The sequence below is a fragment of the Strongylocentrotus purpuratus genome, unplaced genomic scaffold (genome assembly GCF_000002235.5).
Source record: "Strongylocentrotus purpuratus isolate Spur 01 unplaced genomic scaffold, Spur_5.0 spur5_scaffold_5, whole genome shotgun sequence".
Taxonomy (NCBI): Eukaryota; Metazoa; Echinodermata; class Echinoidea; order Camarodonta; family Strongylocentrotidae; genus Strongylocentrotus; species Strongylocentrotus purpuratus.
In genome coordinates this window covers 34,720,654-34,781,601 of record NW_022145611.1, presented here as the reverse complement: position 1 = coordinate 34,781,601, position 60,948 = coordinate 34,720,654, and the positions used below count along the sequence as shown (strand labels likewise).

Below are 60,948 nucleotides of genomic sequence, written 5' to 3'. Positions count from 1 at the left end.
CAAATTTCATACTACTGACATTCTGACACTATAATATTCACCCCAGCAAATTCATTCATTCTCCCCTGTCTTTTCTTCACACGCACGTTTTCCCTGTATTGTGCTCTCTTCCCTCCCCCTCTCTCCTTTTCATTTCTTCGACCATACCCCTTTTTGTTTATCTTTTCTATTCAACCCAAAGAGACGAGGCGCTTAAATTGCATACTGAAGGTCTCTCGCCCCGTTCTTAAATAAGCTCGACATACTAACGCACGCAAAAGGTATAGGGAATAAAATCAATACAAAATGACCAAGAGGATTCTTGTGGCATGACTCATCACCTCCATGTTAAAAGACTACATGAATTATAAATTAATTATACTCTGGAAAAAGTTATCTTGCATTAAACATTATAATTATATAATGCGATGTAAGTCGAGTGTTTTCTTTAACCAAACTATACACATGGGACACTTCGTTTTCATGGACTTTTGAAAACAAAAGTATTAATGAGCTGTTGCATGTATTATATTATTTACCGGGATTATTTACTGTGCAAGCTCACATCATAAAGTTTGGTAACCTATAATAGACCAACTGCTAAAGAAATAGTTAACATTTTTCGGATTTCAGCTTAATCTTTCTTGAACAAGTTGAAAGAAAAATTTAGCTGAATCTGAGTATGGTCTACTTCTGTCTACGGGCCTAAAACCAAGTGTCAATTATGTTTTCCATTTTCATAATTTCCTAATTAACAACAAATCACTCGAATAAAACCGCATTGTTCCGTTTCAAATCAGGAACTGCTTATTTGGTTATGTTGGCAAACTCTTTTGAAAGCCAGACATATTTTCTGCCGAGTACCCACAACACCGACAGGCATTGCGGACGATTAATTCTCAATACACAACCCAACTAATTTCAAAGATTGTCCAATTACATGTTCGTTTCACTGAATTTTCACAATACAAGGTAAAACATTGATCTAAAAAGATCCAAACAGGGTAAAACTGGGTAAACACGTCTGCTTTCATACCGCAGGCCCGCTGTATGATCACGCCTTTATTAGGCCTTCTAGTATTGTCATTCAACACAATAACAACCAAGATCAAGGAAACCATGCAGACTATTGAATGGATATAAAGCTTTTAAAACCCACTCTCGGAATACAGAATTTGGGAACATTGGTAAAAGCATTCACTATGTTATGACGTGGGAACTCTCTCGTGGGTTTGAACTGCACATTCTACTTAGTATTTTAAGTCAATACTGGACTATACTAACAAGGTTGTTTGTTTCTGTCTGTGGAATGTCTATCCGATTAAATGGAAAAGGTTACTTGCATTTGTAATAGACCAGAAGAAAAAATGAAACTATTAAAAGTAAAATGACATGGACTAGAATTATCACAGCGAATGTATGGATTATAATGCTAAAACTCCCAGTAGAACAACAAATATGTTCACTGGTCTTCTTCTCCCCATGCAGATCCACCTGTAGAATATTTTCTTCTTTTTGAACTTATTAACAGTATAGTCATCGACTTGAAGCTTTAACTGCCGAGACCTGCATGTGCATGAATTATATTCTTCTAGAAACTGAAATAAAATTAAAGGTAGAGTCACTTTTTACACGTGTTTTATTTCTAACCACATTTGATTTACAGTTGATTTGCAGCTGATGAATTAAACATTAATACCGGTACATTATCAAAAACGCTGTGAACGATCGACAAACTTTGAGGCATGTTAATGTTAATGATTTTTTTGTTAAAGTTACATAAATTGATAAAAGGTGATCGTGATGGGGCAAGACATTACCCCAAATTGTACAGAGTTGGTACGACACATACATCATGTCCTTATCTTCTAGGGCAATCTTTACCCAGTAATATCATTTAAAAATCTTCATGGCCTTCCCTGCATAAGAGCATAATAGCCGTACTCAGACTAATGTACACACTTAGAAACAAAGGTACAATTCTGCTATCTAAAAATTAAAATGTTAAATCTCAATTAAAAAGAGCTGAGGAGTGACCACTCTTTCAAAATGTCAGAATGATACTTTTAACTTGCTGGAATCAACTAACTATTGGATCCAGCTTGTTCAAAGTGTTAATACACCATTTTAAAAGAGTGGTCACTCCTCGGCCCTTTTAAATGGTGATTTAACATTTCAGTTTTTAGAGTCACAATAGCACCATCCTCTGCCAAAATAATACGCGTAGGTGGATGCAAATCTGCACCCCATTTGCACCCTTATTTCTTAGTGTGTATAATACAAAGAAGAAAGGGCCATGGAACGGTTGGGTATTATTTTTCAGGCTTATACAAAAGAGAGAAATTTACTTTGATTTTAATCCATATTTCAGATTGAATAACAGAAGGAACGTGACAAATAAAGTTCGAAAATATAATTTGGGATCATTCTAGCATGGGCCCACGATATTGTCCATATAACCTTTATAATGGAGTTTTCTGCATTTACAAAATTTAATGTATATGTCTTTTAAAAAATAAGTCAAAAGCAGCATTCTTTCAATTCATTAGAAGTTTGGCGTCACTTCTTTAGATTCTACCGAATGAAAAGACATGGTTCAAAAAGTAGCACTCGGACACCATTGTTATCTTCTTTTAGCCTTCCATAGCAATAGCAAGTGTAAACAATATTATTTTGCTATTTTCATTGTTCGTTGTCATGCATCAGCTATATCTCAAAGACATGTCTCCTAAAGTTTGAGGAGCCAAGAGTTTAATTGCTGTCATGAACTTTGATGAGTTATGATGCCCCTGATTTGAACTATTCACATGAACTTACTATCCATAAAAAGTTTAACACTTTGAACATGATAAGTCATAACTTCAGTCTTGCATCAGAGCCGAATATGATTGCAGAAAGAAGAAGAAAAAAAACTCGAAAATATGTATTTGCACTTTGGTCAGAACATATTCTATAAAGTCGCATAAACTTACCCTAATATACTGGTAGTATAATATAGCTGAAATGTTAGTCACCCAAAATACTTAATAACGGCTTGCAAAATAATTATAACGCATATCCCCGATTTCTACATAATTTACAAAGCCTGATTCCATTATCCCGGACATTATCCATTCCTGTCATGTATGAAGGCCGTATGCACATGATCGTAAGCCCGTAATGGTTCTATTTTATTTCTAGTTTGAAGAATTAGACCTTTCCCTGTCTTTATTCATTGTAATCATGATGGTACATTACTGATATAAAAAAAAAACATGCAGTCAGAGTCATTTATAACAAATAAATCCTTGCTTCTATACAATTATATAATACCATGATCTTTTAGCCTTTCTTGTATTACAGTATACGGTGACCCATTAATTATTCCAAGAGTCGTCAAGTAACCTGGTTCAATATTTAAGCTCAATATGGTTGACTGCCGAGCGTATCATACTTGATATTTCAACTGGCAAAGATGGCATCTGGAATTCAATATTTACAGACATTGTTCCATATAAACTTTACATTTGTAATTGCACACCGCGAATGGAAGAAAATCGCGTGATGTCTATAACAAAAATGAGGTCTGTTATTAAAGCCATATAAAACGTTCTGGAAGACGTTAAATAAACTAGACACTGCACACTGTTGGCAAGCTGAATTTCACAAACACAGTTATGTCATTCACGAATAGATAGATGGAATGAACGTCATCCACTCCAACGAGCTGACTGCATCATTTGACGATGGCACCGAAGAGGACCCGTGAAGATAAGATGAAGACAGAACACTATTCGATGTCTTGTGTTTCTTGTTGGATTCCCATCTAATAGGCTTGGTTTGCATGACCACCACACACTCTTCCAGGCACTCCAACACCTCTGCGATACTCGTCAAAAGGATGCTCTCTCGACGTCGAAGCAACGTGGCGGCATCGGGAGAGACCAGGAGACAAGCAACACAATGCCTGATGTCGGGTACGGAAAAGTGAACGCGAGCGTCGCCGACTGCAACGTGACGCTGGATCTCTCTCGGAACATCGCTCACCCACGAAACGTCGACGTCGTCGTCGCCTATCGTGAAAAATGCCTTCAACGCCGTCGAGATCAAATCTGTCTGGACTTCACGAAGCAGAGATGATGCTCCATCTACAATCTGCAAAGTTAGACGAAGGCTAATAGAAGCTTCGTGGAAGTGCGATGCGATCCTGATGTACCTCATCGCTGACTCTACCGTCTCTCCACAATCTTCCAACCTATTTCGGTACGAGTCGTCTCTCTTTCGAGTTAGAAATTGCCAGAGTGATTTCAGTGGCCAGGCTTTCGATGCGATTTTCCTATTGACATTTGCAACAAATCTACTCTTCCTGCTACTGTTACTACTAAGACTAGTTGAGGATGAAGACGATTTGTTCGTTTTTCTCTTGATGGTACTTCGTCTAATGGTGTTGAGGTGCTCGGTATCGCAGTAAGCAAAGGAGGAGGTAAAATCTCTATTCGACATCGCTTCGAATGAATGATTTGCTGGAAGATGACCACTTGTACTCAAATGGATCGGGGCCTCCTTTAACGAATAATCGGCAAGGACCTCGTCCACTTGTTCCTCATCACACTCACTGAACTCTCCTCCGCTGTCATACTCCTCGTCGTGACTATCAATGTCATCCTTTGAGTCAAGGTTCCACCTGATCTTGTGCTTTTTACAACCAGCGCTACATATTGGGACCGCCTCTTTGGTATAAGACAACCCATCATCGCTGTAAGAGAAGAAAGTTACTTCACCTTTGTCGATGTCATCATTGTCAATAATACAAGAGTTCCCTGAGTAGTCGTTGATCGGTGTCTCGTGAAACCCAAGGTTATCAATGTTCCTCTGTTTCGTATGCGAGCTCATCTTTGAATGACTTGGTTTTAAAGTCTTGAATAGTCTCAGAGATTTTCTTTTGACACTGCATCTGAAGCTGTGTCGGATGGTAGACTCTACTTTATTCTTCGTCGGTTGTAAAGTTCCATAGTGTGTTGCGCTGTTGTTGTTCTTTGGCACGCTATCCGACCCGGTTGTGGAGGAATCCCCAGATGAATGGCGTTGTGTACGAGATGCTGGTAGTGTGTAAAACTTGCAGTCCGTTTGGATGGTTGAGACGTCTTCGACAATCACTCCTATGTCATTCGACATCATCGATTCGGTTCTCCCGTCTCCCGTCGGCCATTGTATGGCTGCCATTGAGCTGTGAGGATGAGAAAGAAAAGAAGGCATTATTCACCTCAAAGGGGCTGTACAAATCAATAAAGCTTACAGTATAGCAGGACTGAAATCGTAGATCTCCGGGTGGTAATCTTATCAAGCCAACCATTTTCTTTTATTTACCTTGTTATCAAGCAGCCGCGGCACCTGGTCATCTTGATGATATAGCATTAATATACATTAATTCAACTCTATCCTGCACGGTACAGATCCGTTCTCAAATCTGACTATAGCAACATGTTGCCCTATTGGCATGACCCCGTCGTTCTGCGCTGACACAAAAACGAGTTGAGGAATAAATATAGCCAGATCACAACAATACCACGAACGAACAAAAGGGATCGCTTTTGGGGGTAGCCCATTCCAAATAGTATAATAGTCGAAAGAAATCTCCTTGATTTGTACATGCCTAAGTGGTTTTGCTGAATTTGGTTTTCGTTTACCGGTCCGTGTTCTGTATAGTTTGGTATTGACAGGAGTTATCTGAATATAATTAGTAGGGTGTAACGCATACATGTCTACCCAAATCAAGGTAGTTCTGATCACTCGAGCAAAGCGATTTAATCCGATTGGTCAGACATGTTGCTATATGTTACAATATCAGTAATCCTTGAGGTTTATCTGGAAAAGCCTATTCCAAATGAATCGTCTGCATTTTTGTTGTTGTGTATGTGTCGTCTTACTCTGTAGGCTGCAGGTAACTAAAAAAATAGTTGGATTTAAAATCTGCAACATACACTATTAGCATTATGTTATGTGCACAAGCATGTAGGCCAAGTATTAGGTCAATACCATGACCTGGGAGTATACTAACTTTTTAAAACCTTATGTTCTTGTTTTTTCACAAGCAGGTAATATCAGCTTTTCTTATCCACCATTTTCACTCTCCCCTTCAAAAAAGATAATCACATCAAGAATGCACAGATTCGCTATCCTCCGGGCTTTGGTTTTGCATGACAGAATAAAGAAAAATGTTAGTTGTCACAGGAGATTCCTACAAAATAATACAGCTCGTAAAAGGGGGGAAGGTGGCTTGTGCCCCTAATTTGATTTCCAAAGGAAAATATGAATAGAGAGAAATGAAAACTAGAAAGAAGAGAGAGCATAGGAGAGAGAGAAGGGGGCAAAGGAGAGAGAGAGAGAGAGAGAGAGAGAGAGGGGGGAGAAGAGAGAGAGAGAGAGAGAGAGAGAGAGAGAGGGGGGGGAGGAGAGAGAGAGGGGGGGGGAGGAGAGAGAGAGAGAGAGAGGGGGGTGGGGTGCGTGATGACGACAGGAGCCGGACCCCTCGTTTCTATACCCTCCCATATTCGGTGACTCTATTCACATTTCATACACATTTAGTATAAGAACGGAACCCCTCCCATTTTGATGCCCGTCTCCTCAAATGGCTGGGCCTCGCAACTCAACTGACCACATCAAATAGTAAAGTGGTCATAAGTATACATTATGAATTGATTTTAATAAGATACTATAATAGGTATAGACCGATACACAGGCGCGTACCCAGGTTGGGGGTTGAACCCCCCTTTTGACTTTTTTTTATGTGTGTGTTTTTGAGGAACACCCCCCCCCCCTTAGCGTTTTTTTTTTAATTAAAAAAAAAAAATGATGGTAATGGGTGACCCCAAAAAAACTGACCTTACCCCCCCCCCTCGAAAAAAAATCCTGCGTACGCCCCTGCCGACACGAACATTTTAGTAGACTGCAGACTACAAAATTAGTTCCATATCAACGCTTTACTTTGGCTTAACTCTAAGAAAGAAAAAGAAGTCCAAGAAGTCTATATAACATATCTGAAATCCATTTTGTTTTTGTTATCTTTCTAACTAATGAATTGTTTGAAAACTGGATAAAATTTAATCACTAATATCTCCGTAGAAAAAGGGAAATCCAAAAATGCTATCCCTGCTTGATTTCCACCTTGATTTTATAAAGCCTCCTCTGGTAATTTATCCAAAATAATTATGCCCTTTCATTAACAATAATTATTATCACCTGCTAATTAGTCATGGCTAATTTTGTTTTCAAGGGCATTTCTGAGAGCACAGGCTAATAAATACGAAACGAACAAAATGTGTAACAAAATTATGTTCAAATTATGTCGAAAGCGTTAATCGCTATCACAGTGAATTGCATTAAAGTCAGTTTTCTTTCTTTCTTCTGGAATGAAGGCAATTCATTTTTTATCATCTCAAAATCCCATTATTATTTCCCCCAACCCTGTCATGCTTCGGGAACCCAATTTATGTCATAGTTTACGACAGTACAGACAAATTTGCGGCAAGCTATACCAAAACATATAGGCCATTCTGTATATACTGTACATGACATGTCCCATTTGCAGCCAACATCAAACTAATAATGTCACGTACATTATATACATCTGTTTAATTCTAAACGTTAGCAGTGCCCCGGTATTCAAATTATGCAGGGAAACCCGTTTCTTTCTAGACTTCACTGTTTAGACACTGTTGAATGAATGGCTGACTTTGTTTTTCTTTGGTAAAACATACATGAGCTGTGAAGAGTACATGAGCATTATTTTGCCTACATCCATAACACACTTCTTGTAATGGCCGAAATTAAATTGATTGAATCTTTGCACAGCTCAGAACGTACGACCATTTGGTACAAGGGTCTAAATATTTACTAAAAGGGTTCCAATCTCGGTCGTTATTCCCCCCCCCCAAAAAAAAAAGCCATTTCCAAGCCCTTTTGTTTCGAGGAAAGTCATGAATTAGTATTATCTTTCAAGATAATGCTGGTGGAATTTAACCTTTTCATTTTTGGGGCCTGCAAATGGTTAGTAGTAGTACCTTTAAAATCTCGACGACAATTTATCACCCTGTACAAATGCATTGTGAGGATTTATTTATCGCATTTCACGCTATTATACGCACTGTATAAAAAAAAATCACCACAATGGTACACATTCCCCAAAAGATGCATAATGCCTAACAGAAGAAAACAGTGACAATTTTTTGAATCATACTGTATTATTATGTAGTTTGAATTCATATTCGTTTTTATGCATCTATACCAACAAGCTTCAATTTGCATAGTATACTGTATATGAACTCGACCTAAATATCCATCTTTCATCGGTGGATGCCGGATTCTTTGCGGGGGGGGGGGGTATTATTAGGTCAAGAGATATATGAAGAAAAAAAAAGGTTTATGGTATTATTTTGTTCGGCATACTGTATCTATACTATAGGCAATTGAAGAAAAAAATAGATTGATGATGATGATGATGATGACAAGCATTCTATTTCGTCACACGTCCGAACTTGGAATGACCTCTCTTTCTTTCGGGACAAACAGACCATAAACAAGGCCAGACAATCATTCCTTGAACTGGACGGCGTACTACAGACCAATTAAGGCCAAGGTCACGAAGCTTCATTAGTAGTGTGATGTCTATAGACCAGTGGTGGACATGGACATGGCACTGGACAAAGTACACAGCAGAATACTAATATTCATATTATTAATCTGGATTTATATAGCTCTTAATACCAAATTTCATATAAGCGCTTCACAGATATATTATATATTACCCCGATCATCGCATTCATTTCCCCCGAGAAATTTAACATAACTATCGCTTCTTCTTTTTATATAAAGAATTATATATAATAATTATTTGCATGTCTATTTCCTTTACAAGAAATGGATCTGTCCACAGATTGGTTCATACCGTCCGTGATGTGGACTGCTCTGCAAAATGTGCGAGATAATTAATAAGAAAATGGAATAAAATCTTAATTGACATGCAAATCATTAATTACGAACCAGTTGTAAAAAAAAACGACAATCACTGTGTTTGCAAACTATGTTTTGGGATTGACATGTTCACTTCGCTTCACGTCACACACTGAGATGAACATTACAAAATAAATAAAGACCTAGTCAAACGTGACTACTATATTAGTATAGACACTAATCAACCGAGAATGTGGATCAAATTGTCTTTGATACAAGTCATGTAGTGGGATGATATACAGGCCTGGGGCGGATCTAGGGGGGTCGGCAGTTTGACCCCCCCCCCCCTCCCCTTGGGCGGCCAAGTGAGAAAAAAGAAGGAAAAAGACGAGGAGAAGCAAAAAAAGGGGAAAACAACAAGTAAAACAGTAAACCGGCGCGATTTTTGAAAAATCCTGGATCCACCACTAGGTCAACCCACCCACCCCCCCCCCCCTCCCCTTGGCCAAAAGCTCGATCCGCCCCTGACAAACTATATGAATTCCGGCGAGTAAAAAAAAAATAATTAGATGTCTCTTTGCATTGTATTGTATTATCTATTTATTCACGGTATAAACTCACAATCAGTCATAACAGACTGCTTTTCAGCCAGTCTTTGCTTATCTAATAATAAGTAAAATGAATAACATCAACATTTAGACCATGACGATCGTGTTAAAAAAAAACACACACCTTTGAATTTTGATGATGCGTCAGACTCACTTTCAAGACTGAATGATTACAAAACGGCATTTAAAAAAATAAAATTAACTTTGATTTAAATAAGGCATCAGCTGCATTATTGGGAGCACCGGATTGCAGATTATTATTTAAGTGGTGAAAATCATTATGGTGTGTGACTTTATCCTCGCAGTAGGCGCATCAGACTCAAATTGACTCATATCATGGAAAGTGAATGTCTTATATGGTTCTGCCTTGTCATAAAAACTGAAGAATTGAAAAACATAGGTTTATACATGCTATATAAACAAGAAGCAGTCCCCTCAGAATAAGAAGACTGTTTATTAGTCTAAGTTGAAGTGATGTAAAGAAGGAGAAGAAGATGATGATGATGATGGAGAAGATGGTGATGAGGAAAATGGTGAAATAAAGAAAAAGAGAAAAGAAGAAGGTGAAGAAGAATAATTGTGATACTGTAGCCTAGGTCTATATAGACTGGCATGTGAAAGATGTCAAGACATTAAGCCATGCACTGGGGTACTTCGTTGCTGGTAGAAACAGGATGCACGTAGTGGAGTGAACTAGGCAACCAAAGACCCCCACAAAGCCAAGGGTCATATTTTGTGCAATTCAATCTCAGTCTATACTGCATGTGGAACATGGTTGATTCAAGTTCACGGGTGGTAAACCACTGCGTTGAATGATCTTCTGGAATCAATTGTTATGCATGTTTAGAAATCAACGTGCTATGAGTGGTTAAATCCAGACCATTATTAACAGGTAGGATATGGGGGTTGTGCAACCGGACACTTGACAAAAATAAAGAAGACACGTTTGTTGTTAGATTTATTTAAACAAAAAAAATCATCATAAAATTAATAACACTAAACATCATTAGGCCTATATATTCGTCCTTTACAATATTGTAAAACATATAAGCCTTAACAGATGTATGGAATATTGTATGTAAAGTTCTTCAAATTACTGTTATAAATCAACTGTCCGGACAGCGTCTTGGAAGAGGTCTGTATCACTTTTTCTCAGACGCCGGCTTTCTCTCTGTAAATAGAGTCTACATGTACCTCCTTTTCAGATTACTATTAGCATTCACCTACTGCAATATTCGGAATAATCCAAGGCTTGAACAATCAACATTATGTATTAATTAATCATGCAGTTTATAGCTTTTAAAAAATCTAAGAATGTTGTTAACCATAATCACCACACTCCAAATAATATTCCCATTGTTTGATAGATCAACTCGACAGAGTCTACCTTAAAAAGGGGGGTAGGGTCTATATTATAATTATGTAGGCCTACCTTTTATTTCTTACCTCTTCTTTTGATACTTCCTGAAAATCCAACAAAATATTCATTCTATATTTCTCCCAGTGCAATGCTGCTGTGTGATACAATTCCAAACAGTTTCATCAATAATACCAATGTGGTAGAAATTCGTAGAATATTTCTTCAAACTCCTTTTAGTTTCACTCAACTCTGTTAATGTTTCAAAAACAGCAGCCAAGCGTGAAACTCCTCAAATCACGCCAAAACAAGATGCGCGCTGACTATAATGTTACACACGCAGCTGGCGACAAACAGGTTTTGCTACTTGTGAGAACTAGATCGTCTGCTAGCTATCGCCTTTGCCTTTTGGAGCCTGGGTCTGGGATAAAACATTCTTTAAAATGCCTCTTTTAGCACACTTTGCAAGGAATATGTGCTATCTTTTTCTTCTTCTTGCATACAGTTTCAAAGCAGAGGGGGATGAAAATAGTATACTTAGGTAATGTATTCCGATGAATGTTTGAATGCGAGTGACTGGGTGTGCAGTATAAATCAATAGAGATAAATCAGGTGGCTATTTTCGGTCACGATGTCAACTTGTAACTGAAACTGGGAAGTCCACACTGATAATTAGCTGGTGTTCATTAAAAGCAGAAACACATGAGAAACAGATTAATAAAAGTGTGTGGAAGTCCACCCTGATAATTAGCTGGTGTTCATGGCCATGGTGTTCATAAACAGGATAAAAGCAGAAAAACTATAAAAAAAAGCTTGACTTTGAGTTTGAGCAATAAAAAAAAAGTTATGAATTTTTGAAGTTGTCATTACTGAAACACAAATTGGCTACACTGTGACATGTCTCGTGCAGTCCTCTTCAATTTGCAATATGACAATATAATCATTGGCTCTTACCAACATTTGTATTAGTCTATGTAATTCCCGGAAGTGTCTCAAAAATATGTTATTTTGAGGAATATTGGTAGGGTGTCTGATCGCGCACCCTCGATTTTGTCTGCTAAAATCCTTCCCATAGAGATTGCACACATCCCTATGCAGTCTACATGCGTTGTGCGATCATGCAAAATTGGTCAATGTATTTATTACCTTTATTCATTGTGATCCTGAACGCTATGCACAACAAATGAGGTGTCATATGAAAGAGCTGTTTTTTCTCTGTATGTTCCAAGAGGCGTCATCTCGGAACTCTAAAAATATCTTTAACCAAATGGCGATCTAAACATTGTTTCCATCATAGCTCCGAGACTTCCCACTTTTGAGAAATGACCCCCTGAGGGATAAGTAGTTCCAGTCGTAAGGAATATATCTATGCGCTTATATTTTTTCGCTAGCCCCAAGGTATCATCTATGATTACAGTTTGAAAATAACCTTCCCCCCCTCCTTTGAATCAGCAAAGTGGGGAGGCGTGACTCTGCTCAGCGCAAATTCATGGTGCTAGTGCGTAGAATCTACACATGCATGTATGCAGATAAATGATTATGCTTATGCTTTGTCTATTGCGCGATGCAGATAACTGTTCAGCTGCACAGCTGCTGTTGAGCAAAATGTATAACTCTGCATGTACCACTTTTTTGTCCATTCTGGACAAAAATTGGATGAACATTTCCTAGATTTTTGGTTGGCTGTATCTTTTGATAGAAACGTAGGTGAGTCTTGAAATTTGAGATGTGTTCTACTGAGTAGTCGATTTTGTCAATTATCCAGCCATAATGGTGCAAAACGAACCAAAAGGGAAAATTGAAAAATTGTTCAGACACCCTACTCCTACAACTAACACTTTACTACACTACAGCAACTACTACTACCACTACTACTAATAATACTACTAGTAATACTGCTACAATACTAACTATAATCATAATGATGATAGCCAGTTTCATTGTTATTATTATGACTACTACTTCATCATCTTCATCTTCGTTATTATTGGTAGTACCACCATTAATATCTACTACTTTATCAATATCTATAATTGTATTTTATCTACTTGTAACATAGGGTGGATTTACCATTTACGGCAAACAGGGACGTACCAATTTTTCAGCTCACGGATCGACACCTTACACCAGGGAAAAAAATATTTAGAAAATTTTGGGGGCTCATTTTGAAGCTTGCTTGCATGAAAATAACACTCATTATAACATAGAATAGGCCCATCAAATATCCTTTGCTGATGATAACGATAAGAAAAGTTACCCCTGGCCGGAAGTGACCATAATATAAAATAAACGCTATCAGCGCAAAATTTTCCCATGGTTAAGCTATTCAAACCTTGCCACCAAAATATCTGATCGAATCTCCATATCTCCTTACGTATTATAACAATGCTACATCTGATATTTTTGTTTACCCTTTCCCATAATGCATCACATGAAATCACTTAAATACCGGTGTCACTAGATGGCGCTGTCAATTGTGAATCCAACGTATTGTTGGTCTTTTATACTCTGCTTGGAGCTGTAACACTTGTCGTACTATTACGCAAAGTATTAGAAAGAAGCTCATCGTGCTGTCTCTACAACACTACTGTAATTATTATTATCCCTTTGCCGGCAGTAAATGTGAAAGGTTTATATTCAACATTGTATGGTGTTTTTCAATTTTTTTAAATTTCTACATTGATACTCTGTTGTTTGCCAGATTTTTTAAGGCAGAATTTTGATTTTTCAGTTATTATCTTTAAATATATTCCCTTTCTGATCTAGTTGTCACTTTGATGTTGACATCATACAAAGTCATCACGTTGGCAACAGTCCCATCGTGAGCTCACCGCTGGTAGCAGACATCGATGCCGATGGGACACTTGATATCATCACTACAACATTCGACGGGACAGTTGACGTTGTTGACGGAGAGAACATGAAACCACATTCTAGATCACAGTGGCCCTATCAGTTCCCAAACAGCACAGTACATGCAAGCCCCATGCTGGTATGTATGAAAGGGCACTTTGATCCAAACTATTCTGTTTACTGCTACAGGTCTGACCCTGATTAAGAGTGTTACCTTGATTAGACAATAGAGTATTACTGTGTGGGTTGAACATAGTTCACAGAAGCGATGTAATTTCAAGTATTCATCCTATTTGTTTAGTTTCAATAGTGAATGTGTTACCACAAATATTTTCAGCGGCAGAAATGCAACAAAGAAGTACTTTTGTGATATGGAATGATAAATGGGTCATGGTATTCAATCTTTTGGCAGGTGCAGCTGATAGATTCCCATCGATGTTATACTTTGCTAACCCATCTCAATTTTGCTTTGATGTAATTTGCATTTGTCCTTGACAAGATCTGTTTTCATGGAATGGGAACTGATTAGCCATGTAAAAAATTAACAAAAGGAATAACGTTTTATTCAGAATTCACTTTTTCATGCCGAAATCACATCTATGTGCAGTCAAGTGATAGAAGTGTTTAATCATGCTTCAAGCTTATTTATGTATCATGTGACATCCTAAGTGTAAAAACCAAATCTGTAAAAATCAGATCTGTATTCTGTTCATGAAATGACAAGGCATTACGCATAACCATCTGTCTCCCAGGATGCTTCCCTCGCCTGGTGACAGAGCATTCAATACTGCTGCTCTTAAACTGTGGAATAACCTACTCATATTTCTTTGCAACCTTCAATCTCTCAATACCTTGAAAATTATTCTAAATCTCACCTCTTTTGTTAATAACATAAATGTAAAATGCATTGGAACATGCGCTATATAAATACATAATTATCACCATATTCTGACTAGTAGAATTAAGTAATTTGAGTTATTAGTAATTAACCTTCCCTTTTCCCCTTCCTCTTCAGTTTGATGTTGATGGTGATGGCCTGAGAGAAGTTGTAGTGTTTACAACAGATGGAGAGATCAATTACTTCAAGTCAGATGGGACATTTCTACCAGAGAAAACAGTGCAGGTAGTAACTAGAATTATATATTGCTCCCTCCCTATCATTCTTAGCCATCATACAGTATTGAGTTGCCATCTCAAACAGGCTGACGGTTTTCACACTTGTGGATTCGCTTTGCCAAGTCTTTTCAAGCTGTTTGCTTTTAGACCAATGGATAGAGCATGAGTGGTGAGAAATTTGCAGTCACCAAATTTTACCCCAAATTGGCAATCCCAATTTATAAAGTAAGGCTGATTGGCCTGATATATGACATTACTTATTTAATCTATATATGACTCTTTTTCTTCACAAAACAAAACCAACAAAACAGAACACAACACAACAATAGAGGAAAGATCCCAACCCCTCGTTGATACAGAGTATTTTAATAAGATTCATTAATTCAATGCAAATGTTTTTAAAGCTATTTCCTACATATTTACCTATTGCCCTCTCTGTGATTTCCTTTGTCGCTTGTTACTGTTTTCAAACTTGTGTATAAAAAGGAAATGAATATATTAAATATGAGCTCAATCTCTTTCCTTCCTTCTGTGAAAAGCAAAGTGGTTAGACTGCTTGGTTTTGCAAGGTATTAAAGGTACTGCTCAGTATTTGAAGTGCAAGGCAAGCTGGATCATTACGCTGTGGGCAGTTCAGGGAACTAATGGAATTAACACAAAGGGAAACATTTTAAATGATCAGGATAATGTGTATTTTTCTATATGTGTATATTTTATGAAACATGTTAGCTATTGAGTATTAAGGTGGCTATATTGAGGAAAGCAAATTTGAATGCAAGAAAAAAACATGTAAATTACATTCACTTTGCTCAAAGCTTCCAATTCATGTTTAACAACATAAAGAAGAAAAAAAAACAAGCACACTTCAGCCTCATAAAATAAGCAAGTAGTGAAATGAAGAAAGCAGTGTGCTGCTGAACAGTTGCTCATGACAGCCCAGGGCAGAGATGCCTAGATTTACATACATGATCACATCCAATGGAATCAGATGACCGAGTAAACACTGTTTACTTCCTTTACGCTACACGTACTTCCTCAAAACAAAACTTAGATTTCAACCAAATGAATTAAGCTCTTGTATCTTCAACAACCTTTACCAAACTGATGTATTATGAAAGAGGTTGCAGAAGCAGCTTTTCAAGACTTGTTTAGTACATCAATTTCATTTATGCTGTTGAGTATACGATTGATTTGAGATATATTTCAAGTGTAATTGGTAGCTGCCTTTGATAATGTAAAGCATAAACCACCTTAAATGCCATGTTGTAACAATTTCTTATGTTGTCCCTTATACCGTAAACTTTTTCTACACATTTCCTACATGGCTTGAATATTTAGGGTACTTTGAAGTAGGGTGAAATTGATCTTGATTTTGTTTCAATGTGAGGTTGCCTAAGTAAGCTAATTTTACTCAACCTGAGTGAACGTAACACCTGAAAGAGTCAGCAAGGCCTTACTGAAGGAGGTTTGGTACATCTCTAGGGAATCGTAAGAAGTTAGTAGCTACGCCTCCATCGGATGATTCACATCTAATGATTGAAATGAGAACTGAATTGCCACTCCCTCTGAAAGATATTTCATCATAGACTATAGCTTCTAGTTCTACAGTAAGTGCATTGATGGTAACCTACATGTAAATGGCTGTATACCAAAAGGGTTGAGGGCAAAGGACTCCTTTCAGAATGACCTTCATTTTTTAACAAAATTAAATGCATTAGACGGAATATATTATAATTTGGAATATCTTTTTTTTAATGGTTCTCTGTGCAATGGTGTCATAGTATTAAAGTACTAGTAGACCCAATTGTAGTAATTGTCAAAACCCCAATTTCTCTAAACCTTCACTCGGTTGTATTACAAGAAGGTTTCTTATGTGTGTAGTGTGAATCTTTCTGCAACCTACTGAAATTCTTACAAGACTTTTTGCTGTTAATGTTTATAATGTTCTGAATATGAAAAGAAAATTAAAAATACTCACCAAACGTGTTAAAACTGAATACCTGTTTGTCATGCAATCTAAATTTCAATCAATTATTATGTACCCATTGCTTAGAAATATCTCTCTTGTCATTTGTTTATTAACATGGCTGGCAACTAATAATGTAATTAGGTGGGACAAAAATGATAACCAATTTAAGATGAACACTACCTTTAAAATGATTTTTATCTTTTTGGCCTTGTAATTGCCTGTTACAGAACATGTTTTATATTTCCAACAGTGCAATTACCTGTTTGATTATTATCTCATTAATTATGTAGGTTTAACCTTGTTATGGCTTAATTATACATGTACCTGTTTATCAAGCTTGGCACATGTCCCAATGTAATGGATACTCAATGTTGTAGGAGGGAGAAATGTAAACTCCCAACCACAATCCACTCACTAAAGAATAGAACGTATGAACACTCTCAAAAGGAATAAATGCTTTAGAGTTATAAACTACTAAAACAAATTTGAAAAATGCAAATGAGACCCGTAGGCTAAAGTGAAGATGAATAAAAATATTGTTATCTCTATAATACTTTGGTATGCTGTTGAACGTTTGTAGTTTTTTAAGTACTTTTAAATACACGTACATCAACACTTCATTGGCATTCTCCTTCACACAAGTATTAAAGTAGGAACAAACTCCAACATATTGTAAATCCTCTTGTAGACCCTTTAAAAAAATTATCAAACGTGAAGAATCAAGTCAAGACTGCCTGTAACAATTATCTAAATTTCAAGAGTCTCTTAAAGACACATTTATTTGTTTGTTAAGTTAGTACAATGTTATAACAAAACAGTTATTCTTTCTCTTTTGTTCCCCCAAGTCTGCTATTATCCCTTTTTTTTCTTCTTTTTCTGAACACATAGGGACTTCAATTTATTTTTGTGATATGGGCTATATGAGAATGGTTAATTATTAGTTTTATCTAATCTCTGTGAATGATGCTTGGATACTTTTCTACCACCCACCCATAGCCTCAGGAGACCTCTTTGATTACATTGTATCATTTTGTTATATTATCAAAATATAAGAGTAATTGATAAAGAAGATAAAATTGAGAGAAATGTATGCAAATGCCTGGTGGATATACTACGTGTAGACGCTTGAAATCCACAAACACTCCACTCAACATTGTTTCGCTTGCAATTGAATGCACAAATCTCATTCTATTGTTATATAACACACTGTCAGCAACATTTTTGAGTTTTCTATCCAAGGACAGTTTCTTGGAAGAAAGAATGTTTTTAAAGAGACAGAAGTACACTGTATGCTTATGATTGGCTGGTATATATATATTAAATATGTCTATGCCGTTTGAGAGGTCACTCTCTGTTTCTTCAGTCAACATATCACCGTAATGTAACTCTTTGCTTCATAAAGGAGAAGGGGGGGATCATTAAATCAAAAGGGCTGATCGAGCCTGACCTATAACAATGAGGATAACCAGGTTTTTTTCTATAGCTGCACTACTAAATACTCAAGCATATAGATGTACATGTACACATAAATGTAGCAGAGACTAAAGAATACCTTGAATTAGTGAAAGTATCATTATGATTATCATTATTGGTCAGATCAGCCCTTCATTAAATCCTTGAATTTGTATGCCATTGTACATGTACATTGGCTGTACTACATGTAGACTACAACAAGTCATTGAATACTTGGTATGAAAGCCACAATATTCCTTGTGGCTTTCACACCGCATTGATCCAGTATCGTTAATACAGCTGCCTTGTTGATTAATAACTTAAGCAATATCAGGCTTTTGTGGTGAACTTTTTTTCTTCTGAATTGCTCATTTTCTTGCCATACAGGATGTAAATTACAGAACTAATTCTGAACAAAAGCCAAAATTCAGTCACACCTTTTCAAAGAGTTGATCAATTTTGAATTAATACTTGTATATATATAATATGGTTGAATTCATTTCAATGATCTTAATTCAATGATAGGAAGTGTTACCTTGTATACACTTAAAATAAATATATAAACAGTTGAATTAACTTCATGCCAATTATAGCATGCACACAAATATATGCTAATTGCTATCAATATTTAACCAGCATGCAACAATCAGGAAACTGTTCTAATAAATGAAAACCACATGAACACTCAAATAGTCTACTTTCTCACAATTCCTTTTTGCTGATGAGATGTTGCCAACTCAAATTTGTAACGTTGGTATTTAAGATAAAGGGCAAACTAACATTGCTTACTATGATGCATTTATAGGGCTTTTAACCTTTTTGTTTGATGTTTAATTCCTACCAAATAAATATGTGTGGGGAAAAGGGAGTGAAGAGAAGAGCTGTGCATGTAAATTCAGTTCCTTTTCTTCAAAACTATGTAAGAAGTACATAAGTCAATGATGAATGTTAACAAAATATGAGGTATTTAGAAGAATGAACTACCAGAAGGCATAAGAAGGAATACTCTTATGAGTCTGTGACCCTTTAAAGCAGTCATCCTGTGTTTTTCACACGTTAGATTAAGTGCTAGGGGTCTTCCATAGTCATGCATCTTGCACTCGTAATGTGCCCAACCCAGGGGGTCATCCTGCATTATCACACCTTCTTATAGAGAGAGTGTGGACCCCTTGATGGTCTTGTACTAATCGTGATTCATCTAATTTCATCAAAGGAAAGGAAGATCAAACTTGCCCCTCCCTCTGGCTCTATTTTCCTTGCCTTTTTTAAAGCTAAAAATCAGCGAGGCAATCTTTCTAACAAGTTGAAATCAGTGAAAACAGAAAGGTTGTTGATATTTTTTTAATGGACAAACTTTGCAAAGTTGAGATACCCAAATGTAAAATGTTTGTAAATTAAAGATCTCAATCTTTATAGAAGCCTGTTCAAAATAAAGTTTTAAAAGGTTACAAGGTGGTTCTGAGATGACAGGGATAAAGACTTGTTCTTCATAATTAATTCATCCCTTGGGGCTTTAAATACATTTAAGAACAAATGAGCAGCCCAAAATTGCAGTAGGTTAGACAACATATTTGACAATCCTTTAATGTCTTCCTTTATGCGCAGTCTGGTCTTGCCTTTTCAATTTTCACTAGGTTTTATTTATAGAAAAAGCACCATTAACCAAAATTAATAAGTTGAAAGACAGATCTCAATAAACATCAAACCTCATTCATAGTTGAAAGAAACCTTTGATTTGTCTTACAATCAGTTTTTGGAATATATATTTCCCTTTTTCTCTACCTGAAGCAAAGGCATATTTAAAGGATGTGTGCATATACATGTAAGTGCATATTTCTCAGATTACAATATTGTAAGTACATGTATATCCAATATTCATGCATAGATACTGTGTTAAGTAAACATCTTGAATATGTGTTGTTCATGTCCGGTTAGTCGGCAAGCATGAAAACAAAATTGATACTTTCAGTCATAGTCCTGAGATTTTAGATGTTTTTGATTTCAATGGAATGTACTTTACCCCACCCCCACACTTTTTGTATTATTTAGTATTTACTCCATTAAAGAAGCAAGATGGACTAAAAAACTGCTCACATATTATTTATGAAACAACAACAAAATCAGTTGATTCACTTGCTTGTCATTTCATATTGTTACATTGGCTTTATCTTCCATGTTTATAATCCATTAATCATTTAGAAGTATGTAAGTCTATAATGAGATGGAAACTAAAACTCATCTAAATTGCTTATACGTGACCTGCTGCCATAATTACATACTTGTATCAGGGAAAGTTGGTTAAACAAGGTTCACTCTAACAAGAAGTTAAATAAATTTGTTGATTCAAGGATAACTGCATAGACTTTATTTTCCAGAATTAAAACATATACTGTATAATCATGTCATGCTAGCATACTTGTTTTAATTTATGTTCAGGAAATCCATTTTGCCAATATCATAAACTTCAGTAAATATTCTAAAGTACCCTTGCAACCTGATTTGAGATTACTTGGAAAGCCTCATGAAGAAATTTCAATGGTACTTTAAAGTCATGAGACTGCTCAATGTATAATTACATTGTGGTCTTTGTTAATAAAAATATGAAGATTGATGATCACTGCACACATTTTTAGAAACTTGAAGTGCAAACCTTATGTATTTTGTACACACTTGTAAACTTGCTACTGATTTATATTTTTTATTAAATAAACTTAACAGACAAGCACAATAATTTAGAAAGTGTTTTCATCTTCAAGATATCATCTTAAGTATTCATGTAATTAAGATATCCACTTATATAATGTGTATTTCTATTCTCATAGATCCCACCCCTCTGGGTATCCAAGGAATGGATAAATGAAGAATCCTTGATTGATACTAGTACTACAATATCTCAGTTTGTGAGAACATCGAGCGATAGAGGTTATCAGGTGAGTTAAAATCACTTCTTTTAAGTTTTCAGCTCGCTTTCCATGCTCAGAAGATCATCTTTCACAACTTTCCTTGTATATGATGTATTTGAGAATTCTGTATATATGGTACTCCTAAATGTTCATAATCTTTATTTAAGTCCATTGTATAGGAAAAGGCATTTCATTATTTTTCAAAATTAACTTGCAGTAATGTGAGATATGTTCATCATAGGATTTTGGAGTTTTCAATTTTTTTCTGAATTCAGGGACACTATTCTTGCAGTAACCAAAATGTCTCACACTGCATCCACACTGACATTTGTACTGAACATGGGGGGGGGGGGGGGGGGGTTAGGGTAGGGATCCACTTTGTATTGTAAGATTTTATTTTTATTATTCTAAAGGTAAATGGTCAAGATCGTGGTGTTGGTATAATTTTTCTTAATTCATTTTGCTGGTCTAAGGTCGAAACGTTTTTCTTCAATCTGCTTTGAATGCAGAAGATGCCACAAGTGAGGGTTGTATTTCTGGCTGGGCTAATCAAGTTTTCTCTTTAAATGGTCTATTCTCTTTTGGTAATTTTGAGATTTATCAAGTTGAATACAACCCAATCTATGTAATGTAAGCCAGGAACAATGTCATCCGTCAGATTGCACACTATTTATTTGTGATTGTGACCATTGAATCCTTTTTTTTTTTTAAAGAGTCAAACATAATTTCTTAAGTTTTTAGTGTAAATTTTACAATTTAAACTCATGTTTAAGGCTTGTGTTTTAGCCTTTATATAGATGTTTCCCAAGTTAGAAAAACATTAAAAACCCTTTATTTTATACCCCTTTGAATTTCACTAAGACCTCGCAATCCCTTTAAGAAACATGTAATTTGAGAAATCTCAACTTCAGGAATGATGTTTCTATGATATTACATTGAAAGTGCATGTCTGTACAGTATAAATAGAGTCTGTTTTCAATTAGACTCAAATCCCCTTGACATAATCTTTGTTTCACATGTTCAGAAAGGATGTAGCTGTTCAAATAGAATTCACCAGATCATGTTTATAATGTAGCTACACTGTGTAAATAGTGTGTTTGATAGAAAACAGTAATCTTACATTTCTATATCTTTTACAAAGAAAAAGTGATTCACCTTTATTCAGATTTAAATGAGTGATATACAAAGCTCAGTGTTCATGTTATAGTAATATTTCATTCAGTTTTATTCCTTCATTGTTAACCTATGAAAAGTTTAAAACTTTTTGTATAAGAGAAGCAGAGAGAGTGAAGGGAGAGAAGGGCCTCAAGGAAGTTGTGCAGGGAATTGAATAAGACCTTGCCATAAACTATTGAGTCTGCATCTATATAGCCCACTTGTTTCCTTTCTATTCTAATAATATCCAGTTGTAGTTCATTTTCAGTTATGAACAGATTCAACAGATGATTCATCCATTCTTCTACATATTCTTTAACAAATCTTGTCCAAAATATTTCAATCCCTGATATGAAATGATATGAAAAAAAAATCTTGACTCCAAGCAAATATATATAAGGAGTTCTGATTTTGATTTGTAATTTCATTGTTTAGAAGTAGGAATGTACATCACAGTAAAGTTTTATTTGTACATCTCAAAAGAAAGATTTAGAAATTGAGAATGAAATAAGGGTACTTACAAGGAATTCTGCAAAAATATAGTTCATCCAAATTTTTATATCAACAACAAATCAGATATATTAATAAATCCACTGTGCAATCCTGCACCTAGGTCTGTGTACATACCTTAAATCTCCTTTGCAGTTTCAAGTATGATATATATTGAAAATTTGATTATCGTTTTTCTTTTTCCAAAATTGAGTAAAACCTAGCATTAGCACATTATAAAGCTGCTATGAATGACCAAGTTCTATTGCATTTTTTTGGTAAATGAGTCTTGCAAAAGAACAAGGACAAGAATACTTAGTTAAGAGGATAAAGTACTACTTACCCGAGCTTGTTCCTCTTGGAAACATTCCTAGTGAGAATATATTCCTGTTTGGTTCGGCTGAACATGATCACATGTAAGCCTGTTGGCTTGGTATCAACAAGTTGCTGTGGGATGTGAAACCGTGAGTGCTTGTAATTTTATTTACCTCCTCCTGCTCTCTCTCTCTCTCTCTCTCACTCACTAACTCGCTCTCAATCACCATGTATTTCCTCCTCTTTCACTCTCTATCTCTGTGCGCAGACCAACAACTTTATCGCCTGTGACGCTCACATCCTGGCCACGCCAGCGCTTACGGACCTCGACGGAGATGGCAGAGAGGAGGAACTTGCACTTCCTGTGTCGTATTATGATCAGCTTGAGTCACCAAGGTAACTGAAAAGCTTTAATCACTTTAAGCCTTGTTTCTTTTGTTCATTCTTTCTAGCTTTTCATTTTCACATCTGAGTTTCACTGTGAACTTGAAAAAACCTGTAGCATGACCGCTTCTTAACCCTTTCTTTCTGGAGCCATATTTATTCAGACTTAACCAGCCCATGTTTTCCTTGCTACTCTTTCTAGTACACCTGTAGTCTGTAAGCCAGGATATTGTGATTGCCTTACACCAACACCGCTGGACGTCTGACGTACTTTCCTTCACCTTCAAACCCCGCTGTAAACGTGCAATCGTGTCGTTTACACCTGTACTGATTAAGTTTGTCAAGGAATTTCTGAAATGTAGAGAACTTGTAGAAAGAAAGCAATCACCCTTGCTCTTAATTAATGCTAATGGAGCACATTGGTGTAGATTTATCTTTCTTTCTTCCAGGGAGAATGAATCATAAGAGTGTAATGAAAAATTTCCCATAGAGGTTAGGGATCACTCATGGAGATCCATTAGTGACTGAAGGGCATTGACCATCCTATATTTCCTCTAATTTCCTGACATTGTTCAAGGCGTTTGAGACTCAATCCTCTCTAAATTTCTCCCCATTTCCTCAATCATCCCAGTCCTTATATAAGATAAGTTGCTAGGAAGGAGAGGATAAGTGCCAAGTCACTGACCTAATACATTTATATCCTCTCAAATTGTCTCTAAAATTGCAAGATTTACATCTTGGTGCCATATCGCCGTTTTGATTTATGGACTATCTTGTTTGTTTGTTAAATTTTTGTTTTTTGTTTAATGTTTTTGTTTGTAAAATTCCTATTACCCTTAATCTTACTTGTTCCTGTTTTACTGATCACCATGACTTTGTAGTGAAGATGATTGAGCATTGCAGACATTGAAGTGAAGGGCTTAAAGATACTGTAGGATCACATTGTATTTAGAACATATTGGTTGGTATGATATAGATATAAGTCAATAAATTCATTGTTGAAGCTAAATGGTTACCTATACATCTGGGAAGCATTGAGAAGGTTCAGCTTTATGTCTTAAAGACAAATTGTGTCGTGCAGACATGAGCAGATGATTCATACTGATAGTTAATGTTGTTGGATTAGCTTCTAGTAATGCTACTGACAGACTTTTGATTAACAGGAGTTTGTGTTCAGGAAATCAGCTAACAACTAAACCAGTTCTTCTGATGATGTATGTAGCACATTTATTGAGAACTCTGCTTTATTGTTTAGAATGCAAACAAAGAACTTGTGCGTGGAAAATGAACTGAATGTTAAAGGTACACCATTTTGAAAAATGAAACCATTGTATGTAAAATTTGATAAGCCCTAAAACTATAAAATGTAATTGGTTGTTATGACACATACTCTCCCGTCAATATCCTGCACTAGTCAATACCTATTTAAAATCCTACACCCAACCTTAAATTCAAATAGCAACCTAAACCGAATACTATAAATTTCACAAATAAACGCTGCTAGAACAAATAGAACAGTAAGAAACTATTTTATTTTACCCAGAATTCTGGGCAACAAGCAATCTCTCAATGTCTTTTTTAAAAATCAAAATTAACTATTTGAAAAAATGAATTTACAATATGTGCTACAAGTATAAAAAATAATCAGTATTGTTATTCTCATGTTTTACAATACATGACAAACAATATGATTGTCTATTGTACAATGATGGGATACAAGTCAGAAAAGTGTCATTAAAATTTTTTGTTTTCTTAACTTATGGTGAAAAAGATTTTTTCTGTTCGAAAATCAATTGTTTAGTTTGGTGGTATTAACAACAGGAAAGTTGAGAGGCCTACAGACTTTGTGAACAGTGATTTAGCAGAGTTTTAATCTACCCTATTAATCTGTCTATGTTTATACTGCCAAAATATAGTGTGCTATGAACAGTTATGAGTAGGGTAGCTTTTATAATGTTATTTTCATGAGTTGAAAAACATACTGTCTGCCTGCACATAGTTTGGCTATCCCTTCATATCACTGTTACAGCATTTCATGCAAATTCCCATGAATTAGCGTATAGTTTTTGCTATTTTTACTAGTTTCACTACACTGAGTAGGGTCTTCTGCATGCATCGAACCATTTAAACATTAGCAATCATTACAGTGCAGATCAACTGCAGAGGTGTGAACAAGGTCTTGTGAGTATGTTCATTTCAGTATGGCCTTGTTCACACCTTGGCCTATTACCACAGTCTGCAATACTTGAATCCTGTTCAACTTCGACACCTCCGTGATACAGCAGAAAATGTGATCACCTGATGTTACAGTATTGCTAAATATAAACATATGTGTAGATCATATGATCCACGGTCCTAAGACCAGATCAGACTTGGGCTTGTCAGCTGTCCAATCATTTGATGATCAATATGTAACAATGACCTAATTAGTACAAATCCAAACAAGCTATTTTATACCATAATTTGTTTTCTTTAAAGGGATCGTTTAACAATGTTAAATCTGAGATGCACAGCCCTACGTGTTATCAGTGTCTGTGATATGGTGTTATATTGAAGCCCTAAAAAATTGCGCTTCATAACGATCAAGAAGTGCCTCAAAAAAGTAAAAACCTTTGAGTGACCGGTTTTACCATAATCATTTTCCCCCAATAGACTGAAGTGTTATGAAAATCGTTCGGCAAACGCAAAATTTGATTTCGATTTTCAATCAAAATTAATTGATAATCAGACAGGCGATCGGCTTGTAAAAATCATGGGGTTCTTGACTGACCTAAAGGTTTATAATTATCATTGCAGCATGAGCTAAAGCAAGGATTTTTTTTAAAGGATCTAAGACAAGCCCCCCTTTCTTTTAAAAGTCAGTTTAAAAGTGATATGTTCTACAATGGTGGAAATACAATAATACATGCTTTCAGTTTAATTCACAACTGCTATCAAATAATGCTGAGATTTTGTTAAAAGATCCTGAGATAAAGGTACCGGTAATATCCAGCCATGTACCTGTAGGTATATTTAGAAAGTCGAAGGAGTGCCTTCCTGAGTATTGTGCCGACTCTTAATATTTTCAAAGATTTTGATGGAAAACTTTGATCATGAACATACATGTACGTTTGCAAACAGATGAATATTATTTTGTTGCATGTCAGAGATTCCTGATGTTGCTGTTTTCTAGGTATCCCGCTTGTTTGCCAGGATGTGAGGAAAGAGTAAAGGAAACTGCGTACTTCCTGCATATACAGTTCATTGATTATACCATATTTCAAGAATTTTATCATGTGTCTAATTGTTTACTGATAGATTGCATATCTTGATTTCCCCTATGCAATATACTTTTACTCCTATAATTTTTTTCTTTTGCCACTCGGCAGGTGTATAATTATTTAAATGAAGAAGAAAAATAGGGAAACAAAAGTTTTTTAGGGGAGGGGGGGTCAGTTTCTGCCTTTCTATTATGCAGTCTAACATTTTGTACCCCTTTCATCTCAATTTAATATTTTGATTTTTCTCAATTGTACAGTTAGTCTACAGAGGTTTTCTAAAGAACTGTTTTGGAAACGCCCCCATCTCAAAAAGTGAAATTGAAGTTCTTATTACCAATCCTGTGAAAGAATAGGTTTTGACTAATACGTGGTGATACAAATTTTGCCTACCAATTGATATATTTAGTAAATTATCATATCTATTCAGACTGGATAGATATTGCGTAGTCCCATATACATATTTCTGTGTACAGTGCTTGTAACTTTACCAAGACTGGGCCAAATTTCTTATCATGTTGATGATTCTAGAACCTTGCGGTACACACCAATACTTATATGCTAGATGATTAACCTTTTCTGATCAATTCCACAACGTTTCTTTCACAATGCAATTGCATGGCCAGAACTGTTCTTTACTTTTAAAGCCTTCTGTGTCTGCATAGCACTTCCCAGCATACTTACTGCTCACATTTCTGTTAAATTTAAATTCTTTGCCTGTCTAACTTGACAATTACAGTTTTAAATTGCACATTTTTGTACACTAGACTGGCTTGATAGTGCCAGGATCTTTTGATGGCCCTTTTTTCATGTAAAATTGGGGATAATGTATTATCATCATGCAATTATTTGCAACGTTAGCAAATCTTGACATTTTGCTAAATATTTGAAGTTTGTATACTTTCTTACACTCAATTTCCTGATTTTACACAGTCCTGTTTCAGGTCTACACCAAAGAAAAGTGTACAGCTATTTTGCAATTCAGCTTAACTTTAAAAACACTTCTAACCTGTCTGTAGGAGAAGTTCAACGCTGTTAACTTCTTTCTGACCTGACTTTGTATTTATTTATCACACTGTCCATCTAGAGTGTAAACAGGAACCTATGGGGGTCTTCTGGTAATGTACTCATATCCTGAATGCCAACTTGGTAGCGATAATGGTTGGAAAAACATGTTATTGATCAGGGAATATCTGTCAGGGCGCATGTACTTCCTTACCCCAGGAGTAGCTAGCTGTGATGAGGTTGATAAGTAATACTGGTATGGACAATTTTAAAAGTTTAAGCAGTGAGATGCAAGTCATGGGGAAAATAATTGGATGGCCCTGAGGTTAAGATATGGAAATACTGGATAAGTTTTGCTGAAATATTTGAGGAGTCAGAGAAGATGCCAGTACTATTTGCATGTTGAGTTTATTATTCCTGTGTTGGCCAAATAACAACCTTCATTATTATCCATCTGTTCTAATTCTAAGAATAGCAATGAAAACAGGCATACTAAATCTTTTCGTCTTGCACTCATTGGAAGTAAATCGCAAGAATGAAGAGAAAGCCCAAAATCAGACAAAATAAGCGGAGGTTAAGGAACAAAGCATGCACACAATGACAAGCTTTCATTTGCTGTCTGTTCATTCTTACCTCGATGAGCGCAAGACGAAAAAGCTTTAGTATGTCTGTTTTTATTGCTATGCTTTGATAGATTTTGTAGTACCAATCATCTCTTTATTCTAATTCTAGTGTAAGCTTATGAAAATTGGTCAAAGTTGGGGAAGAAGATTGGTTAAAATTTCAAAACTTATCAGTTGGGTTAAGGGTAATGAGGTGACTTAACAAATGTCATGTTTTCTGTTTATCATTATGATTATTATGTTTATACTCTAAGTCACTCTATAAGAATAATATTTAAGTCTAGTTGTGGTATTATAGGAAGCTTGTGTCTTGTGTTCATCCTGCTTTGGGGAGGTTGTAATTTACATTATATATTTATTTATGTTTGATTCATATTTTGTCTTACAATTTGCTTGTCTGTTCTAATTAATATTAGGTCTAAGCTAAAAAGTTAACAGAAAACTTAAGAGTTAACTCTCCTCCCAATGATCAGCACCCCACCCCCCCCCCACACACACACACATAGTGTATTATTACTTAATTGTGTCATGATGTGTTTAAAAAAAGATTTATACCGGTATATATATATATATATATATATTCTCTATTGTTTTCAGTTCTTGTAAAGTGTGTGTTCTAGCATTTGGCCCCCTATCACTTTACTTCCTTATTTTAAAGTTTGTTTGGCCTTTTGGTACTGAGAAATTATGAAACAAGTGTCTGGTTTTATACATATGCTCCTGCTTTTCAAAGAAACACAGAATGGGATTTGTTTAAAGCCCTTCTGGATCTAAAACAGGCATAATGATATTAAGGATATTTCCTTGTCATGAAGAGGGTCAATAAAAACTTTCATATTTATACCGGTATCCCTTTTTTTAAACCTAGGGATGAAGAATCGGGTGAAAATATCCAGGACATAGTGGTTGGTGGATTGGTCATTCTCAACTTGACCAGTGGTCATCTTATCAAGGAAGTACCACTGCATTTATCAAAGGTCAGTAAGGTAATTATTTTGTTATCTCAGACATGGATAGTTTCATTTCTGCTTCACTGTTTCCTCCCATTTATTCTACATTAAACAATAAAGCTCTCATCAAATGGTGAATGTAATCTTCATGATATGTTTTTAAAAATGTTAATGTTAATTTTAGAGACTAATATATAAAACATCTACATGATATGTTAAAAAAAGTTTAACATTGATTTTTAATATACATGTGTATAAGTAAAGACATCTATTTAACTTTTGATGGTGATGGAAATTGTTTGGAATGTAGATATTACCAGTAATGATCATGATGATAGAAACATGATGACACAAAAAGGGAGTCTGTACTTTACTGTTAACTGTAGTGTAGTTAATACTAGACAAGCACTTTCCATCCTTTGAGAGTCCTTCATGTAAAAAGTGCATAGCCTGGCCTGGGACATTGAACCTCTATGATTGCTATCTATCCTTGGCAGCAATCTGCTCCATCCCCAGCCTATCTGCTCTATCCTCCAACGGTGGTTGACCTGGATGGCCATCATGGCCCACCTGAGGTCATCATAGCAACAGCATCGGGTCTCCTGCATGCTATGGACAGCATGGGTCGGGCAAGATCAGGCTTCCCTGTACGTCTCGAGGGAGGGGCCATCACTGGACAGGTCAGTTGTCTAATGGTCATTTGGTTGAGTATTTCATAATTTTTATGAAAATAGCATGGGCATATTATTTTGTGTATAAATTCAGTTTTGGTATTGCAATAGAGAAAATGTTAGAATGCCTAATGTTTGCATAATGATGAATCATTGTTTTGAGTCAAATATTTATTTTGGGTATAATATGATAATTGTAATGAGCTTATATCATAAAAGCTGTATAAGTATTGGCCTCAAACTGGGTGAAGCAATTGGCTAGAAATGAATTTTTAGAAGAGCTACATCCAGGAATACCCTCCTCAGACTACTAGCACCCCTGACAGCTACCAATTGGGACATCCCTGGATAGTTTTCCAAGGAATAATCATGATGACTCTCCATAATGGGGCCAATAGGCTGGGGGTAATTTCCCTAATTTCCCAATCTTTTCCTTTATTCATGAATTTAATATGATTTTGATAACAGATCACTGTAGACGATCTGGATAATGATGGCAACCTTGAGATGATTGTCCTCCAGACCTCTGGTGATGTCAGCTGCTTCAGTAACCATGGTAACAAGATGTGGTCTTCCAAGGTATCGGGAGGTTCGATGCCAGGATCCAGACTGGCTGATCTTGATGACGATGGTGTGATGGATGTTATCATACCTACCAGGGATGGGTAGGAACATTTTAGACACATTTTTCAGTAGTGGTAGAAAAGAGACACAGGTTTAATAGCTAACAATGCACTTGGCATAGCTTTAGAGATTATCTCCTGTCTGCATCAGCAACAACTTTATTGCGGTTGCTGATGCCTTGATATATGAATATCTATATCCCATCTACCTATTAAATGTACATCAATCTTTTGCACAATCTTTGTAATTTTTTTAAGACTTCAACAAGCTTATCTGAATTTCTACATTAGATCAATGTAATTTGTGTTACACAACTAAATTGCATGAAGTACCCTAATGCAACTCAATGAATTCAAGGAATGCCTACACAAATTCAATGCACAACTTTCTTAGGAGCAAGTAGTACAACAGTCAAAGCCCTTAAGTATTAGAAAACAGCTTTATACATAAATTTACAATATTCACTTATTCATATGTATAACCTCTTTTTCTTTAAAGAGAAAACATTATCAATCTTATTTCATTCGATTAAGTATCTTAATTGTTGGAAAAAATCACTAATAACATGTTTTTAGCCAAAAATTAAACACTGTGTATCTATGTGTGTATCTTGTGTTTTGTTTGTCTTATCCTTTACAGGAATGTGTGGGCTTTATCAGGCAAGACTGGTACCCGTTTACCCCACTGGCCTGTGCACGTAGGAAGCAGGCTTGTATCGAATGTTGTGATCACCAGTCTCATTAATTCATCTCAAGGTCCATCTGTTGTAAGTATTAAGATTTAGTTCCATTCTCGATGGACATGTTTGATTTGAATGATAGGATGATAATTTTCATGAGATGAAATATCAAAGTGGGAATTTTCGAAAGAAAAACCATTCACTGTTTTGCTTCTTGAATTTTTTAAACAGGAGTCATTTGATAAAGTTGATCACAATTTATTATCTAAATAGTGTTTAAGAAAACACATGTATTTGAAGAGAATTTGGGAGAACGAAAAGTTTTTCTTTAATAAACTACAATTTTTTTAAAGAATTGGTTAGATCGGGCCATTTACAATAGTGTTAAACTAATGCATATTATTATTGAAATATCACACAGATACCAAACAGTAGAAACTTGTTGTGTATCAGGAGAAAGTGCTTATAAACAGGAATTGATAGGTTATCATAATAGAAAGGAAAAAAAAGTTTGTGAACAAATACAATGAGTCTGGCCTCGCATAATGGTCATGTGATTGCATTGTGTGTTTTTCTCTTCTTCTCTTTTTAGTCTCTCCTAGTCTTTGTGATATATTGACCTGTGTGAGTCTAAAGGACATTGCTTTTAGCTGTTAACGATTTGATGAATTGATTGTTTTCTCAAATGCCTAGTGATTTCTCTCCAGCAAAAGTTGAATTTTAGTATATTTTCTGAATATTGGACATTTATACAAAGTATGTAAGATTACTAAATTGACGTATCAGTAAAAGAAATGAAATTTAGTCTTCAAAGATGAAAACAAGCAGATCTTGATTTCCTCAAAGGATTTCGATAACATTCATACATCAATAGTTCCTTTCCGCAGAATGCAAATATGCAGAACATTAATTATGTTCACATGGAAAGCCAAGTCGGCACACAGAAGTAGAAGAGACGAAGAAGGAAATAAGAGATTAGTGGTTTTAGTGAATTGCATATATCATAAAATGATGTGGTTTGAACATTAAGTTCTTTGTTTGTTACCATGTCTCCCTGTGGTTTCGACGGTATGAGTTGTTGTGCCTGTACTCTACAGGTGAAAAGGTGAGAGAAAAAATATCTGTATTCCAGGGAATTAGACCTTGAAGGAAGCTCAAGTTTCTGTAACTTCATCAGATATATGCATCCTGTTTAGTACACAATGTCCTTTGTGTATGACATCCTCAGATAAACATCCTGTGAAATATAACATGAATGATTTTATGGTTGGATTGTATTAAAGTTTTCAGGGCTCGGATGATAATTGATTTAAAGGGTGATCATTATGAGAAATCACTGAAGCGTATATTCAAAACTTAGTTGAATATTATAACGGATATTGTAAAAAGTCATTTCAAAGAAGCTAGAATGGAATGAATCAATCATCATTGTTAGCCTTAGATCAAATGATTCTCAAAAACAATTTACACTTCATTCACAACTTTCAAACAACAATGTGGTTATGAGAGCTAGAGCAAATACAAGGAACAAAATATGATTCATATATTCTTTTGATTCTCTTTGTATGCAGATAACCACAGGGTATGATGGCAACCTGTATATTATATCATCATCGTCAGACAAGGGTAAGGAGCAGGGTCCGTGTATTGAGGCCATTGAACTTGGTGAAAGTTCATTGACCCCTGTACACATGGCAGACATGATCCCATCCATGCCTGGTGTGGAGATGATAGCTGCCACCACCCATGGGAGTATCATGCTCATGTCTACCCAGAAGCAGGAGATGGAGAGTGTGGAGCTGGAAGACATAAGATGGATGGATGCAACAAATGATAAGCAGTTTGCATACAAACAAGCAAAGGTATATATGGGTTGATGTTTTTGTTTTCTTTGTTGTAGCTTACCTTTTTCATCTACTATTACTTCCCAGACCATGTTTAACCAAATTTGTATTAATGTCAATTTGGTAATCAATACTTGGGATGGGTGAAATCTTTAAAGGGGAAGTCCACCCTGAAATTAAGTTAGTTCTAATAGGAGTAGAAAAATGAGAGAAACAAGTCAGTGAAAGTTTGAGCAAATTCCGATTAAAAATAAGGAAGTTAGATTTTTGAAGTTGTGATCAATCAAACACAAATTGGCAACTCTATGACGTATCATGCGAGCTCAACTTCCATTTGCTCAGTACTAAAAAAATCTAAAATTTTCATTTTCCCTCAAGAAAAATTTCAACCATACATGCACCCTAAATATAATAATTGCAAATATGTTTCTATACTCCCCCTGCAAGGAACAAATATATATTCCGTCATCAACGAAGAAAACATGATTTTATGGAATATTATGCACAAAGCAAATGAAGGAGAGCTCGTATAATAAGTCACAGAGTTGCCAATTTGTATTTGATTGATCACAACTTCAATAATTCATAACTTTCTTATTTTCATTCAGAATTTGCTCAAACTTTCACTCACCTGATTTTCTTATTATTCTGCCTCTATCAAAGCAAACTTATTTTGGGGGTGGACTTTCCCTTTAAGAAGCACAACATTTTCTGAAATATGTGGTATCATGCAATAGACAGTGTCATTTGATAAACAAATTAAGTGAGTCATAATTGAGAAAGTTGCTTTCTTGAAGTACAGATGGAGTTGCACACTACAGGGTGTACATCAATTTTCAACTCATTTAGAGCTGAATAGACGTTTACTAACATATTCAAAGTTTATGCATACATTTCAAATGAAGGTTGTTCTTTACAACCTGAAGGCTTATCCAACACTTGCCCAACATGGCAACAAATATATGCAGACTGGATTCCAAGTATTCTAGTTCATTCATTAATAACAGGTTAATGGAATAACTCATCAGTAGGTCCCCAGGAAAGAAACATAAATTTGAATATGTTGGTAAACTGGTCATTTAAGAGGGAAGTGGGTCACACAACTTCTGAGGTATGTGCTATTGACCTGTTGTTTATTACACAGGAAATACCTCACTGAAATGTACACAAGCAGGGTGTGTAACATACTAGCTTTGTGATATGTACATCACCTGAATGAAGTAATGTACATGAAATCAACAAGGGAGTAATTTCTTGGCTAAAATTTGTAAACAAGGAGGAATGTGTAATGTACATGAATGATTGAGCTTGTAGAAATTAAAAGGTCTTTGCATTTCTTGACTTGATAAGCAGATGAGCTCACTGGGGTAATGAATGATGTCATTTTGTTGTCCTTTTTTGCCTATTGATAAAAAAATTGTTATCCGTATTTCTCAAACTTCTTGTATTTTGTAGTATGGTGTGTTTGTGAGGAGAGAGACTAGGCAGAGATCTTACATCAGTGGTACAAGTTTCACCATAGACCTTCACATAGAAGATGAAAACAGGCCCAGTGGAGGACATTCATATGTCATCCAGGTAATTTCACATTTTATTACAAAAATATTGACACATGTTCTTTTGTCGTATTAAAGGTAAATTTTTATAATTCGTCTCTAAGGGGCCATTACAAAATATCAATCTGAAGTGTTTGTGACAATGAGGTAACCAATACATACATACAGAACATGAAATACTTTCTTCAAATGAAATTTGACAGACATTTTAGCGTTTTTCTCACAGTTGCACCTATGAGAATACTTTTTGAAAAAACAAAGATGCACAAAAAAATGTCAATTGATTCTTATAACATACTAACCAGTAATTGTTTCCTTATGATTCTCCAGCATGCTTTTTCAAGCAGTTGTATGAATATTTTAACCCCCTAATTGAAAAGTGTAGGTAGTACATTTATACCACTATTCGTCTAGTCAACAGAAATGATTTACAGGTAGATTGAATGCCTAATTTTGATTGTAATAGAAAAATATATGATTGTTTGTAAATTTTGGAGATTAGGATGAATTTTGGTTTTGTGATAATGTTGTAACCATGAAATCCCTTGCATTTTTAGGTTTTTGCTGGTTCAATCTGCCTTCAATCTCCTGTGACCTATTCTCAACCTGGTCTGTATTCCCTTCAAGTAGCAACACCCAATCATCCAATCACAGTCCTCGTTGAGGTTCACATGACCAACCAACATGGTCAGATCTTTGTCGACTCATTCCCAGTAAGGTAGGGTTATCATTTTGAAAAATGCCAGTGGAGCGGTAGAATGTTTTCAATTTGCAAATAAATCATTATGTAATTTGTATGTTTTATCTTCACATAGATGAATTTTCTTTGTTGTCATGCTAATTCACCCCATTTCGAAATGAAATGAGGTTCGAAAGAGTTAAATGGATTCAATTATTTTCTAAATTTTGTTTTCCAGATTACATTTTGTTCCCTGATTAAACCATGGAAAGTCAATTTTAATAATATCAATTGGAAGGAGATACCAAGTCATTAATTTGAATTTGATGTATATAAGAAAAGAAATACCACTACTTATATCCAAGAAGTCAACCCGATAAAAAATAATTCATCATTCTTTCTACTTGTAAAGCAAATGAAGTGAGATAGATTTACATTAGGTAGTAAGAGAATGAGTGGGAACTAAAAATACCATTTTCAAGTGTTCTAATGATAGTATAGAGATATTGAGAATAGCTCACTTGCTTTTTTCATTATTGAAGATTATTAACGTGACAGAGTGGAACAAATTGGAGTTTCTGTTATCTTGCATCATGCATATTAATATCTTTCTCTCTTTCCTCATCACTCTCACACCGCTCTTCTCTTTATTGATATCAGTACTGATTTTGTTTCCCTTCTTCTTTGCAACTTCCCTCCATCTTAGTTTCAACACCAAGGTTACTGATGACATCCAATGGATGCTTGTCATACCAACCATTGCCATGGCAATCCTCCTCCTTGTCCTCTATGGCTATCCAGAGGTAGATCTTCTTCCCACATCTCATACTTCTAAGGAGAGGTAACGATGTGTCTACCTTGTCATCTTCTATGGAATTGGGTAGATGAAAGAAGAAGTTTCAGACCACATTTATCGTTAGTTCACATGTTGTGGTAAAACATGGCTATTTAACATACATATTTATCTTGTGTTATAAGAAACAAAGAGTTAAATTACATTATGATTTAAGTACAATTACAAAACCCATAGAAAACAGCAACATATGTGAACAAGACGAAAGTATGGAAAACTCTGTATACCTACCAATGAAGGACAATAAACTAGCAGCATCAAACAGTACTTGTGACATCTTCCTAATACTGATTACTGTCAGCATTACTTGGTGAAAGTTTATCACAGATGGTGCTTTTTCAGAACAAATGAAACTTTCTAGTAATTTTTTTTTTCTGTGGAGGAGGTGCCTGAAAATACATTTTTTTCAATATGTGTTATGTTATCATTTTTTTTGTGTGTGTGTTATCTAGTAGATGTTTTGTTCCAGTGGAAATACAATTTTCGAGCTGGATATGATACTGGTATTATAAAGTACTTTACTAGAATTTCAGCCACAGTCAATAAGTTTGTTGTTACGTGTGTTTCATACCAAAATGTATGATTTGTAATCTCATCATTTTATAAATAAATTTATGAGTGAGAAAATGTATCCACTGAAAGGTAATTAAACGTTTATACAAAGTCAGCCTGAATGGAAGCAGAATAATCAAACTAGTGAAAATACTAGATAAATTGCACAAACAGTAAGGAAGTACCAGTAGTGAAGAAACTGATAAAATTCTTGTCTCAGTCTGTCTCTATTCTTATCTTCAAAAATGCATGGGGAGTCAATAGCAATGTGCAAATATTGTTTATTTTATTATTATCTGAATCTTGAGATCCCTAATGATCTAGTAATCTCCCATTGTCAATTGTGCAATGATGTGCATTGCTGTAGTGGTACTACTCCTCCATAAAAACGAATTACATATAACCTTTTGGGGTACATTTGATTGTGGTTTTGTGAACATGGGTTGTTCATAATGTATATTGAAATATGTCTGTTCTATGCATGTAGAAATTGAGAAAAGTGATTTGTTAGATTTGTTCAAAGAAAACAATGAATGGAGCAGTACTCCCTACTGTGACATCACACAAACAGCAAACAAAACAAAAAAAACAATACACAAATGAAGCAGATTAAACTAAACTAGCTGCTGACTTCCATGATCTTCTACCAAGAATATTGATGCAAGATAATAATGGTTATTCCAAGTTTCTGATCTTGATAAACAGTATTCAACATAATGTCATTATAATATCACGAAAGAAATTTGATTCTTAGATTTTAGTAAGTTTTTTTTTGTGTTATTCATCATGTGAGTCATTTGCAAATCTTATAAAAAAAAAATACTGAATAGACAGTTAACATTGAAAGTAGAATATTTATAGAGAGCTAATTATGATGTTAGCCAAAATTTTGATTGGCAATGGAGTAGCATAATGTAGTTTATGATAGATATATTCTGAGACTGTTTGGAACCATGTGACATAAGCCCCATCATGATTGTGTGATTTCACTTTTGTTTAATTAATCTATCAAAACCTCAATGTATATTTCAATTCCAAATCATGATTATATTTGCTGACGATGTCTTTGTGTTGAATGTCTTTTTTAGAAATTAAATAGTGAGAAATTATTGTAAAAATGTCATGTTGTCAACAAACTATGAAGTTTCAAGTTTTGCAATTGTTGTAAAAATATCTGAAATTTCTCTTCCATTCAGAGCCCAAGATGAGTACTAATGTCCTCCACTTTTGCTGTTCTGTTATGATACTGATATATAAATAGTATAATGAGGTGTACTTCATATTTGTATGTATGGTACTTGTGGAAGGAAGATATGCAATATAATATATTTTGTAATTTTTCTTCATATAATTAAATATTTGTGAATGTTTTGTATATGCTGTTGAGTGCAATATATGTATTTGTATTTTGTATTAAAGTTTGCCATTGGATGGTAATAGACTTGAAGAACATACCATCAAGCTTGTTTTATATTTGAAGTCATTTTATAGACACATGAATTATATACACATATAAAAACTAATGAACAAACAAATATAGCTATATCCAATTTATAGAATTAAATCTGGTCAAATTCAGAAAATAATTTCTTGATATGGATCATAGTTTCTGCTCTTGTAAATTAACAAAAAACAGGAAAAAATTCATGAAGAGCTGGGATTGATTATATCAGTCGTAAAGGATGTAATGTTACACTCTCTTAAATATGTTATGCAGATTGAAATTATGAAATGAATGATCACTAGTCGTTTCTGATCGCAGTGCACTAAATTCAATTGAATGCAGCTCTTTTGTTTCTTAAGTATGCAGGGAGGTAGATTAACTGAGTGCACGTTTCAATTAGTGTATAAAGGAACACTAGTTTCATTACTGCAGTTGCGCCATCTATAGTCATATGTTGTACCATCCATTTTCATTTTGGCGATTCCACTGATCTCTGCGAAAAAGCGAAAAGAGATCATGGCTGAAAGAGTTTCTAGACCAGGGCCAAGGTGGCAGTATTCTGTTCTAGGCTACGTACAGATCTGATCCAATTTCATTTACGGCTAATATTGTGCTAAGGGAATCGATAGAATGTTAGAGAATCCATACAAATATGTTATTATTTAATTAGTAATTTTAAATCAAAATCGAGATTGCAAAACAAATAACGTAAAATAAAACAAACAAATTAAAATGTTGAGCTTCTTTTATTATAACGTTCAGGAAGAGTGGGAAAGATTAAAAGGTTAGATAAATAGGATAAATAAAAACGACAGTGATCAAAATTATGTTTTAACAAATGTTATAATCCCGGATTGAAATGGAACTAAGTTGTAATAATGTCTAATTTTATAGTTGAGTAACACCGAGAAGCGTGAATAACGATGGGTAAACTTCTTCACAGGGACTAACTTAAAATACTGCCATCTCTTGACCAAATGTTTTCATTGCTGCCCAAAGCAAGAAAAACTGAAATTTTTGACGTGCATGACATTTTTTCAAGTGATTCAGATTCGATAAAGTTTCATGCCGCGATAGAAATGAAACACTTCTGACATATTCCTGAATATTTGTGATTCTCAAAATGTTCCTGCTGCAGAAGTCTATCGTTCCCTGTATGAGTTTCCTCTTGGTTTAAACACAATATTCTTCGTTTTGAAAGGGCAGTTATTATGAATATTATTCTGATAAGCCGACTTTATATCATCTCCAACACCCGTCCACCCATTGATCGCTGTGATTATTTTATATGTCCATTTCATTTTCTACATTAATTTTATATCTCTTGTAAACCATCGAAGATTATTGCAATAGTGAATGACCGACTCTGTAAAAATGTAATATAATGTTAATCATACCAAACATGCATCCCGTCTAACCGATTTTTATTCGTTTTCCAGATATCGTGCCATAATCCATTGTCCTTCTGAATCAAAAGGGTGCTTTAAAATGGAAACCTTCTGAAAAGAATCGTAATCTTGCTAAGATTAAACAAGAAAATTAAAAAGAAAAATCTGAATCATTGGAATCCGCCTTTCAAGGATTTGGGTGCTGTCAAACTTCAAAAAACTTCAAGCAGATGTATTCTTCAAAGGTAAATGGTTGTGATGAATACGCGATGCCATATTGGTGCAATTGCGGTGAATGTTTGAATAACGAATAACCAAAGAATCTTTTGTTAACGAGCAAATATTTCTTGAAAAGAAACATAGCACAGGGGATAATCATTCAGAAAAAAGACGATGTTTAAAAAGGCTCTTATTCCTTTCTCTTCTTTTACGTATGCGTTGACTTACCTTTTATTTTTCTGTCACTTTGATGGGTATTCAAAAGAGATGAAAACGTTAGAAGAAGATTGAAGATGTAACTACCTGTCGCAAATCTGCTTGGATTACAAGGTGGTAATCTATACGACAAAAGAACTTGGGGTCTCGATGTGCAAAGAAGCTAGATCTCGCCATTTTGTGCACTCTTCCCAAAACCTGCTAAGACCTGAACAATCTCTTATAATCATGAATACTCCTCGAGGTTTGATCTTTAAATCCTCTTTAACACTGTCACGAGGATCTCCTTTCTTTGTTCATAGAATGTCATCTTGGAACAGAAACGGGAGGAGAGACAAAAGAATTGGCTGGTCCAGTGTAACACCTTTTTCGCTTTTCCTCATCGTGCCCACGCGCTCGCTGCTAGCTGCATTCACGAAAAAAGCTTTATAATTAGAAATAGAAAAAAACTCGAAACAATGAGATGGTCAAATGTTTCTCATTATCACTCTCCTCAAGCCTACGTTGTGTTTCTGAAGGTGTTTAGCGTGTATTACCCCTCCCCTCCCAGTGATGATAATGAATTAGAGATTAAACAAAATCGACCACAACCATCCAGCACACCTGGTCTCAACAGAGAAAAGCGCCCATCTTACCCTCTCTCAATACATGATACTTTGTCTTATTTTAATTATTTAAAAAAAATTATTTATCGATTGATTCATTACTTGATTGATTACTTGATTGATTGATTTATGTTTTAATTGATTTACTTATTTATTTATTTATATATTTATTTATTTTATTTATTTATTTTATTTATTTATTTATTGTATTTAATTGATTTACTTATTTATTTATTTATATATTTATTTATTTTATCTATTTATTTATATATTTATTTATTTATTTATTTATTCGTTTGGTTGTTTGGTTTGTTGTTTATTCTGGTACTTTTTCCCTCTTAATGCTCGAAGACTTTAATCCGTTAATAAAAGATAATGTATAGATGAAGACTTCAAACAACTAACGCTATCATAAATAATTATGTTAAAGCGAGGATTATTTTTACATAATCTTGTGTAGTTTTCATCTGGGGTTTCTTAAACAAAAATTAATGACGTTCTCTACATTCTCAAAAATGATCAATAGTTTGGATGGAGGATAATGAGGATGTGTCACCTCAATTGTGAAACAAATACGGGCACGAGTGGAAGAAGAAGATGAAAATGTCGGAAATCTTTAAAGCTGGTTTTCTTCATAGAAACTTAGGGAATTAGAATAAGAAGACTTAAGTATTAGGAACCAAGCTGGTGGTTAACAAAATATGGACAACTTGCTTCCATAATAAAGAAGATTTCAGTATTAAGGGCCTAACTGGTGGTTGATACAATTTGAACAACTTCCAAAAAGAAGATTTTAGTATTATGAACTTAACTGGTCGCTTACACAATCTGAACAACTTCTATAATAAAGAAGATTTCGGTTTTATGAACTGAGCTGGTCGCTTACACAATGCGAACTAGTTTCCTTGGACATTGCAAAGAAGAGATGTATAATTAGACTATCTTTCATCCATTTTCTAGATATTTCATATAATATTGTCTGAACAGCTGGTAGGCAGGTGTAGAGTGGTGTACACGCCGATCGTACTGGCCGAGCGATGACAGCGTCATGGGGGTCTAGGAATGAAGATTATTCGACAGCGCGATGGAAGATGTAAATTTCGCTTGAAGTTAAGTAAACCAATAGCATGAAGGAAGAGGGGAATGTTTGGTTTTGAGACTGATTGTGGATTGGTTATACGCAGAAATTGGGGTGGGGTGGGAGGGGTGGAGAGAGAGAGAGAGATAGAGAGAGGTAGAGAGAGAGAGAGAGAGAAAGGAGGAGTGTATATACATACAATAGAGGCATCTGGAAAACAAGACAACTAGGTAAGGGGGTTGTTGGGTTGGCGATTTTAAAAAAAGGTAATCATGAAAATCTCGAGAAGGATTATTTGCTATCTCATTATGATAAAATTAATATTGTAACGAAATTATAAAATTCTTGTTGAAGAATTTCATAGTATAGACTTTGATAAATATATGAGTTCATATTTGTTTACAATTCGGCCAACTTGATTGTCATTTTAGTATGATATTAATTTATATGTAATTGGTTTATTTGAAATTGATACAAAATAACATCCTAAACAATTTTTATTCAAGTTAAAATTAAATTAAATGACAACTGAGGTCAAAAGTAATGTAATAGTTATTTCCATACAAAAAGAGAATAATATTTTAATTTTCATAAAATTGTAACGACTCTGTTTACATATTTAGTACTTGTGAAGGGCGTTATGGACAACATGAGCAGAAACGAAATTATGTAATAATGTTGAGCTGTTATTCCTTTATTTTGCCAATCTCTTCTCGAACTATTGCATAAGGTGATTATTAGCACGAAACAATCATGAGTAGTTACGGTAGTTAACGAATAATATACTCATCATTTAAACACGGAGTTTTATCACCACTTCATATTACTCAGTACGAATAGATTTTAAATATTTCATAACAATTGTCTTATTAATTATCCCTAAATGCTCATAGGAACTAATTCCTTCCATTTTATACACTTATAATGACTACTAAAGCAAAGGCTTAACAACAAATAAGTTGTTGTATTGTCCTTTGCGATCGACCCCAAAATCTTAAAATCTACGGTCGGCTTTTTATTTTTTTTATTTTTTTTTTGTTACCGTTTTTTAGAAGAAAAAAATGTTTAATTAAATTAAAAAATATGTATTAAAGCATTCAACACTAAAAAATATAAGCCCCAAAAGGAACATAAACCGACCGACCGACCCAAGGGCTGGCACCTGAAGGGCAATACATCATCTTTTTTTTTTTTTGGTAGAACCAGAATAAATATTTTAAAAAAATAAGATTGAAAAGTGATCGAAAAAACAAAAGGGAGAAGAAAAGAAATGAGGAAAAATAAAAGTGAATAAGAGATAATTAGACAAGGAAGTTAAGGAAATAGACCGGGAAGAAGAATCTGTAATAAATCTTGGGATGGGATATTGGACATCTCCAAGTAGATTGAGGTGTTCAGACTGGATGATGTTTGCTACTACTCAAGTTAGTATGAGATCCAGCCCTACTTCTTGTTTATTTTCTCTTCACCGTGTCAGTATTTTCATCACTTCTCAACGCTCTAAGTGCTTGCAGCCAATTCCACGTTGCGAGCTTGCATACAACCCCCTGGCATTCGCAATATATTCCATTCCCGCCGAGGCGCAAGTGCATTCCTCTGTATAGAAAGTAGAAATGAAGCAGAAAGTGTATTCCACGATGACTCTGTTTCCCATCAAATGGTACTTTGATGTTGTCATGGGAACGGGATGATAGACAAATGTCACGCCCTTCATCTTGCCTAGGAGTGAAGTTTCTGAGGAGATGGCAAACATATAATCATTTTCTCTAACTTGTCTTCAAGGATTAATAGAGACCGATGTAATATGTCTAAGACTGGAGATGGGAAAAGACGTTCGGGATGCGGAGGAAGGGGGTAGAAATAGGACAACGAGCCAGAGAGAAAAGAAGGGGAGACAGAGAGAGGGCGAGGGAGAGAATGAAGGGATAAAAGAGAAAGAGGGGGAAGGTAGAAAAGATAATAGAGAGAGAGAGAGAGAGTGGGAGGGAGAGAGAGAGAGAGAGAGAGAGAGAGAGAAAGAGAAAAAGAGAGGGGGAGGGGGTATGTCAGATGAATCAGCATAGCAATATAAATTCTACAAAGTGTAATTTCTTTGTATAGCAATATTTTGTCCATCGAAAAAAAATTGTTTTGTTTTGTAATTACAGATAACATTAACTATAACAAGTCTGAACGCTTCTAGGAAAATAAACCATACACAAACAAACAATCTCATTTATTGAAATAGACATGATCAATGATGGATGTGAAAAATGATCTATAGAAGATAACATGACATTTTATATCGATTCACAGATAAGTAGAATTATAACACAGAACCATAATTTTCAAAGTGCGAGCATGACCTGTGTGACCCCGTTGTCATAAAGCATGGAGTGTGAGTCACTAAACAAATTTGAGGGAAAAGGTCTGACAACCCCCTCCATTCGCCCTCCCTCCGCAGGGGGTATAAGTAGCAAGTTGAGTGGGTGCTAAGTGCGAGCAGTACACTTGAACATCAACTGTCACATGTAATTATCTCTTTTGTTCTTCTCATTCCAAGCAAGTGACGTCATCATGGTGGATCGTTTCCCCACCACCATACTGGGGACTTGGGATATAGTAGACGAACTTCAATAACTACCTCCAATAAAATTTACCTTCTCTTACATTCGTTATTTTGTGAAACATACTGATCACCTGTCAATACAGAATGAATTGTTGAATTGTCTTAGCTCATACACTTTACTTATTAAGTAAAATCATTAATTAATTATTAATAACGATGTAGGTCATTGAGTGTAAGGGTTTATTACTGAAATGGCTACACAGCATTATTTTGTTGCCTCAAATCCTTATGCCAAGCTGGTCTTGTAAACTTCTTTCATTAAAAAAAAAAAGAAGCAACAACCAAGCCATCCAGATCTGCCATTAATGTGATGATAATTAAGCATTCCAGCAAATACCGTCGAATGTACGAGGATAGATAGAAACGGTCAAACTAAAGCACCATGCATGCAACACGACGGGGAAACAACTCAGATATGACCGAGAAATTAAGCTACGTGGCGTCGCCTAGAGAAGATAAGTGGAGAAAAGGCGAGGGTAGGTAATGATCGCATGCAAACGGCACTCGATGTCTAAGTACTTCCGACGGCATTTTGTAGGCTAGCAGGGGGAGAAAGAGGCCAAACAATCGTATATCTCGCTCAGGCCACTTGTTTGTTAAACTTCGCTTTGGAGAGTCGCTCGCTCGTGTCACTTATCCCTTGTTGTCAGTTAATTATGAGCCATTTCTTTACGTATCGATCTCGCCACGCCTTTCTCGCTGTTTCCCCCGCTCAGACAATGGTGAAGGGCTATTTACCGTTGATGGAGACAATCACAATGGTGCTAGAGATAGGAAATAACAAACAGGTGTCAACTTATTATCTCCTCAATATAACATTTTGAAAATGGACTTAAAAAAGAAAGAAGACGTAAATGAAAGTGAATCGAGTACAGGTGTGCGTATAATCAATAGTTCAGTGTTTTATCGACGAACCATACAATTTGCATATCCTAAAGTGTTGTTGGTCTTTTTTTACTTAAGCGAACCAACTAACTTCATAATCTTTCAGCGTATATAATTTGAGTGCATCAAGCGCACTTTCTTATAACTCCTTCTTACTTAATATTCGTACAACCATGCAACTGACGTCTTCCCTTCAAATATAGTGGAACGGTAAATGCTCTAAAATATAGATAGTCGTAAATAGAGACGAATACTCAGACGTGCAGGTCAAACAATTTTCAAGAACTTTTAGGTAACAAGTAGACAAACAAAATAAGGAAAAATAGTGCTCCTCCCGAAAAAGGAGGATTCCTCATTTGGGTTAACCAGACCGCCTTCACTAAGGATTCCTTCCTATCCCCGTGTTTACTTTGTGACTGTACTCTTTACTGTATTCTTTCTCTATCCAATAACCGCAGAATGAAATGATTCTTACTATTTGGGAAACAGACCTTTTAAGAGCTGTTAACTGTGGTTTTTAAATGCCGCTCCGTACTTTTCTTTTAAATAGAGGAAGGCTTGTGAGGGGTTAAGACCCTACCAATGTTGATTTGTATATAGATGATATAACATGTGGGTTACCTGATGTCATTGACATGGAAGATAAAGTGATACAATTGTGATTTTACTTAAGGGGGTAATTGTCCAAGATGTTTCCAATTATCCTGCTATATCTTTTGATTGTGTATTAAAATTATTCTCCCTCTTCGAAACATTCGTCGTCGCAATTTCTTCCCATGCACATAAAGCTGTTTAACGTGAACGACCTCTAGCCACAATGCTTATTCATAAATATTTATTCTACAGGTGTCTTTCAAAATGAAGCGCCAATCACCTTTAAGGGTGTCACAACAAACTTCAAAACAGAACCCCTCCAGAGATTAACTGATATCACCTAGTTACAAAAAAAATCCGATAGCAAATCTATATTGCCCATTACCTGTTGCCGTCCTTGACGCATTGTTCATACCCATTTTGATCTCTCTTCGCTCTTTCTTGAGCCGTGACTACATTAAGTCTTAATCGGTGCATGGCTAATCCGAGCCGCTTGCAAAATACTAAATTATTAATGATGTGTTTATCGGAGCGGGGGGATGTACCCCCAAGATAGCAAGAGACTACCTGAGGCCCAATCACTCCCGAGGAAGTCACCCCGACACAAAAGACCGCCCGCGGTCCCATAATAGGGCCCCTGTGTTCAACGACAAGAGTTCGCGTTGTCCGACGGACGAGCTATTTTGCCATGTTACCGGTTCTGGGCTGAGATGGAATGAAAGAGTTGGATCGATCGGGTGTTGGATGGGGTAACAGCCCAGAAAAGGGGAAACAATGGGCCAAGTTGTAAACAAGATTCGAGCTTTTGTGTCTGATTGTCTTTGGAATGTCAGCTGAGTTCGATCCGTTTGATTTGGAAGCACGACTGATCAACTTTACTTGACGAAAACAACTTCCCAAGAAATGCCCCGGTCACGTGACGTATCGACGTAGATCCAGTAAGGTAGCATCGGACCAATCAGCGAAGTAGGATAAAAAATTATAGCCCATTAATGCGGATCTGTGAATATGAATGTATTTCAAATACCAAACAAACAATATATTAAAAGCTCTTTGTTTTAACCTCACCCTGTAATTTCTGACTCTGTTTTTCCTTCGTCTATAAGACCTTCAATCCACCCCCATCTCAATGTAATTATCTTTATCGTAATGTGCATTTGTTGAGATATCGATGTATTGATTAAGCTTTCTTTACTGAGTTATAGCCATGAGACTTGTTTATGCGATGCTGAATGAAGATCATGAAAGATGCTTGTTTATGCAATGCTGAATAAAAGGCCATGAACAAAACTTGTTTACGCGTTATTGAGTACATTCCGACACTAAATGTAATTGTGTTCCCCTCTTTTCTGTTTTAATTTGATAATATTTATGTATTATGCACACTTTAACTAATGTGATAGTAAAAAATGTGTTAATGAACGTATTATGAATTCATCGGTAGCCTAAATGGTTATTGTATCACATTGTTTCGTATACATTGTATAGACTATCTTTGTGTTTCTCGCTCAGTTAGCGATGATGGGAGCTGCAATAGTTTTATAATAAATATTTTTAAAAAACAACGAGTAGAGCTTTTTAATTGTTTTAATGTATTTTGTGTAATACATTAATTAGAATAACAATAATGGTAAATGATCGGATTCTAAATCTTTATTTTTCTGACCTAAACATTTCAAAGACCAACAAGGAAATCAGTAGTAACTGTCCTATTGGAGAATGGCGAACTTAAATTGCTGGACATTTCAAGGAAAACAGCCTTCTTGCCTGTTCTTTATCACATTTTCTTCAGTCTGTTTCCTTATTGCTAGGTCAAAACATTTACCCAAATGATATTGATTTTTCTTGCCATCACAAAATAGAATTACTTGTACTTTTTAAAAGGCTGATGTATAACGTACCATTCTTTGTTTTTACGTAACAAAGACGTAAAAACCAAGCCCTCTCAATAACAATTAAAATGTTTCCGCATTCTCTGTCTTTTGTGGACATACACAGGCAAGATTTGTTTGAATTAGCTATTCAAAAGTTGTTTTGATGTACAAGAATTAAACAGGACAATTGAAACAAATACACATCGTCTTCCTCCCCCTTTGGCGTACGAATCAGGGTGGAAAGCTTTGGACTGGGGTGGAGCCCATCCTCCTAGACATTTTAAATATCCCATGTTCGGGCAACCTTAATCTCTTATTTGGACAGTGATGTGATTCCTTTCTATTTTTCATATTTTTTAATACAAGTTTCATTCAGAAAAATTATCGAAAAGTTATAAATAACCACAAGGTAACACTATATACCTCAACCAGCTCTGGCTTAACATGAAAGAAACGTCTTAGAATTTGTGCTTACTCGCTCACCCGATGAATTTAGTATGAAAGTTGATCTTCTGACAAAATACAACAGCCACACCCAATCCCACGAAAGAATCGTGCCCGTCCTTTTGTGACCCCCCCCCCCCCCACCAACCGCTCCTAAAATTTCTTCATGATTGTTTTCCAAAGGTATATATTAAAATGCTTGGAAGGTACGCTGTATGTGATTGTCTTGTTCATTAACACGCGAGCTCAGTCGAGGATACAACTTGATACACGAAATGGTTGATTCCCACGGGTTAAAATCACTTTTGACAAACTTCTTTTCAAAGTTAAACAAAAGACGCTCATTTATCACGAGAAGGTTAACAAAAATGAGTACATGACCGAGCAGTCACTAGTGAACCTTATCATAAGAACAGCAATGACAATATTGAAGTTTGAAGTAGAAACAGAGCAAAGCCGATTCTGAGGTTTGAGGTCTTAATAAGGATTACAACTGGTAACGATGTTGCATTGTTTTCTACAATCTACTGAGATTTCCGCTTTGATTTTCCTCGTTTTGTATCTCCTTGTAGTTTCCTCTTCATTCGGGGTTAGTTATTCATAAAGAATAACCGGTGTATAAGTCGCATTACACGAGTGTGTCAGTAAATAAGGAGAGAGACTTATATCCCTGTACAACAAGCTTACAAGAGTAAGTTGGTTAGGAGTTGAAGTGTGTTTGCAAAGTGTTTAACAATGCGAGGATGATAGGAGATGGGTGAACATGAAGCATTCAAGGGCTGCAGAGATAAGAAGGATGCGGGTTGAAAACAATGAATGATGAAACGCTCAAAGAGAAGCGACGTACATTGAAAGAGAAAGGTAAAAGGAAACAGAGAGAGAGAGAGAGAGAGAGAGAGAGAGGGGTTAAATGCTTTGTCGATAGAAAGTAAGAAAAAGAGACAGAAAGAGAGAGACAGCTAGACAGACAGAGAAAGGGAGGATAGACGGAGAGGATGAGAGGGATGGAGGAAGAAATATATAGATCGAGGTTGCAGAAATTAGAAAATTGGCAAGAAAGTGGAATGGTGAAGGAAAGGTAAAAAACGGTGAAAGAAAGACTATGACGATTTTTCCGTTTATCGAGGAAATACTTTTTATAATATGCAGGATCTGTAACAACTACAGGGTTGTTCGCCCAATATCTAACCCCACCACAACTTGGTGTAATCTTTAATTCAAAACCTTACGCGAGTTGTTTAATATCAGTTATTAAAACAAATGCATATATCATAATTATAAATATATTCTGATCAAATTTTGTTGTACGTCAAAATAGAAATCTGAAGAACACATTTGCAATATTCCAGAAACAATTCATGAATAGAATAAACGATCTCCTTAATAAATAGACCCACATGAAATCCGCACCCCAAGACGACCTTTTTGCCATAAATATATTATCTGAAGTAAAAAAAATTATAGAACATCAATGCCTGTCTTTTAGTTTTTGTATTTGCGTTGAACGGCATAGTCAAACTATCCTTTACTTGTAATCTCACATTAAGAGGGCGCAATATCTGGGAGGGGCAGCTAATGGGTTAGTGATTAAGGTTTTAAGGGGGCGTTAGCTTCTTGTACGGACCTTTCCCACGATTTAGAATGGTGGTTTACAGGGCTTCATTTCTTGTTTCGTTTTTTCATGGATAAATCTTGGGGATGAGTCATAACCTGGGTTCTTGGTTTAGGATTCGGATAATACTCTTACATGCTCCAGTTAAAGTATGAGCATTAATCTTATCTCCCTAGCACACGGTGGAATGACACACATTTTGCCAGAATACTTCATTAAATACGAGGATTTAACATTTTGATGTCCAGGGATATGCATCTAAGTCGAATTCAATTGTTAGGTTTCTTTTGCAATCATTTCAGTTTACTTTATTAGCAACAATGCTACTTTCAAATCTGAGAACAGTCTTTCTTTAAAGCCCCCTTGTTTGGCGTAGTCCACGCCCAGATTTGAGGAAGGAGACTTACGTACTTTAATATAGCATACACGACTGTGTTTTCTCATCTTTTCTCTTGCAGTCCGTGTATAGAAACAAAACTACTATACTTAACCCAAACAATGCTTTCATTCCTTATAGTCAAGGAATAGAAAAGGAGATGCATCTCTCCCTTTCTTTTCTTTGTTGCTATGAGTCTCGCCTTAGGCTGTGTTCACTGCTAAATTCACTTGAGTATAAGCTAGGTTTAGAATACGTATTGATAGAAGAAAGGAGAGAACCAGAATTACACAAGTGAGGGGTCCTGCGTATATAGGAAGACATAGTAATGACATATACACAGAATCCTAGAATTAGGATTAAATCTTTACAAAGTTGAGGCTTAATTCCACAAAATTATTCATTCGAACTACTTTCAACTTCTCAAGGGACAAGAAAAGGCATTAGAAAACGCAGATAATGAATAAAACCAAACATCATGAGATGTATTCAAAGACAGTGTGCGTGATTTGTAGAAATTGTTCCTTATCAAAACGCTATCTTGCATGATGACTAACACAGAGAAGAAACACGAAAGAGAACGAATCGGAGAAAGGTGATGGATTTGTTGGCACCCACTACAAAATTTGTTACAAAGAACTAATTTTGCAAGAGCACAGGGGACATAATATACCCCTTTTACAATGTGCCCCCCCCCACCACCAATCGTTACCTTCTCTGTCACCCCTTGAGGGCTTTCTCTTCATCCAAAATAATTTAAATTATTTTCTTTAAGAATGTAAAGTTTTGGGAGTTTATTTCTTATGAGATGGAATCATAAAACATTAAATTAGAATCGGCTGTTAATGGTTCACGAAGTAGAATATGTATATGAATTGCATAAATAATTCGTTATCAAATGGCTTCCTTGCATAATGAAACACTGAGAAATAAAAAAAAAATCGTAGTCCGATAAAGGTGACGGAATTGTTGATGCATCAAAAACTGAGTTTCCAAAAAATAAATCAAAAGGGACCATGGGGCACAAAAGGTCCCCTTTTCGACGGCCCCTCCCCATTCCTTTTTTTTTTGTTACTCCTCGGCAAAGAGAGGGTGACACGGATAAATACATCAGCGAAGTGAATTAAATCAAATCTGAAATTCTAAAATCCTTACAAATTACTCTAAACGATCGTAGTGTTTTCGAATGGTCTCTTCTTGTTTTACATCATATTTCGCGTTTGTTTTCTTGAACTCTGTAACAAAAGGAAATGTAATAGTCCAGCACCATCTGTATTCAACAACACCAATACCTCCTTCAACAACAACTTGTGTCTCCATATCACTACCATGACTACAGTCCATAGTTTATGAGCCGATCCTTTCCATTATTCATTCTGTGAAAGAAAAGAAAAAGAAGAAAGGAAGGGAAAAAATCCCAGCTAACCATCATGATAACAGATCCACATCTCCTCCCATTAAAATCAAATCTTATAAATGCGAAGTTATAGCACAACCAGTCTCCAACCAACCCGATTCGTTTAGATTTGATTGTGGCTGGTTATCTAATAATTGGTCCCGTTCTTCAGTTGCTGCAACATAATCCTATAGAAATAAATTTGCCGCCCTTTTTCTTTTGTAACCGTGAGTTTCTACTTCTGATTTCCTTCTTTCTCTCTCTCTTTATTCTTTATTCTTCTATCTCTCCATAATTCTCTTATTCTCCCTCTCTTCCTCTCTCGCTTTCTGTCTTCACTCCCCCGATCTCTCTCTATCTCTCTCTCTCTCTCTCTCTCTCTCTCTCTCTCTCTCTCTCTCGTATCTTTATCCATCTCTCCCATTCACCTCCTCCTTCTTCTCTATCTTTCTCCCATGCGCTTATAATTCTCATTAGGAAGATGGCAGTTGTATGCCTTCTGTATCAAATTGGAACATTTCATTCGTGTATTATCTGTGTGACCCTTTTGTTAAATTTTGCATCAATGGAATATAGCTGAATTGAGTCTCGATCCCCATATCCATTACATTCATTTTTATTTCGCTTTCTCATATTCAAGCGTTGGTGTTTTCAACTGAAAGCCCCCTCTCTATGCCTTCATGCATTTTTCAATCACAAATGGGAAACGCACAAGTTACCAGACTAGATCTTCTTGAAACCTTCTCTCGTTAGAGGTAAAATAGTTTTTTCTTTCTGTAAAATATTCAGATATCAAGATCGACATTGGTTCACATTAATCGTTACATAATTATCTATGTGTATTATAACCATTCAACCTGCAGTCGTGTTATTAACTATGTTCATAACAAAATGATTTGCTAGACTTTATTCAGAAGAAATTTGTTATAAATCTTGCATGCTGTTTATGCGTGTAAGAAGGCAACATCATCAAATAAGGACAAACTTAAAATATGAGAGCATCATAGGCCTACATTGTTTATGAGATGCAAAACAAACTAACAGTGAAATGCACAGAAAACTCTTATCATTGATTAATAGGTTGCATACAGATGCAATTATTTATGATTTTCTTCTATGATTGATCTTTGGAATACTTTGAATCATAATGAACTTCTTGCTGACACTTTTATATGCTTCGACTACTGTCTTCCAGCTCATTGTATGTTGTTTAGCACCATTATTCCGTGAAATTTTGATTTTTGATTTTGATTTTATTTTTAAATCTTTTTTTTTTCGTTAAACCTCTAGTGAATTACATCGATGTTACGCATGTCACATTTACTCTGAGGGTGTAGTAAAAATAATAATAATAATAGTGATCATAATAATAATGATAATTCGTTTGTTTACCCAGGGTAGCCTCATCAGTATTAATACTGCGATCATATTCGTATTACCCATACTTTAATGTATGTGATTGAGATGTAAAGATATTGCATAAATACTCCCCAAAAAAAATAATTTAAGGAAGGTTTTTAGAAGGTGGAAAATTAAACACGTCGCAAAGAGAAAGGTGGGAAGAATGTAGCTGAGAGAGAAATAAAAGAGAAAGATGTGAATGAATTCTGCATTGTTATACGATTAGCCTTTTACTTTCATGGTATCCAGTTAATCCCTTATTATGACCTGAATCAACAGTTTCTACAGTTGTCCTCACTCAAAATATAACACCTTTTTAATGTACCAGTCATATAGGCCTAGGGACACAAATTTAACGGTCGTTTGGCTTTTAATGGCGCCTGCCTCAAAAGAAGATGTCGGACATTAGATGATTGGACTACGTCACCCATCATCCCTTCTCCTCGAAAGAATCCCTTTCAGTCATTCTGATTCCAATCTTAATTGATTCCTTTATAGATTTTGGAATCACTACCAGTTCCTTAGGACACAGGAGATTACAATTTACCTCCATCAGAATACATGTTGGCCTTACGGGTCTCCTTCATATGTCTCCACCATGAATGGCTCTGGTATTGTTAGCATACTTTGGGGGTTTAAAGCTTAGGTGAGTTAGAAGAAACCCATGGGTTTAGGCTCGTTTCTTTTCGCAGTAATCCAGTTCAAATAACCCAAGGAAATTTCAACAGAACTGGAATTATGTTTGCAAACTTTACGCGTCTGTTACGTAATAAATGACAATGTTTCTAGAAGGATGGGATAGGCAATTAGAATAGTATCGAGTATTGCTGTATCTTCGAACGTGAATGCGTTTGAATAAGAGGAATCGCTACACCATTTTGAAGGAGGGAGAGGAGATGGGTTGTCGGGCCAAGCGAGTTGAAACTTCGATAAACATCTGCAATATATTTCTCTTTTTCATGTATTTATTTTCATTTATTGGTTTCAATATTTAGTTAAATGTTTATTTTAAGTATAGTTTGTATTTTGTATAATCTAGTGTAATGTTCGTAAAGAAGCTTTGTCATTTGTGCAATAACCAATACATTTTGGGTCAAATACCAAATATCATAAATAGATGCGTAGCTTGTCAACTCGGTGAAAATATCAATTTTTATGTGCTGGGAAATTCCAACTATTAACTACTGGAGAATTTTCTAGCGTGGCAAAAATAATGCATTTTAACCATCTTCTTTCATTAAATTATAATATCATATAATTACCTACATGTCTTTTTTTTGAGAATCCAACAAATTAAGTTGAAAAAACACAAACCTTGGTTCGATTCCTCATTTAAAAAGATATGCCAAAAGAAAACCACTATTTTACGAAAGTTTTTAAAGAATCCTACACCCAAAAGGGAAGCAAACTACAAAAGGTATAGGAATTTTGCAAAGGAAGAAGTACGTAAAAAAAACGTGAATATTACAATGCCAAATTTAACAGTGAGTGTGGCAAGGTTAAAGATACATGGAATATGATAAACGAAGTCTTGAACAAACCAAAATCTAGACTACCATGTGAACTTATGGAGACTGATAGTCATATAATAGAACACAAATATTTTAGGTCGGTTGGAAGTAATGTTATAAATAGTGCCCCTACTATTACAAACGTTCCAGGACTTTTTAACTTAGAACAGACCCGAACAATGTTCTTTAAACATATTACAGGACATTTTTTTTAATAGATATTGTGACTACTATTTACAAAAAAAGGCCTAGGTGAAGATGAAATTAATGTCAAAGTTTTTAAACGGTCCATCTATTTTATTTTGAAACCTATATATGCAATGTATTTAACCTGTCATTGGAAGAAGGTGTTTTCTGAAAGACTCAAGGTAGTTAAAGTTATTCAAATTCACAGGAAAGGAGACAGGTCTTGTTTAGAAAATAAAAGATCGATTTTCAGTTTTATTTGTAATTGCAAAACTTTTTGAAAAATTGGTGTACAATAGATAACAATAAATCATATAATTTATTCTCGACTGTTTGGTTTTAGAGAAGGTTTTAGAGAAAGTAAAATATTAAATTCTTATTGGACATTTCTTAGATATTTCTAAGACGTGAGGGTATTAATTATAAAATGTTCTATACAAAACGTTACCACTACGGTGATAACAACACTGAAATGGTTGGATAGTTATTTGGGTGACCGAAAAAATAATGTTTTTGTAAACAATTGTAAATCAGAGATGTTAAATTTAAATGTAGGAGTACCCCCAAGGAACGGTATTGGGACCACTATTGTTCCTTTTTTTTTCATTAATGATTTGCAACATGTGAGTCAAAGATTTTTTCTATTATATTTAAAGATGATACAAATTTGTTCATTTCTGGCAAAGATATTACGGAAATGAATAATGCACTAAACTTTTGAATTGAAGTGTATTTATTAATGGTTTACATTTAACAACCTTGTATCAAATTTAAAGAAACCTTGTTACATGATTTCAAGCTCCAAAATAAGAGGATAATTGAAGAAGGAATAACAACATACATAAACAACCATGAAATTATGCGGGTAATAAATACAAAATTCTTGGGTATCTTCATTAATGGAAATTTAAGATGGAGTGAACACATAAATGATATTTGTTTTAAAATCTTCAAAAACAACTGATGCAATGAATCAGCTGAAATGTACAATACCGAACCAAGTTCCTTTCAACTTTATAGCATACAATGATTTCGCCATACATTATGTATTGTTGTATAATATGGGGTCACAGTGCTAATTTGCCTCTTAGATCGTATACTGAAATTACAAAAACGTGTAGTTCTTGGTATTAACAATTCAAAAGCATTTTCTACAGATACTAAAGAACTTAAAAGTATCCGAAATATAAAGTATTCAAATTTCAAAATATTTTACCTCCTAATTTTAATAAATCTTTTGGATTAAGTAGCTCATTCTATTCTATGACACAAGAGCTAGCAATCAGTTACACTTGCAATCATGTAAATATTAATTTTCTCGAACAACCATTTCTTTCAATGGAACGAAATACTGGAATAGTATACTTAAAGATATCAAACAATTTCCCACTCTATTATCTTTCAAATGTAAATTTTGATTGTACCTATTCTCTAAAACTCAAAAGAATGCATCTATATTATCAGTTACACTTACCCCAACATTTGTATTATTATTTTTTGTTATACATACTTTATTTGCTTGTTGTTTTTGCTACTTGATTTTATAGTCTTACATCGACCCAAATTTTGTTCTGAATGATTGTATAATTGATTAACTTTATAATTTTCTTATCCCAACCTCGCTGGGGATGAGTCCTTAAAAAGCCTTCGGTCTTTGCTAGTCCCTCCGCATTTTACTCAATTGTAATGTTGTGTATTGTTTTTTACTGCATGTTTTTATGTTTAGTGCGATATTTCGATTTTTTTTCCTGCATTGTTTTACACATTTTACTGTTTTTATGAGTTTTGTTGAAATAAATGAAATGAATTGAATTGAATGATACAGACACTGATGACGTCATATTAGCATGAACCCTAATGGCATTCTTGTTCTTTGAAACGTGTAATTATATTGATTTGATTCGTTAGAGCTTTGAAATTGAAGCTCTTGAGTTACCTCAAAAACAACATTCCGAACCAAAGCAGAAAAAGGATGCATTCTTTCGAACAATAGAGGAACATGAAGAAGCGAAAAGAAGCATGCTGATCATAACAGAAAATAGATATATCAACGTTCTTTTAGACAATCAAGAAACCGATAACACATTTTAATCTCCCCACAAAAATATATATACAAAAGCAAACAAACAACGACTGATGTGATGCACTTTTACTTATACTGTATTCCCCAAGGACATTGAAAACACACTTTCTTGACATTTTGTTACCTTATCACTTTTACACTAATTATTGGCCCCTATGGATTCGTGTGGTGTATCATTTATCATGTAACAATCACACCTAAAGTTATCTTGATGATTTTACTATAAAAAGGAAGATGTGCATTTATTTTGTTTAAATCTTTGTCCAAAAAACCCTCGCCTTGCCGGGCTGCACATTTGTTTTCAATAAACCATCTCAATTTAAATCAATTAAGTTTCAGTTAATGTCTAGTCTTTCAAGCTGTGATGATAGTTTAGAAATTTCGTTTTAAGTTTTATGACGTTGTCACACTTGCAGAGACGAGGCATATGACATGTTTACTCTGAACTAATGAGAACAATGGATGAAATTAAGGGGTAGATGATTGGGAATTTTGAAGGGTTTTTAGCAGGCTATTATTTATTTTTCACTTAAGGGCCAGCAGCAAAGACATTTCCGCTGGGCCAGATTTTAGTCTCAGTCTATCCAGGGAGATGACAGAACCTCCCTGGTCTATCCTTGCTCAGGGAACATTATCTCTGGGATTTTATACAGGGTTAGTGTTAGGGTTACAAATGGTTTAAGGTTAGGTTTAGATTGGTGAATGGGAAGAGAGTTAACTTAAGAATTTGGTTAGTGAAAGAAATTGACCTCTGAGCAATGTGTCACCGAAGTTTGTGTCATAGAACCCTCATGTGCAAGAGTACGGACAACTCTTAGTCTGATTAACACCACTTCGCATGGGTGATGCTATTAAAGGAATATGAAAGGGAATGACACGGCTAACTGCATCACTTTTGTTTTGAAGAGGTGTTTACAACTTTCACTACCCGTGAACAAATTGAAAAGAGCCTCCTCATTTACCCTCCACATTAAAAGTGTGGAATGCAAGGTCACTGAAGTTCGATAAGTTGCGAAGTATAGTTCGTTATGTATACGTGTCTTTGAATTAATCACGGTATTTTTGTTCTTCCTCGTTTCATTTCGAACATGTCTCATCGCATTGTTCCTCTATTTTCTAAGTAATCACAAACAACCCATCACAATGTGAGAAATTGATTGAACAGGACAACAATGTAACGTGGCTTTGACTTACTCTCTCCCTCATTATAGTAGTCAACAGTTTTAAATTATTTTATTTTAGTATATTGACGTCACTAATCTGTCATTTTCTTTTTGATGTGTTTTCCCATATTTACCTTTCATTAATGTATCTATCGTTTTTATGGTTTAATACTTTTACAAATCATTTTCAGGAAACAGTCATGATACGACTGTTGCTGTCGTAAGTTGCCTTTAAAGCTTATCTGCCGTAGTTTACAGGAGGGATTAGACCGCTCTGCAAGGTCACTGGACAGGTGGTTATCTCATCAACTCAGCTCTCAGTTAACATAAGAAAGAGAGGATCATGGGGGACCAATGGTCACCGATTAGGCATCGTTTGTTATATAGAGGGAGCAAGTAGCTACCAGTAGTGCAGTGGGCCTTTAACTGCTATTGAAATCTCTCAATTTCCTACTATTTCTAATACTTCTATAATTTCTACGAGTTATCATTCTTTTTCTTTTTCTTCATATTCTATTTTAATTCTTTTTCTTCCCCTCAACTCCGCTTCCTCCTCTTCCTTCTTCTCCTTCTTCTCCTACTTCTTCTTTTTCTCATGTCAAATGCTTCGTCTTATCCTTCTCGATTGCTTGCTTTCAAGTTTTATTAAGCTTTGCGCCTTATAGTATCTCCCTTTTGTTCTCTAAAGTGCTACACGCACACCTGGATCGAGAGATGGATTAAGACTGAAAGTCGGATGATCTATTAATCGAAAAGGATTACATACATTTAACAATGAACTTAAATGAAGATTAGAAAGAAACGACACACAATGTTTACCACCTGGTTGATACGTTCTTGATTAGATACTAATCAGACATCATTGTGATGGACAAGGGGCGCCATCAGGACTAGAGATCACGATGCATGTCAGGTGAGAGAAAGAGGAAAGAGAACAGACCACAGAAGGAAAGAAAATAGAGGACGATGAGCCAAGTGGTATATTTTAGTGGTAAAAACGAACAGATAAAATATTACGTACATTCATATATACATGCATACCCACGAACAAGCACAAAATAAATGAAAACTAACTAACAAAAACAAAAGCAAAAGCAAACGAAAAACGAAAAACGAAAAACGAAAACGAAATTTAAAAAAAGAAGAAACAAAAATGCTTTGAAAGAAAATGATAGTTTGTTAGCTTTGATTTGGTTCTTTTTTTTGTTGTTGGTAGCCATGGAGGTGGAATTATTCAGTTAACATCGGGTATTTTTTTTTTGGGTGGTGAACTTGGACAAATAACAGTTTTTACTGATTTAATTTTTCATGTAAAAGAGTAGAAATTATATTCGATGGAAAGAGTGAGAGAGAGAGAGAGAGAGAGATAGGTTTGGTATGTGTTTGAGAGTGTGCGTGTGCGTGCATGTGTGTGTTTGTGTATGAGTGTGAGAGGGAAGAAGGGCGGGGTTTGAAAGGAATGGGCTCACAAAAAACAAAACATTTTGCACATTTAATCTCTCATTTCCTTTCCTTTGTAAAATATAGTAAAAGGGTCAACATAACTAAAGGAAACTGATAAATCTTTATGATAAACAAAACTGACATCCCTTCTGTATTATCACAGTATTGGAAAGAGGTTAAGGGTAGCTATAAGCTGCTGCTAATTTTATGGACACACACAGTATTCTATTTTGTTTATATAGAAAGCTAAGCGGAAATGATTTCTGGATTTTGTTTGCTCGGATCTCATCAAACCCCTGAATGGCGCCAAAACAAACTTCCTCATCAGGTGAGGGCGAGAGAAGGCCTCGCTTTATCCCCAGCCTTTCCCCAAGTTTTCATTCAGAATTCAATTTTCTTTCCTTCTCTTTCTTATAAAGGTGGACCTTATCTCCCAATTAACCACTGTATTGCTAGAACGTGTAAGGTAATTAAGCGCGCCATTCAAACATCACCATGTTTCAATCTAAAGCTGATGAAGCTAACGATTTCTTCGACGAGAGGGCAAATAGTCCTTTTCATAACCCTCTCCCAACCTCTCACGCATCTAGGCTTGCCATAATCTTAGAGGGGATTAAGAAGGATCGGATATGGATTAACATAAGCTTATTGAATGTGGTCGAGTTTTAGTTCACCTGAAACCCCCCTTTTGGGAAGAAAGTAAAAAGGGATGAGATAGAGACAATTGAAGCCTCCCTAAACCATGTATTGTTCCCCCTCCCTCATCACCATTTTGTAATTAAGAGCGTGTGAACAAAACTTACAAGCCCTTTGAGAAGGGTTCGCAGCAATTGCCTCTTTTATATCGAAAGCTTCATTTTATTCAATTTTGATACGCTATGTTGATGTGATTTGCATGGAGGTGTTATTCTTTTAATCGGTCGATCAATGCATTGGGATAAAGAACATGAATGGACCAAGAGGATTACGAAAAGTCTGATTCAAACCGTTTCATGACAGGGTTTCGATTGTGATCTTGGCCAACTTGTTGTCGTGTTTTTAATGCTTTCTTTGTTTCGTATTCATCAGTTAATCACTAGTTTCTGATCGGACCCTTCAGATAGCGTTAAAACCACTTGACACTTTCGATGAAACAGCTAAGATAGCTTAAATACGATGCTAAGATGATGTTATTTCGATCGTTTTATAGAACCACTATTTTGATAAGATAAGGCTTAAGGTATTTATTTCGTGTAATCACTCAATCAAGTTTGAAAGGAAAACTCTCAAATTACTTATTGAAGCTCTCTTGTGATGTTAATTCGGTATTGATAGCCAATTAAGTTGTCTGGAAACATAGGAAGCATGTTGATATCTTTCACTGTGCATTCTTCTCAACACAATTTCTGAGGAAAGTAAATGGTAGGAAATAAAAAATGAAATGACAAATACTTGAAATCTTATATCTATTGGACTTACATACATTTCTTTCACACTCATAAAATGAAATGAATTTTTCAAATTCAAAAACTGGAATTTTGTACACAGACTTATTCTAAATCTAAGTATAGACTTATATTACCCCATGTCTACATTGAAGAAGTATTTTCTGGCATGTAGTTTGCTTTGATTTGGCTCACAC

General features: G+C 35.3%; 2 protein-coding genes across 5 annotated transcripts; one reads left to right on the top strand and one right to left on the bottom strand.

Moving 5' to 3' along the window:
• Positions 1 to 298: 298 nt before the first annotated feature.
• Positions 299 to 23,355, bottom strand: LOC753509. Of its 3 annotated transcripts, none has more exons than XM_003723275.3 (2): positions 23,153 to 23,355; positions 299 to 5,185 (listed from the first exon to the last, which is right to left on the bottom strand). In XM_003723275.3, the coding sequence occupies exons 1-2, from the start codon at positions 23,215 to 23,217 to the stop codon at positions 3,643 to 3,645; spliced, it is 1,608 nt and encodes a 535-aa protein (XP_003723323.2). In that variant the 5' UTR covers positions 23,218 to 23,355; the 3' UTR covers positions 299 to 3,642. The 3 variants fall into 3 exon arrangements, with proteins under 3 accessions (XP_003723323.2, XP_003723324.2, XP_001182486.2); XM_003723276.3 differs by lacking the exon at positions 23,153 to 23,355 and adding an exon at positions 10,962 to 11,089; XM_001182486.4 differs by lacking the exon at positions 23,153 to 23,355 and adding an exon at positions 5,326 to 5,664.
• LOC574700 (protein DEFECTIVE IN EXINE FORMATION 1) lies at positions 11,221 to 38,251 on the top strand. Of its 2 annotated transcripts, none has more exons than XM_011675737.2 (13): positions 11,221 to 11,413; positions 13,639 to 13,864; positions 14,741 to 14,848; positions 21,085 to 21,192; positions 23,393 to 23,520; positions 29,262 to 29,379; positions 29,841 to 30,023; positions 30,483 to 30,679; positions 31,278 to 31,404; positions 32,889 to 33,179; positions 34,617 to 34,739; positions 35,275 to 35,435; positions 36,103 to 38,251. In XM_011675737.2, exons 1-13 carry the CDS (start codon positions 11,316 to 11,318, stop codon positions 36,239 to 36,241), a joined length of 2,007 nt encoding a protein of 668 aa, XP_011674039.2. In that variant the 5' UTR covers positions 11,221 to 11,315; the 3' UTR covers positions 36,242 to 38,251. The 2 variants fall into 2 exon arrangements, with proteins under 2 accessions (XP_011674039.2, XP_780158.3); XM_775065.5 differs by having other exon boundaries at positions 11,222 to 11,413; positions 29,262 to 29,370.
• The last annotated feature ends 22,697 nt before the right edge of the window (positions 38,252 to 60,948 follow it).

What these genes read in the sequence shown, in the direction of transcription:
- LOC753509 (XM_003723275.3), bottom strand. Translation starts at nt 23,217, where the DNA reads ATGTTCAGCCGAACCAAACAGGAATATATTCTCACTAGGAATGTTTCC. An exon ending in TCCAAGAGGAACAAGCTCGG is followed by an intron (nt 5,186 to 23,152) that starts GTAAGTAGTACT and finishes TCATCCTCACAG; the next exon opens with CTCAATGGCAGCCATACAAT.
- LOC574700 (XM_011675737.2), top strand. Translation starts at nt 11,316, where the DNA reads ATGCCTCTTTTAGCACACTTTGCAAGGAATATGTGCTATCTTTTTCTT. An exon ending in CGAGCGATAGAGGTTATCAG is followed by an intron (nt 21,193 to 23,392) that starts GTGAGTTAAAAT and finishes CTCTGTGCGCAG; the next exon opens with ACCAACAACTTTATCGCCTG. An exon ending in GAGGGGCCATCACTGGACAG is followed by an intron (nt 30,024 to 30,482) that starts GTCAGTTGTCTA and finishes TTTTGATAACAG; the next exon opens with ATCACTGTAGACGATCTGGA.